The 62148-nt window shown below is 46.2% G+C and overlaps 1 protein-coding gene across 1 annotated transcript; it reads left to right on the top strand.

The window, feature by feature from the left end:
* The first annotated feature begins 1674 nt into the window (after positions 1-1674).
* PDE9A (phosphodiesterase 9A) lies at positions 1675-56191 on the top strand. Its single transcript, XM_021546766.3, has 18 exons — positions 1675-2129; positions 16666-16736; positions 19697-19774; positions 20707-20750; positions 27181-27235; positions 28065-28135; positions 32807-32891; positions 36982-37063; positions 39223-39297; positions 42905-42991; positions 46581-46685; positions 48997-49079; positions 49925-50081; positions 51209-51322; positions 51957-52061; positions 52816-52944; positions 53533-53628; positions 55208-56191. The coding sequence occupies exons 1-18, from the start codon at positions 2061-2063 to the stop codon at positions 55256-55258; spliced, it is 1557 nt and encodes a 518-aa protein (XP_021402441.1). The 5' UTR covers positions 1675-2060; the 3' UTR covers positions 55259-56191.
* The last annotated feature ends 5957 nt before the right edge of the window (positions 56192-62148 follow it).

The following is a 62148-nucleotide window of genomic DNA, read 5'->3' as shown; positions in this document are numbered from 1 at the left end:
AAGAAATTTTATGAGAACTTTAAAACTTTCAAAAGAACTATAAAAGAAAACTCAACACTTAAAAATCAGGACAACCATTAGCCTCTGGGATAGTTTACAGGATAGTCTGTGGGACAGACTGCAATCCAGCCTAGAGGATAGTGGAGTGGGTAGTGGGTATGGGGCAAGCTGTGGCACAGATGAGGGGACAGCCCACAGGATAACCCTCAGGATACCCCTGCAGTGGCCAGGGCTCTCTCCTGAGAGACTCCAGTGCCTGCTCCAAGCTGGCAGAGGGAGGATGTGAAGCAAAGGCTTGCACTTCCCAAAAGAACCAACTGCCTTGCTGCTGGCTCTGAGAGCTTTAGAAGCATCACTGGCTTCAGCCTGGAAGGACAGCCAGGCTCTGACTCCCAGGCAGCTCTGGGACCCACTCAGCCCTCAAATCCCTTTTGCAGAGCAGCAGAGCTCTGTCTGCATTTCCAGGGGCAGCAAACCACAGCCAAGGAAAAGCCACAGCCAAGGAAAAGCCACAGCCAAGCCCCTTGGCCTCTGCTGGGGCCAGTTTTGTCTCCTCTGGCTGCAGAGGGCTCGGGGTGGGCATGGTGAGCATCACTGACCACGCTGCCCCAAGCCCTGCTCTCCCAGCCCGCACAGCACAAGAGGCCAGGAAAAGCTTTTGCAGCCCTGTTGTAAATGCAGGCAAACACAATGGGAAGAAATGATGATGTCTGACTCAGTTCAGAAGGATGAATGATTTCTTTATTATAACTATGCTAAAATACATTAATATACTATATAAAGGAAGATACTAAAACTATATACTACTTTCTCTGACTCTAACTCTCACACAACTCGTGACCCTCTCTGAGAGTCCAGCCCCAGGTGGGTTGGATTGACCATCAGGCTCAAACAATCCTCACCAGAATCCAACCAAGCAATCACCCCAGGTAAACAATTCTCCAAACACATTCCGCATAGGAAAAACAAGGAGCAGAAATAGAAATTGTTTTCTCTTTCATTTCTCTCTGTGCACCTCTATGAAAAATCCTGAGAGGGAGAGAAATGTGCTGCCACACAGCCCCTCCATCAGAAGCCCCAGAAAGCCCAGAGAGCTGATGCTGGCAGGACAGGCTGTGTGCTGGCAGGATGGGCTCTGTGCACATCTCTGCTGCCCCGAGCTCGGTGCCCACTGTGCCCACGGGCCGGGCACGGCAGATGGCATTCGGGATCTGCTCCGAGAATTCCGGGGCTGCGCTCCCTCCTGCCTTCCTCATGGGAGATGCCTTCGCCAGGAGACTTCACGTTCCCCTAAAAAATTCCTTCACTCCGGGGGTGGCACGGATGGCAGTGGGTGAGAGCATGGGGTTTGTGCTTTCTTCGTGCTTACAGCGGGGGAAATCTGTTTTTTCCTTCTGTCCTTGTAACGAGAACGGGAGGGATGTGGAAATGGAGCTGCTGAGTTTGGATTGAGACGGTCCAAGCCCTGGCTGGCAGTGGGTGTGTGAAAGGACACTTCAGCACAGGGCACTTCCAGACGGGAGCCTGTCACTGCAAGCAGCTCACCAGGAGAGGCACTAACTAATAATTACGGTCCTATTTCAGCGTAAAATCAAATTATATCTCTCACCACCCCGATGAAGGGGGTTCTTCCTCCTCCGCAGCCCCCCCGGGGGATAAATGCCGCCTGATCTTGTGCATGGCAGGAGCTGGTCAGTCCCAGGGTCAGAGCCCGAATGCGGATGCCCAGTAACTCTCAGCCTTAAAGCCACGAGGGGTTGTTGCTATGGGAATGGAGAGGGGGCTTGCAGGCAGCATCTGGAGCCTGTGTCTCTCCCTGTCCGAGGCAGCTGGATTCGGAGGGAAGCAAAACTAAAAGGAGGTGGCAGAGAGAGACAGAGGCACAGCAAAATGCATGCATGTTAGAGGAGGGACCTTCCCAGAATGAGAGTACAGTGGGATACAGAAGAGCGGGGACACCAAACTGTCAGGCAGCGGTGGCTCGGCTGGGTAGGATAAACCTGATTTTCTGCTCTGATTGACACTGGAAACAAGTCCGGTGAGAGCCCAGCTGTAGCAAGATGGGATCTGCCTCCTCCACTTACCGGCCCAAATGTATTTATTTGGACATTGATGGAAGAATTCAAAAGGTACTTTTGCTGTTTTTCACCAAGTGGCGGCTGCGGGCGGTGTTTGCTGCACGGCCGATCCCAGACGCGCACCCAGCGGGCTCCGCATCCCTTTTCCAGGGGAAGGGGAGGGGGGATCCTGCGTGCCTTCTGCTTTGTACACGGATGTTTATTTAAAGGGGAAGGGGAGGCTGGCACAGGGGAGGGTTGGGCGCTGCCAACACTCATCGCTGCCAGCTCTCCCTGCCGGCGTGGGGATCCTCGGCTCCGCAGCCGCATTGGCTTCCGCCGTGTTTACAAAGTTTAGCTCGGGGCGAGGTTCCCCCCAGGCAGTGGGAGCAGGGTACAGCCTGCAGAGCCCCTTGGGGACCCCTGCCCGGGGGTTCTGCCCGCGGGCATCGCGCTCCGGCCGAGCCGGAGGTGGGGCGGGCGCCCCGGCTCTTTGCGCGGTGCCTGCGGGGCCGCCTGTGCCGGAGCTGCTGCTAAACGCCGATAATTAAAACTTTCCCCGCCGCCCGCCCTGCTTGGTTAAGCACGGTTCACAGCCAGGGAGAGCCGCGGGAAAAACGCGTCCTGGCTAAAAGCGAGAGCTCGCACGCTCTCCCTTTTAAACACAAACAATGCCGACGCCTTTCTGCAAGCTTTTTTCTTTTTTTATTCTCCCCCCTTCTCTTTGTCAGCAGTTCTTTGGCCGCAAACCAAGCGCCTTTTCTGTAACAGAGAGCTGCTGAGAGGCTCCAGAACAAGCAAACTCTGATTTGCAAAATTCAGATCACTCTGCTCTTCCAGCTCTAAATTTTCGGTTCAGCCAATCTCGCCTTTTTGGTTTTTAATCCTGTAAAGAAACAGCAAGGGAAAATGCCCTGTCCTTTGCCTCCGCTCTGCTGTGCGAGTGAATGGAGAGCTGGTACTCGCAGTCCCACCCCAGCACGCCTCCAGCCCCCTCCACCACTGCCCCGGAGACCCACGGCGAGCGCTCAAAGTCGCGTCCTCAGGAACAGGACCTTGGAGAATCCAGATCTGTGCCGGGTTCCCCCGAGAAAGCTGCTCCTCTTGATCCATCAGACGTAGCTCAGTCGTGATGATGGTCCCTCTGCTGCCGTCAGATTGTCCCTGCCGGCTCTGCTGAGCTGAGGGCTCTGATTCTCTTTTTCCCAGGGTTTAATAAATTGGTTGCCTGGTGGCCTCGCCAAAGCATGGATGGAATGGAGCCTCCTGGTACCTGTACAGTTCAGTACAAAAAAAATGTTTTGGCATTTCGAAAGGGTGGTGAGTGTTTTCATAGATGTCGGTAATGCACGGTGTTTGTCATCTATGCTGGATTTAACAAAAAAAATACAGCATTTTTCCAGCCAGCCTCTGGACAGTACTTTTAACACTAAAGGCACAGGAAAGGCACAATCACATGAGCAAGCAAATGCAAACTCGGGCAGCATTAAGGGGGTTTAATCTCGGTGAATGTTAACTGTTTCTTTTGTCAGATGTAAAACCCCTCCCGTGTAATGTTTGGAAGGATTCCTGAAGTAAAAATGCCGTGTAAATGGGGTTCACCCAGCGGTAAGCAGGGCATAGCTCAGATTCTCCTGCCTTCTCAGTAACAACATTAGAAAAAAGCAGAAGGGAGGGGTGGAGGGGAAAGCAGCAACCCTTAATCTTCCAAGGAATGCAGCAGTGGAGGCTTCTGAAGGGAACTCATTAAGTCAATGCTAAGCTTCTTGTCAAGCAATAACGAGGAACGAGCTTCATTCTGACAGCACTTGTTGAGTTTGAAAGGGCTCAGCTCCCTGCTGGGCATCGTGAGCATCCCACCGCAGCACCGCTTGTGCTTGCCACTGTTCAGAGGCAATTCTTGTGCTTCCATGGCCTCATCCTGAATTTCCCCCGGTGCTGCTGTAGGTTGTGCTGTTGACTTTGGGAGAAGTGGTTTCACCTCGGGGTAAGAGAAGGGACAAGACCGGCCCAGGGGCTGCCTCCCCCGGGACCCTGCGCCCTGCAAAGTGCTCTGCAGCAGGAGAGTGGAATGAAACTAAGTAGGTTTGTGTGTTGGCAGGTCCAGAGGGGCACAGCAGGGAGGGCAGAGGGACCTGGTGCTTACGAAAGAAGAGCTGGCTGGCTGTGAAATCCTTCCCAGGAGTTATTAAAGTAAAGGAGGCACCAGCAGCCCGCTTGAAAGCTGGGCCATGCCAGTGCCAGCACGTCGCAGAGGAAGGGCTGAAGTCTGTATCTGTCTCTAACAATATCCTTCTGGACAAAATGTCCAGCCCAAAATGTCCAGCCCACAGCTGGATAACTGCGTGGAGTGGTGGGTGAGCAACTGGCTCACAGGTTAGGCACAAAGGGTTGTAGCTGTTATAAATGAAAATTTGTCCAGCCAAATTTAAAGTGAAAAAATAAAATATTTATTTTGCAATCAAATTCTATCTAGCCAGCCACAAGGAAAGAACAGAGCCGAGCCCAGGAATTGACCCTGGGTGTGCAACAATAAATCAGCCTCAGCAGAGGTTTTCCTCTATGCCCACACACCTCCATCCTGGCACAAGAGGTTTTCATAGGGAAAATTCCACCTGAGGCCATGATTTTGGCAGTCAGTCTTTTCTTCTATTCAGAGTCTATAGGTTAATAAGATTTTCTTTTTTGGTGATGAGGAAGAACAATTCAGTGTCAAGAGTTGTTGAATCCCTTGATGAAGTTTACAGGAACACTGCATTCACATGGATCTGCCCGAGGATTTCTATGAGATCCATCTCAGGTGTTTAGTGATGATCAGTGCCTGGGGTCCTCCCCGACCCCGTATCTCTCCAGCCATGGCCCATCTCCTGGCCGAGCCACATCCTTTTACTTGTAAATCAGGTTTTAAAATACACCATGTTTCACGCTAGGGTTGGGGGGACTCCTAATACAAACGTGTATACTCTAACAAATATTCAATATCACATCTATCATACTGGAAATGGCATGAATTATATCTACTACACACAACATAGTGGAGGGCGTGACATCAGGCTGGTGTCCAGTCACTGGTGGGGTTCTGGAGGGCTCCTGTGCTTTTCAGCACCCTCATCAACAACCTGGGAACAAGATTCTAATGAATACTAAATAAGTTTGGTGATCACACTAAATTGGGAGGAGCTGTTGGCTCCCCCAAGGCCAGAGAGACCTTGACAAATTTGAGGGCTGGGCAATCACCAGCTGTATGAACTTCAACAAGGGAAAATGAAGGATTCTGCACCCTGGTTGTGTGCATAGACTGGAGAGTGAGATGCTGAAGACCAGCACCCTGGAAAGGAATCTGGGAGTCCTGGTTGATAGAAATTTGAATATGGATCAGCAGTGCCTTGGCAGCCAGGAGGGACATCCCAGTCCTGGGGCCATCAGGCCCAGCATCACCAGCCTGGCAAGGGATGGGATTGTCCTGCTCTGCTCTGGGCTGGGGTAGCCTCACCTCAAGTGCTGGGGACAGTTTTGGGCACCACAATATAAAAAGTCATTGAACTATTAGAAAGTGTCCCAAGGAGGGCTCTGAGGATGGTCAAGGCCTTGAGGAGGAGCTGTGTGAGGAGCAGCTGGGGTCACTTGGTCTATTCAGACTGGAGAGGAGAGGACTGAGGTAAACTGAATTTCCAGAGGCACAGCCAGGCATAGAATTGTCTTCACCAAAGCTGACCACAGCGCTGGGCTCTCCTCCCATGTGCAGAGTTGGCTGAACACCTCTCCAAGCTGGGCCAGCTTTAGGAGGGACCTGAGGTGGTCCAGCCCAGCAGACTCCACCCATGGGACCCCAGACTGGCAGAGGTCTGGTCATGCAGGGGCTGTGGGATGGGGAGGATCAAAGGCTGTGGGATTACAGCCACTCTCCAGATCCAGGGCTCTGCACAAACCAGCTTCAAGGAGGTCACTTGCTCCTGGAGCTGAGGGAAAAATGAAATTCCAGTGTAACCCTCTTCCTATCCAGCACCCACGTCAAGGGATGCACACCTGGGGGAAACAAGTGCTGCTCGGTTTATTTATTTCTAAAGGATCTTCTCAGCCAGCAGTCCAGCACCTGGCTGTGCTTCATGTAGGATGAGGGGATCTCGACAAACCCCCAATGGACTGGGATTTCTCCTAGTTCCTGGAGTGCCACTAGATGGGGTCAAGCACCCAAGCCCCCAACATCAGTGGAGAAGTGCCAAATTTAAGCCAAACCTGGAGTCTTATTTTCCTTCACATTATTATTAACCCTTTGGCTGCATTTTGAAGAAAAAATCCTATTGAATCTGTTTTTCATTGAAAATCCACGAGGAAAAAAAAAACCCAAAACGTTCCCCAGCTCATGCCCAGTCATTTTTTTTCCATGGAGAAAATACTGGGAACATTTTCTTTTGACCTTTGAGATTTAAATGGTAGCAGAGCAGAACCAGCCAGTGACCTTATTCCCAGCAGGATGGCTTCATGGCTCTCCTTTCCAAATGTCACAGGGTAGTGACTTTGCTTGCACAGTTTTAAGGAGTTCATCTGAGAAAAATGCTTGTTTCAAGAGGATTTCTGTTTCCAGTATTTTAATCAACATCATATTTGTAACATGTATGGAAAATCAGAGGGTTACAGAGCCTGAAGTAACTGGAAAAAAAGAAGAGGACTGTTGTCTTTGTCAAGGATTCTATGAAATCACTCAATGGTATTTTCCTCAGAAAGCAAGTAAAGGATTTTGGAGTCATTTTGCAGGTTTATTGAGTCATTCTGGATGTTTACCAGAAAATTTGCCTTTTTTTTTTTTTTTTTCCCCTCAAAGAAATGCATTGAGTTCAATCTTTCTGGGTGTCTACTGGCCTGACTTGTGTTGCAGGACACTGAGCCATCCCCAGTCATTTTTCCTCTTGCCTGAGGTCCCCAAAAACAGGACAAGGACTGAGCTTTGGTGCACGTAGGAATCGTTTCTGTCACCTGAGCTTTCCTTTTCAATTACAGCAGCAGCATCTGTGGTATAAATGCCCAGATTCTAGCAAAGCCAACAGATTTTTCCAAGGCTCACCGGGCTATTTTTTTAACCTGCAAAACTGGATTCAGATGAAAAACAAACCACAGCAGAAAAAATAATGGCCTGATGATCCCTTCGAGGCGATGAAGTATTTTTGCATCTCTGTGATTCTTTCAACACAGCAAGGCAAGCCCATGGACCCCATGCTGTGTCTGTTTGGACTGAGGATTTAGGGGAACACCCTTCCAGCTGCCAAACACCAAAGGGGTGCACAGGATGGGTGTTCATGGCATTCAGGACTTGGGCACCTTGGGGGCTGCTCTGTGCCACATCCTGCTTTAGCACAGTGAGGCATGGGAATGTTTTTGGGGGATCAAGGCCATTTTCTTAATGCTGGCAGAGCTCTGTGGGTGTGGGTGTTGAGTCTGGCCAGGTCTTGGCTAAGCTTGGCTTTCTCACTTTTGCTGGCCCTGGTGTACTCAAAGTGGCTGCTTGTTCTTGTTGTAAAGCAGCACGAAATGAGCAGCAGGTTCCTTGAACTCTGTCACATTGCAGCACATAAATATTTTAAGGAATAAAAGTGGCTTAAACCCATGCTTTTAAAAACATGAAAGATAATGTCACACATGGGCCTTTCTCTCCCTTCTCCTTCCTCCCCAGTGGGGGCTCCTCAGAACATTTAGGGGACAAACCATAATCTCAGCACAGCTCTGTAATTCCAGCACAGCTCCAAAATTCTTCCACTTCCATCACCCAGCAAGAGTTGCTTACTGCTGTTTATCTTTGTGAAGTCACACTCAGTATATTGTATTTATTACAGTTTATGTTCACGCTAGTCCAGACAAAGTGTAAGTTTAATGCTCTCAGTCTAACACTTTTCTCATTGGTAACTCTGGTGTTACCTACAGGTTCAGACCAGCCAAATATAGCTTATTGTCCTCATTTAAAACTCTTCTGGTTCCTCACAAACAAGACAAAATAATTCTGTTTCTAGGACTGATACCTTAAGTTCTAACTGAAAAATTTTCCAGGTTCTGTACTGCATTAGTGTATAACTCTGAACTTCATATATAAGTGTTAGCAAGTTCTCCTCACAGTTTAGTCAGACAAAACAATCCTTTTCCAGCCCCAGAACCAAGGACACTGCTGTAGCTTCAGGCCCAAAAAGTGCAAACAGCAGCGAATTGAGGAGAGCAAACTGGGAAGATGAGACTTCATAACTTGCAGCTGTAATTGGGCAATTAACCCCAATATGGAAATGGACTAAAATTTATTAAAGTGTGAAAAGGTGTGATCCAGGAGCCCATCCTGGGTGTAGCCTCAGCCAGGCTCTTGAACTGCCCAAGGTAGTACTCAAAGGCCTTTTGAAGGCCTTTTAATGAATCTCTATTTTATTCCTTTAACACAGTCTAGCCTCTGTTGTAGGCAACCTCTCAAGGCATCAGAGCTTTGCTCATGAACTTGCATATATAGATTCAGGTCAGCCTTTTGCTGGGCTCTCCTCAAACCTGCTTTTCCTCACTCCATTAATTAACATTTTCCTTCTAACAGACCTCTATTACCAAGCCAGTTCTAATGTCAGACTATAACAGTGTGAGCAGCTTGGCAACAACCAGCTTCACTCACAACTACTGAGAACATTTGGTGCTAAAGCATCCCTATTATCCAGTTTACAAAACATTTCAAGCCTCATGCATTCCTGCAGGGTTAATTGCACTTAGTACTCCATTAGTAGCAAATGTGTGCCCTTCTTATGTTAAGAAAAGCCAGAATATAGACATTTGTGTTGTTTGTTAAAGGTTGAAATACTTTCATGAAATATTTTTATTTCTGCTGCAGAAGATAGGAAGCTTTCAGCCTGGCCCCTCACAATCAGCCTTGCTGGATCCTGGTTGTGTTCTGCCATTAATAATTAGTACTGACAGATGCAATATTTGCAACATGTCCCTTAGCATAGTCAGTAAGTTGCACAAGTCTCTCTTGAATGTCATCTGCCTTTTTCTATGAGCCCTAATTGTTGCTATTGGACACAAAATGAGTACACGGAAGCTTGGTGAGTTCAAGAGAGAAAAAGAACCAATTTTATTTCTGACCTTGCAATATATAAAATTCCAAAAGTGACAGTGGATTGGAGGATGAAATTGCCACCTCTCCAACCACACTGGCCAAACCAACAGTCCATCAATTCTCTCCTCCCACAAAGAGGAATGCAAAACAATCATTATTTACATGAACAGTGTTGAGAACTCCAGTAGAAACATTATCAGTAGGCTAAAGAAATCTTATGAGAACTTTAAAACTTTCAAAAGAACTAGAAAAGAAAACTTAACACTTTTAAAAATCAGGGCAACATCTAATGACTCTAAAAATTACTGAGATCCTTCTTTGCTCCTAGTGGAAGAGCCAGCCTCTGTCATTCTGCCTGGGCTCACACACCTACGAGTGCATCGTAGACATTTTTCTTCCTAAATAGAGGAAAATCTCTTTTCAGGGATGTAACAGGGGTGGGAATTGTGACTTACCACATGCCTTGGGATCCTGGCACATCAGCTCTGTCTGGCAGCTGTTGTTCCTTCATGTAGGGCAATGGATAGGGAAAGGAATGGGATTCACCCCAGTTAACCACAGGAGTTCTGGCTGCTCCAGGAGAGCCATGCAGGTTCCCCTGTAGTCACTGGGGAGGGAGGTGGCATCTCCAGGAGATGATTCATCCCACCCTAAAGGGGGTTTGGAGACATGTGGGCTGGTTTGGAGATTGTCCTCCTCCTCTGCTGGCAGCAGAGGGCACCTGGCAGAGAGGCACTCGAGAGATGCTGAGCCTGTGGATGGTTCAAATTACCTCAGGCAAACCCCACACCTACATTTCGTGTTGAAATGAACATTCTAAAGCCATGTCCCCGCCCAAAACTGTGTGAATCAGCTGGATTACTGAGCTGTGGCTTTTGGGATAAAATATCTGCCACACTTCTCATCCTCTATCAGAGTCAGTGTTTGAAGAGCTCGGGGGAGTTTTCATTTTTGCTCAGACCCTCAGCTGAGGGCTCTGGTGTTTTCTCCCCCACACATGGACATGCACACATGCTCTGGTTTTCTGTTCTTCTCTTAGAGAAGCTCCCACTGTATCAAACAGATGGCAAATCTGGCAGACTATTTTTAATGCTCCTAACATTCGAAGCTCAGATAAATGAGTGGTTTTCTGAATATCAGCTGTTAATGAGAGCCAGAAATAAAAAAGGAGATGGAGAGTTTGGGTATAGTTGGGCTGATGCTATGTTTGTATCTGAGTTTAAAGAATGAGAAAGATGGAATGTTTTTAAATTTGGGATTTTAGGTGAAGCTTCTTTTGGATATTGGGGACTATGACAGAGAGGTCATTTGTGGATATTTTTTGAGGAACACCTCTTTGCTTATGGGTCAAGAAATATGAATTCCTTCCAGTGATTCCTACAGAGGAATACCTAAAATGTCTGTATTGTTCTTCATTTTGTTATGGACGACAAACACCTCTGGAAAGACAGGGAAAATCACAATGAAAAATTTCACATGAACCTTCTGCCTTAATAGTTCAGAAATCCTCCATGAAAGCTGCCCTTACAGAAGCAGCAGCAATTTTCACAGCCCATGCAAGATACATAACTGAGTTTTACTAGAATCTTTTCTGACATAGTATCCCCCATTCTCATTAGTGAAAGATTGTAATTTAGATTGTTTAAAGCCTGCAATTTCAGCCCTCACTCTGAACATTGCTCACTGAGCTGAATGAAAGGCATGAGCAAGTGCTAAAGTATTGAAGACAGCAGGTTGAAACCAGAAGAAAAGAAGTGAAAACTGAGGGCACACTGGCTTCAAAAATATTTTTACATTATTATTTAGTAATTTTACTAGAGTAAAATAAAAATAATCAATCAGAAGTTAAATCCTTGGAAGAATACCCAATTACAGACAGCAGATCAGAACAGGATAATGTTCTGGACATAGTTTGCTGTTTACAGAGAGGATTAGCTCTCCTGAGGATCAAATATAGAACAGAAATTGGATTTGTAAACTGTGTTTTTACCTATCCTATCCGAAAGCAAAATATAATGTGATTAGCTGTGAGCTGGTAGGCTGCAGGGTCTGTGCACAATGGTCCTTTAGTAAAATCTCCATCACAGTCCTTAATCTGAGCTCTTCACCAAGTGGGAAAGCCAGCCCAGAGCACCAGGGCTCTTAATCCCTGCTCTGACCAAGAGGGGTTTTTAAATCCTTGTCCTAGACCAGAGGTGGATACTGTGGATTAAGAGACAATGGCTCCTTATTTCAGAAGAAAATGTTGAAAAAAACCTGCAGAACTGTTTCCAGGAAAGAAACCAGTCCCACAGAATTGAGGGCCAGGCCAGGAGCCAGGCATGCCCATCAAACCACTGCTGTCCTACTTTGCAGTCCCTGCATGCCTCATCAAAATGTTCTTTCCACTCCAAAAAGCCTCAGTTATTATTCATTCTGCTTTTCCCCCAGTTGCATCATGTTGCTTTCCAAGGCACACAGGACGTTGCCCATTTAAATGGAATGGCTGCTCCTTTGTCTTGATGGAAACTCCTTGGCACAAACAAGTTAAACATTCAGAGAAGGCTGCTTTTCCTGTCTTTTTTTTTTTTTTTTTCTACATGTTGTAGAATCATAGAATTGGGTTGGAAGTGACCCTTAAGGGTCTAGTTCAACCCTCTGCAGTAAGCAGGGACATTTTCAAATTGATCAGGTTCCTCAGAGACCCATCCAACCTGGCCTTGAATGTTCCCAGGGATGGGATATCCACCATCTCAGAGGTTGTGATAACAACAGCAAGGACAGAAATACAAAATCATGTTAACTCTCAGGGGAAAAAAAAAAAAAAAACAACAAAAAACTGTTTGCAGATGCTGGATGACTTTTCAGGAATACATCCTTTTCCTCCTGGCACAAATCCAAGGGAAATGCAGTTAACAGGGTTTATATGTGGCTGATTTTTTTCCTTGACAATTAGTCATCAAGCTGAAGCAGAGGCCTGTGTTTCCCTTCCCCAAGTGGTTTGTCACTGCTGTGACTGCTCAGACGTGATTTCAGTTCTGCCTTTGCTTTCAGAAGCTGAGTGTCTTGTGTGTTGACTGGCCTTGCAGGAGACTTTTGTGCCACCAGGCAGTATCAGAGTCCCTGTGTCCTCTTTTTCTTCATCCCTGGAGGTTCATCCCTACATTTTTTGGGCTGACTTGCATGACTATGCACTTTTTAAATATGTGTTATGAGGAAACCTGGAATTTCACTACAGGAAACCCTATACATGTGTGACCTTGGCCCACTACCAGAGCTGGAGGAACTACTCTGGTGTCCCAACTTTGGCCTCTGTTAAGCAAAATCTCAATCTTCTCCTAAGCAAAAATATCTTCCAGCACCAGGCATTAATGCAGGGAATGGGATGCTGTGAGACACATCTCAGCAGTGGCTTGTCACCCACAGGGACCTAAGCAAGATGTGGGTCAGAGACAGCTGAGACAGGTCTGAAGGGAGACAAAATGTGTGGATCACACCCCCAGACAGTGCCAGAAATGTGTGGTCATGGAGGCTCAGGCTGAGCAGCAAGGGTTTTGGGACAGCTGCCCAAGCAGGGACATGTCCACAGGCTGTGTATGAGATGTGTCCTGCAGCCAGTGCCAGGGCTGCCTGTCCTCAAAGCTGCAGGTCAACCTCTGCATGTCACAGGACAGCCCACGTGCCCCACATGGGTGCCACCACACTGTGGCCACCAGCCAAGTGTCCCCACATTGCCTTCCTGCTGCTGATGTCCCCCAGGGATGATGCACTCCAGGCACATAGGATTCCTATTCTGTGCTGGAGCCATCAATAGTGCCCCGTGCTGTCCTCCCACCCTCTAAACCACGTTCCAGTTGTGTTCCATCAGCACCACTGGCATCGACTTTGCTGGGAGCACGAACCTGTGGGCAATGCCAGGAACAACTGCACGTTGCTACAGAACATCTGAGGCTGGCTGCTGTGCTTTACAGCAGAAGGGAGATGCTCAGAAAAGCTCAGCAGGCTGAAAAAGAAGGAAATTTTAATAGCATGTGCTTTTTGATTAAAAAAAAAACCAAAAAAACAACCAGCTGAGGACAAGCATCCTGAGATGAGTATGAAACTGCAGTGGGTGATTCACAAATCCAGTTTTAGCAAACCTAAGTAAAAATGCCAAGTATGGGGAAACTGAAAAACATGTATGGAGATTAGCTCATGAGCTAGTATCACAGCCTTTGTTTCTCTTCCCACTCTTTCACTACTGCATGGAGTAAAAGGAAACATTAAAATCCATCCTCAGTGTGTTGAAAGCTCCTACTGCTTTCTATGAGTCAGGCCAACTTTCTTACCTTTAATGTTCCCTAATAATTTTTTTTTTTGTCTTGTCCTCTCTTGTCTGTCCTGGTCAATAATAATTGATTTCCAGAAAAAGAAACCTCAATACCTGAAATAGAACTCCTGGCACATGACAAGCCTTCGGCCTCTGTTCAGCCACAATTAACATCATCTGCCCAGTTACTGCATGTACCAGTTGTACTCCAATATTCTTCCAGCCAATTTTAGCAGCTATCACTCTGTCAGGATGCTGGGTTCTGCTAGGAGCAGGATTTCAGCCCTATCTGAGCTCCATTGGCTATGTTTTATTGCTTTGATTGCTTCTGTGCTTGAACAACCAAGGGTCAATCTTGACTTTCAAAACACACCCATTTTCCCAGCAGCAGTTAATACCTGCCTCAGCAATCAAGTGCTTCCAGGTTTTGTGAAGATCCTGCCTGGAGTAATTTCATCTGGGGCAGAACACAGGGAAGGTGGGTGTGAGTGTAGCTCACACCACCTCGAGAAGTGTAGTCACACCCACCTCGAGAAGTGCCACCTTCATCCTCTGCCACAGAACCCCTGGTGCTTTGCTCAGGAGTAGGAACGCTCCTCACCACCGGTGAAAACTGAAAGCTGGAGCTTTGCTGAATGAGGGCAAACCAGGCCTTGCTGTGCTGTCCAGACTGTCCTGGTACTTCAGGCTGGCATGCCCTGGGCTCTGAGCAGGCACCAGCAGCAGAGCACAGCCTGGCATCTCCCATGGCTTCCCCATTTCCAGTGACGGAGCTCTGGTGGTGCCCTGTGACACCTCCAGGTGAGGGACATCCCCTGCAGTCTGAAAGGCACCTTGGAGGTGAAGGGGAGCCATGTCACACCAGTGCTGTAACAGTTTAGGAATTAAAGCACTTGAAAGTCGAGGCTGACCAAGTGAAGCTGCAGGCTTAATTACCTCCTGGCACTTACACCTTTCAGAGGAGTCCTTAATTAGATGATTTGTTGTTTTTCCAGCGTGGTCCTCACCTCACTGAGCACACAGGGCCTGCTCAGTCTGGGGAGGATGGCTGCAGCACCCCTGTCTCCTCCCAGCTGCCATCCCAGGTGACACATTCCTTCTCTCCTGGGTCACCAGCCTCCAGGTTGATCTGTGGCCCCTCATGCCTGTGGTGGGTGTCAACAAACTGTGCCTGAGAACATGGGGTGGTGGAAAATCACATTTCCAACACTTGCAAGGAGAGCAGAACTTTGACCTTGATGTCCCTGTCCATCTGCAAAATGCAAGTTTCTTGTTCCTCCTGAGTTTTGCCATTAGGTCAATCCCCACAAGTGCCTTTGAGCTGCTGCATCCTGAGCCCAGAGGCTCTGTGGCTCTTTCCTGTGGGATGTGAGAGGAGAGGGCTTCATTGCTGGGCAGGGAAGTTGCCCCTCTCCACACAACTGCCTGCCCCCTGCCAGCCCCTGCAGCCATCCCATCAACACCAGCAGCCTCTGGACAAACCATCCCCCCTGGATAAACCATCCCCCCTGGATAAACCATCCCCTCTGGACAAACCATCCTCACTGGATAAACCATCCCCTCTGGATAAACCATCCCCCCTGGATAAACCATCCCCCCTGGATAAACCATCCCCTCTGGACAAACCATCCCCTCTGGATAAACCATCCCCCCTGGATAAACCATCCCCCCTGGATAAACCATCCCCCCTGGATAAACCATCCCCTCTGGATAAACCATCCCCTCTGGACAAACCATCCCCACTGGATAAACCATCCCCACTGGATAAACCATCCCCTCTGGACAAACCATCCCCACTGGATAAACCATCCCCCCTGGATAAACCATCCCCCCCTGGATTAACCGCCCCCTCTGCTTGCTGCTGTTCCTGGCTTTAAGGAGAGTCTGGCTGCAATGAGGCACTTAATTTTTCTGGCAGGTTCAAAGCCTCCACCACTGTCACTCAGGAGCTCAGAGTTGCTCTGAGGAAAGGGGCACAACACTGGCAGAAGAATTCAAACCTCATCCTTCATTCTCATGTCTACACTTGCTTTTTGTTCCACCCACACTTGCTTTTTTTCACTGGCAGCAGAGATCCTTTTCAATGGTGGCCGTTTTCCCCAATAAGCCCACTAGGAACAAGATTTTGATTTAGAACACTGGAAAATTCAATAGTGCAACATGCACCCAACAGAGATGTGGGTTTGGATTGGAAGCAACCTCAGGGACCTCAGTCACAAGGACAGAGATCCTATAAATACACATTTATTGAAATGGGACACTCCTCATGCAGAGTGATGCTGTTGAATCTTGAGTGTTTTTCTTTCAGAGGCAGTGTGCTGTCTCTGAATCCAGCAAGACATCAAATTAGGACTCCTGGGTTCTGTTTCTGGCCTGCCACTCACCCATGATAAGATACAGGGCAGGTAATTTAACATAAACAAGCTTCAGATTTCAGAGTTAAAGTATTGCACAGGGATGTAATGAGACTGATGAGAAGTTCTGTAATGGTGTTATTAAAGTGTTTTCTGACTGCAGAAGAAGCTGGGACGACCATGACCTGCAAGTCCTGATGGACAAAGGAGTCTTGAGGAAAACTGTGGCATGGGATTGTGCCACTGAAGGCACAGGAACAGCAGGAATAGAAAAATGGGATTGGGGCATGTGCTGCTCAGTTTTCTCTGCACTGGGGCTGCCTGGTGTGTGTGGAAGGGTGAGGTGGTGAAGAGGTGTTTGGGGGCATGGGAAAGTAACAGTGGCAAATTTTGCAATTCCAGGTCTGGCTTCTGACCTAACAACAGGAATATCTGACAGTAGGAATTTTGGCACAAGCTCTGCTCACTTTCAACCTAGTGTAAGCTGGTGTAGTCCAAAAAGCAGTGCCCTTTTATACCATCCCATGACCTGCTCAACTCTGCACAGTTTTCTTCCTAAATCCAGGCTCTTACACTCTTTTAATTTACAGTTGTTATCATCCCACAGCAACACTGCATTTTGAGGAACCCCCTGCTCTCAGTTCACACATGTTATTGCTCCACTTCTGAACAGCACTTAGGTCTCCAGAGCTTTATCAACAAAGACACAGGTATTACACAGGAGTAGAGAAATATTCCAGCTCACAAATCAAATCAGATAATTGAAATCACAGACTGTGCCTTAAAATTAGCCCAGTGCATGCCTGAACAGGATTCATATCTCTGTGGGAACTAACCATCTTTTCTCTTGTTCTTCATTTTTCTTCCCTCTGCTGCTGTTTCCTTTGGAAGGTGATCTTCAGTAAATACTGCAATTCCAAAGATATTATGGACCTTTTCTGCATTGCAACAGGGTTGCCGAGGTAGGTCTGCCATTTGTGACATTCATTTCGTTTTTGTTTCTTTCCTTTGGGAACAATTTAAAGACAGGCCCCAAATGATTTATTTAGCTGCTATTCAGGCTTGTCTCTCGTTCCAGTCTGCTGGAAGAAGAAACTGGGGCAATCAAGAGCTGGAAAATGTGGAAGCAGGGAATTGAGCCACTTTGGTGTTGGCTGCACATGAGGAACAGGGTGGAATAGAGTAGAACAGAGGAGAAATAATCTAAAATAGAAGCAAGTGAAGAAGCCCAGCCCTGAGTATACACAGGTTGGACACACCTACCATTTATATCTCAGTACTACATTTTTGCCCATATTGAGTGAAATGCAGGCACATGTTTAGAACCTGGTTTTTAAGGTAAAATATGAGTGCAACAAGAAGTATTGCCACCAGGTAATAAGCTTTCTCTTTAGGTGTTATAAAAACTAATCTCAGGTATGACAAATTCAAACACAAAGCAACCCAGCTGAACCATTTTATAGAGCATAAATATCTCCAAATCCATTGCCCAGGCCATGTATTTCTTAATTTATGTTGTCTCACAAAGTCCCTGTAATCCCTCCTGCTGTAATTTTCCATATGGGGAAAATCCAAATAGGATTTGTTCCCTTCAACCTCAAGCAGTATCCAGATGAAACCTCAGATTTGAGAGGAGTCCAGGGTCACAGAAGGGTGTGTGGGAGAACATCCATCCATCCATCCATCCATCTATCCATCCATCCATCATCCATCCATCCATCCGTCATCCATCCATCCCTCCATCCATCCATCCATCCATCCATCCATCCATCAATCCATCATCTATCATCCATCCATCTGTCATCCATCCATCCCTCCATCCATCCATCCATCATCCATCCATCATCCATCCATCCATCCATCATCCATCCATCCATCCATCCATCCATCCATCCATCTATCCATCCATCCATCTATCCATCCATCATCCATCCATCCATCCATCCATCCATCCATCCATCTATCCATCTATCATCCATCCATCCATCCATCCATCCATCCATCCATCCATCCATCATCCATCCATCCATCCATCCATCCATCATCCATCACCCATCCATCTGTCTATCCATCCATCCATCTATCCATCCATCCATCTATCCATCTATCATCCATCCATCCATCCATCCATCCATCCATCCATCCATCCGTCATCCATCCATTATCCATCATCCATCACCCATCCATCCGTCATCCATCCATCCATCCATCCATCATCCATCCATCATCCATCCGTCATCCATCCATTATCCATCATCCATCCATCCATCATCCATCCATCTGTCATCCATCCATCCATCCATTCATCCATCCATCATCCATCCATCACCCATCATCCATCATCCATCCATCCATCATCCATCCATCCATCCATCCATCCATCCATCCATCCATCCATCCATCCATCCGTCATCCATCCATCCATCCATCATCCATCCATCATCCATCCATCCATCATCCATCATCCATCCATCTGTCATCCATCCATCTGTCATCCATCCATCCATCCATTCATCCACCCATCATCCATCCATCCATCATCCATCCATCCATCCATCCATCCATCCATCCATCCGTCATCCATCCATCCATCCATCCACCTCTGCAACACTTCCAGGCAATGGAGCAGGTCTGGATATTCTCAGTTCAGTCAGAGAGAAAAAAAGGAAGATTTCTGCCAAGCTAATTCTGGGAAAAAGTCCAGGAGGAATGTAAACAATCTATTATCTTGCTTTCCATTCATATTGTTTATAGATAAGTTCTACCACACTGACTTAAGTCCAGTGCACCAATCAGGTGAAATGTTTTTACTTTAAGACCAATGGAATTAATGTTCACAATGTTCTCTATAAAAGAGAGAGGTGTTTTTGAATAAATATTCATTTGCCTTCTGAAATCGTACAAGTCATTTTGCCCGTCCCTGGCTCAACAGCATCAGAGCAGGGGGAGGGAAGCCCCTGAATCATCTCTAGAACCTTACATCACCTCTAGAAGGGGGAATCTGCTGTCTGCATAAGGCCCTCGAGCAGCACAGGCTGGATGCAACAAGGCAAAGTCTTTATCTCTGGGCACTCAACTTTACAATACAGGAAAAGTGCAGGAGAAAAATAAGCCAGTCTTTTAATCATGGTTTTATTGCATGACTTCAGCTCTGGGGATTGAAAGATAAAATTGAATTTGCATAAGCTGCTGGACAGAATTAATGCCCTTTGCTGTTTGCTCTATTTCCTCCCATTTGACATTAGAGAGGTTAATAACTCTCATTTTCCTATGATGTCAAAGATTTCCACTCCATCACCCAGGAAACTTTGTTCAGCAGTTTTAATCATTCACAGTCAGGCTGTTCACTGCATATTTGGCATTTTGTTTTCATCAGAAGATTTTCAAAGGAAAATTGCATTTCAACCAAGTTCCTGGAGCCAAAGTAAACCTCCAAGGTTTACGTCTGAGTCTATGAGATCACCTTTAGCACAGTAATTAAAAAAGAAAAAGACCCCATATTCAGAAAGATATTTGCTTTGTTTGTTTTGGTAAATGAGTAACTAAATAATTTCAAGACATTCATAGCACCAGAAGTCATTTGTATGGTATGAGTCAATACATAGCTGCTGAGTCAATGTATCACAAAATACAGCTTTTTAACACAAATTATTATTCAATGAGTCAAGAGAATAAATGAATTAGCAGGGAGCAAGGTCTGCTCTGGGATCAAAAATTATCACATTTTACATGGGTCAAGCATCAAGCCTACCCTGCCCTGGGCTTTGACTTTTTCTGCTCTGAGGTACCAGAGGTGCCAGGCCAGGAGCAAGGAGAAAAAATGCATCTGCAGGAGGGAAGGTGGCTCTGCATCACATGCACAGCACAGAATTCCAGCTGGCATTTCTAGGTCAAATAACCCTCTTTGGAACTTGCTTTTCAGGAACACAACCATCTCCCTTTTGACAGCAGACAACTGCATGGTGTCCATTGATCCCACGATGCCTGCAAACACGGAGAGGTGAGCCCTGCTGCCCCCTGCTCCCCCAGAACAGGCTCAGCCCTGAGGGCAAGGGAGGTGGCTGCCTGCTGAAGCCTTTTATGTGCAGGGAGAAATGTGTGCTGGCCTGTAACGAGTGCTGGTTGGAAGATTTTTACTTGTTACAGCCATCCCATCAACACCAGCAGCCTCTGGACAAACCATCCCCCCTGGATAAACCATCCCCCTTGGACAAGCCATCCCCCTTGGACAAACCATCCCCCCTGGACAAACCATCCCCACTGGATAAACCATCCTCTGATTAATTGTCAGAGGAAAAAAGAAAAAAATAGTGCTTTTAGGTGTTTAATGTAGAACATCTGTTCCCGTCCCTCCCTGTTTGCTGTCAAAGCTCTGTTGTTCCCCCACTCCTGATTGCTCTGCTAGGACACAACCAGCAGATTACCTGAAAAGCAAACTCAAAGCCTGTGATGAGTTTAGGTCTCTTCATTGCTGGCTTTGGCCCATATTTCCTTATGACATTGCTCTTATTGATACTGTGTGGTGCTGCCCCAGCACCTCCTGCACAGGACAGTGCACAAACACAGAGCAAAAAGAGGTTGTGGCTGCCCCATCCCTGGAAGTGTTCAAGGCCAGGCCTGGACAGGGCTCTGAGCAGCCTGGGATGGTGGAAGGTGTTCCTGCCCATGGCAAGGGGCTGGAGCTGGAGGATTTTTAAAGTCCCATCCAACCCAAACCATTCTATAATTCCGTTTCTAAATCAGGGAATCTAATAATTCTGTTTCTAAATTCTCTATGTTCAGAAAAAGTGCCCATTGCTTACTCAAACTCACAGGTTTTAAGAGATCTTAGAATATCTTCAGATACTTCTTTGTACCTCTCAGGGAGTACAGATGTGAAATGCAAACTGCATTTTGAGTGTGGCTAACATCAACCCTCCGTGGCTCTTCCAGGTCTCCATACAAAGTGATACCAGTTATGACTGAGCAGCTCTCAGGTAAAATGACCTTTTTGAACTGAATCTTCTAAAGCTGAATTAAGTAAAGCTGAATTTGCAAACATTTGCATGTGGAAATCATGTGCCCATGATGCAAAACTCCGAAGATGTCAGTGTCATGGCTGTAGCTGCAGCAGAATAAGAAGTGTTTGATTACAGTGTTCTGCAAGAAATCTTAAAAAATGTGCCTGAATTTCCATGAATTTGAGGATCAGGTGAATGGCTGATCCCTGTGCCTGGCTCTGGTCTGACTCAGCACTCCTGATGCCCTGGGGAAAGCCTTGCATGGAGCAGTGAGGTTTCTTCAGGCAAGACAAATGAAAGCCTGTCCTGCAGAGTTTTGTTAAACCTGCCCATTCCTCTGCTGGAAAGCTGAGCACAACATTTGAGCTCCATGTTATTTCCAAATGGCTGAGGAGAGAACATAATTTCTGTTGTGGTCATGGTAGCTCTAAATGTGATAAATATTTCAATTCACCTGACAAGATGAAAGAGGGCCTGGGTGAAAGAAAACATCTGGAGCACATTCCCCAGCCACAGGCAGGGCTGGAGTGCCACTCCTCCCACTTCTCTTTGCTGTCAGGATCATGCTCTCAGACACTGGAGCAGAACATTGGCTTGGGGCAATTCCTGTGAGCATCTGGCTCATGGTTTCTCTCATCTGTGCAGCTGCAGAGTCTCCTGCCACTCATATCAGGGCAGCCCGAACACCCTGGAGCCACAGCAGGAGAGGATTCATCAGCTGGGGACACTCCTTGGAGCAGTTACATGGAAAGATAGGAGAGACAAAGGGCAAGAGGTTATGATTATCCTGGAAATACAGAGTGCACATGCAGAACAGTGTGAGACAGAAAGCCTGGGGCTGGAAAAAGTGGTGTGCAGGAGCAGGTGAGATTGTTGGGATAGGAGAGATGATGTTTTGGTGGTCCCACCTCATCTTCTGGCTTAGGGTCCTGAATGATGGATGGAAACAGTGTCTGACAGCACTGTCAGGGGAGGTACAGGGAACTGAGGCTGTTCTCTGAGGCATCTGCCTTGGCAGAAGCATCTGGAAAGGAGGATGTGGGGGAGACAGAGAGGCAACAGCAGGGAGATTGTGCATGCAGGGAGCAAAGGTGAACAGAGAGCAAAGAGAGCATAGGGAACAGGGAGGAACCCACCCACAGTGAGATTTGTAGCAAGCCATAAACAAATCCCATGTCAGTGATTGCCAGAAGGAGGTAGTCACAGCCAAGGGACACATGTGACTGCTAAGGGGAAGAAGCTGTCTGCACAACTATTTCCTTATTGTGACAAACCCTGCTGCAGCAGCATCACTCTCCTGGTCTGGGAGCACTGTTTGCATTATCACACCAGAAAAAGGTGGGGTGGAGCACGTGGCTCTGTGTCCCAGCTGCTCTGAGTAACCAGTCCCCATGACAGAGAAATGGGGCCAGCATGGATGCCACTGAGTTATCCCAGCTGGGAAGCAGACTGAGTGGCTTTCTAGAAAATATACTCCTTTCTGAATGTATTTTTTTATTCCCCTAACATGAAGCTAACAGTATATTTTTATAGGACCATGGATGACTTTTCTCACTCTCCCAAGGCCCTCATTTTTCATCCCCAGCTGACAGCACGTGGCTCTGCTTTGTGCAGAGCACAGCTCCCTGTGTCAGCAAGATCTCTCTTCACTCCCTGCATTTCATAAAACAAGGATTTCCAAAGATCTGAGCTGAAAAGGGCAAGAAAAATTCTGGCCATGGATTGTCAAAACATAAGACAGAGTCTGCAATGGAAAGAGGAAGAAAGTTGAGCTGAGCGTGATGGAACTAATGTTCCTTGGTATCTTTTTCTTTTTCACATGGCTTGTCATTAATCTTAAACAATCCTGACATTTTGCTGACAGTAGGAAGAATAAACAGAGTGGGAAATTGTTCCTTTTCATTAAAAGAAAAAAAAAAAAAACACAAAACAGCTCTGTTCTATTCTTCACTTCTCACACAACTCTGCCTGCATCATTCTGCTTCCCAAAGCAGCTCATCCAAATACGTGCAAAATGGGGTCACCCCAATTTTCCAGTGATGGGATGTAATGCCCCTCTTTCAGCAGCCTCCCAGGCAGCTGCAGGAGAATGACACAAGGAACAGAGGCTGTAAAAGGTGGGACTGGGAAATATAATCCTTAGGGAGGAAAAAACATAAGCAGTGGCTTCTATCCACCAGAGGAGATATCCACTGGAGTCCTGCTAAGAAACAGTTCTTCATTTCCTGGCCATAGTCAGGGGAGAGGGTTGGAAATAAATAAAAATCATTATTCCAGAGAGTTTGGATGCTGCAGCCATCAATGTGTCAGAGGTCAGCTGTCTGCAAGTGTTAGGATTAGGGTTAGGGTTAGGTTCAGGGTTAGGGTCAGGGTTAGGGGAGGCCTGAGCTGGCTGGCTCTGAGCCTGTGAAGCTGCTGGACCACATCCTGTCCCTCCTCCTATGGCCCTGGACCAGAAGATTCTTGGCTGTCCATGCAGAGCATCAAAACCTCTGTGGCAAACTCTTTTTTTGTCTGTGGTATATTAATTTCCAAGCCCATTGAGTGAGCATCCTCTCCCTCCCACCAGCAGAAGGGCTCTGGTCTGTGTCCCCCTGGTGAAACTGGCTCACAACTCACAAAATTGATGCCTGTGCTGTTGCTCTAATTAGAAGGGTTCAGGCACTTATAGATTTGACAGGGCTGACAATTAAATGAACAAACCCTATTACCAGCATCCTCTTGAGGGGTAAAATTGAAATCTGTTGCGTTTCTGACAGTGCAGAGAAAGGAGCTGTTGTGGAGGTCAAAAGCCAGCCTGACCCAGTGTGGTCTGGACAGGACAGGAAAACATTCACAGGGATTTTCCTACTGCTCCAAAGTTAGGGCAGAAAAGCCCAGCAGTGGCTGCACTAGAGATCTGCAGGGATAATTTTATACTGAATGTGGTGTGGTATTGGTAAAACAACAGAAGCTTGTCACTGTGTCAAAATCTTCTTATTCTGCCATCTCTCCTCCTTTCAGAGTCTTGTTCATGCTCTCAGCTCAGGCAAGACTGAGGAGGCAGAGACTGGGAGAGAAAAATCCTCCCTCCTTACGGTGCATCCCACATGAATGCATGCCCTGGGATGTGGCCAGCTCCTTTGGGATTGCTCACCTGAGGGGGAATGTGCATGCAACAGCCCAAATTAACCTGAGCTGTGAATTACATGAATCTCCATATGACGGATTCATGCATGTGGGCTTGGGCTTGAAACTCACCCCTTCCTGAGGCTTTTGTGGGTTTTTAAAATTACTCTGACTGCCGTGATCCAAGCAAACCACACAAAGTGAAATGCAGACAGAAGCTTGAGCCGGAGGCAGAAGCATTTGTGAGAAACAGGGCAGGGATTCACCAGCCTGGTGCTGGCAAGGAAAGGGAGATGCCCATGCCCTCCCAGCCTTGCTTGGCCAAAGCAGAAAAGCCAGGGGGAAGCCAAGGCACCTCCCCAACCCCACGGACTCCCTGCCCGCAACCTGTGGAGCCTGGCAGGGTGGCAAAGGCTGGCAGGGTGGCAGAGGGAGCCACGGGAGTGGGAGGATGGAGGTGGCTCCCTGGCCGTGATCCCAGAGGGTGAGAGGGTACAGGAAGAGGCAGAGGGTGCCTGCCAGTGGGTAAGAAACCATCTGTGCCAGGGCAGCTCACCTGAGCTGCTCAGCGTGACCAGGTGCCCGTCTGGCAGGGAAGGTTGCTCTCCCTGCCAGCCTCCCACCCGGCCGCGGCGGGAGCCACAGGAAAAGATGCTGCTGCCATATTCTCCCTGCACCTGCTTTCCTCCCAGAACGTGCTGGAGACGAGGCAGAACAGCTCCTTTCTCCACGCTGTGCTGGCCAAGCTCCCTGCTGAGCTTGGCAGAGGCCACAGGGCAAAGAGCAGGAGTGGCTGTGCTGGGAATGAGCCCTGGGGAGCCTGGGGAAGCCTGAGCTGCTGTCCCTGCCCGGCATTAACCATTGCAGCATCTTCTGGGGGGTTCTGCTTGTCACTTGTCAGCTGCAAAACACCCAGAGTGTTGTGCAAAGCCCTGGCTTGCTGAACACCTGAACTTGTAGATGTTGCACGTCCGCGGCGCTGGTGGGAGGTGAGGGGAGAAGAAAGGGTTTTTTTTGGGGGGATGCTGCAACAGGACCCTCAGCAAAGCACCCAGAGCTGCTGCCAGTGCTGCTTGCAGCACTATTTCCTTTTCAGAAAGGGAATCACAGCAAAACAAAGGAAGCAAACTGAGAGAAAAGGTGTCTGTGTGCACCTGGAGCTTCAGCCCTGCCCAGAGGTATAAAATAAAAAAGAAGGCAGAGGGTAATGAAGGGAGCAAAAGCACACTTAACCCTCCTGTTTTACAAAGGAAGGGATAAACAAGACTAAATTATGTCAGAGCAATGTCTCATTTTCTTCAGAAACCAGGGTTACCAGAGGTCTTCCCTCGGAAAGGAACAGGGCAGGGAAATGGATCTTTGTCTCTTTAAGATGAGGCGAACTGCCACTCTTAGTCATATATCTTTACTGCACCCTAGGGTTATAAAAACATACATCTTCATTTTCAAAGTCTTTTATTACATCCATAAACATCAGATTGCAGCTGACTGTTCCCTGGATGGGAATTTCTTAGTACTCCGAGTGAGTTTTGACAGGGGGAGGGAGTGAAAGTAAGATTGTTGGGTTGGTATTTTTTTTTTTTTGCTGGAGCAGTGTTTATAGGGAACTTGTCAGTCTCTGGCACGCTCCAGCCACTGTCAGAAGGCTGAGCAGCATCGAAGGGAGAGGACACGGGTTTCTCTGCTTATTTTCCCTGTTGGACTCTGTGCCATCCCAGGTGCTGCCCACGGTAAGTTTTCCTCCTCTCTTAAAACAGGACGCGGCGTTTGCTTTGTTTCAGCGCTTGGGTTTTGTGAGAAAACTGGAAAATGGGTCTCTGTGAGAGGAAGTAATCTGTGTTTTCTCTGCTAGCCACTCCGCTGGGAGCTGGAGAAAAAAAAAAAATTTAAAAGGGAAAAAAAAAAAGAGAGAATTAGATCTGAGACTTTCAGAGTGCTTGCCCCAGTTTTGAGACACAGGAGGTAACAGGCAAATTGTTTTGACCAGTGATGTGAATGCTCTTGACAAGTATTGCTGAGGTCTCTAATACCCGATGAATTGCAAATCCTTTCAACAGGTACAAGAGCTATTATTTAGAAATAAATGGTAAATGCTGGGCTGTATTTCTGTCTGGTGTCTTTTGCCTGGGTGTTTGCACTTGTGAGGCGCCGTGTTCCCTCGGGGAAGGACGAGAAGTGTCTGCAGAAATGCCATCGGGTGTTCCTGTGTGGGGTGTAAATAGGTGTTCTGTAATCTGCAGTGTGTTTATGGGTGCACTCAGAGCTTCCTTTCCTTGAGCATATCCCCAGTGCAGGAATCACCACAGCACTTTGGATGGCTGGGGGAAAGAGGGAACAATCCCAAAACAGCATCTCAGGGCTCAGCAGAGGTGATTTGTGCTAAAAGCTAAATGATGGGAGAACACTGCTATCCTACTTATTCCTTCCTAAAGTCTGCTGTCCTCTGAAATCCAGGGTCCTGCTTCGAGGGATTGTTTTCTTTTCCTTGTGTGGGGAATTGCAGTCCTGTGATCGTCTTGGGAAGAGGCTGGGGCTTCATCAGGCTGAGTTTCCTGAGCCAGCAGAAGATCCTGAGAGCCCACGAGGGCTCCCAGCGTGGCCACTGCCGCAGGAACTCGGGGAACAATGGGGTCCCCACAGGATCCCTGTGGCAGCTCCGTCCAAGCCGAGTTCTCAAGGGAAAAGGGCTGGGAAACTTGTACCCTGCTGTGTCCATCCCCCAGACCAGGAAGGGCAGGCCTCGTCCTGCAGGGACAGCACTTTGTCATCTCGTGTTTGTTTGCCTGGAGTTTGTGCAGGGCAGAACAATCCTCGGGCATTTGCACCAGGGAAAAATAATTGGTCTCCAGGATAAAACTGAAAGGCAAGCTGGGTTTTATTTTGTGTCCGTGAGCTCTGTGTCACAGTGTGCTGGTGGTGTAGAGATGCTGACTGTGAGCAGGAACTTTCAAAAGCCAGTTTGGGATTGTTGGGATTCTGGGTGTGCCACCCAAGGGCTTTGGAAAATCTCTCCAGAAAGTGCTGCCTTAAAACAGGCCAGCTCTCAGAGACCCAGCCTCCCAAAAATAAAACTTCTGAGAAACCTTGGCTGTAATCTGCAGGAAGAGGAAGGCAGGTGACACAAGGAATCATTCCTAAACCCTGTCACCCTTCAAAGGACCTGAACAATTTTTTGGCCTCACCATCACAACTGGAAGCCTGTGGACACCACTTTGCAGAAGGGCTGATGATATCTTCTTTCCTTTCTTTTTTTTTTTTTTTTTTTCTGTCATGTCTTCCTTCTATTTTTTTTTTTCAGAGAAAGAAGAATTGTTCCAGAATTTATTGGGACAGATTGCTGAGCAGTTCTCGAGGTAAGAAACTGAACATCATTATTAATTTAAAATGCTATTTCTTTTATCAGCCTGAAGTGAAATTTTCACAGGAGGCAGAGGGGCATTTAAGACATCTTTCAAATCCCACTCTGCCTGCCAAATTTAGGTCTGGGACACATTATTTCCTGCTGACAGCAATACAGTAGCTCAAACCAAAAAGCAATTTCAGTGATTAACTTTGATCTAAAAAGGAGATCAAGTAGTAAATGCTCCTTCCCTCTTAGGAAGAAAAAGAAGTGCTTCTTTGTTGAGCAGTCAAATCATCAGATTTGTTTCATTTTCCCCTTTATCACCCAAAAATGTCTCCCCTCAGAGAGGATTTCTCAGCATCTGTGTAGCTGCTTATTTAATCCCAGCTGGTTTCAATAAGACAGATCAGTCCCACCACAGCCCAGCAAATCACCAGTGTAACTCCACAGGAGGGGAGGAGGTCTCAGAGTGTGCAGACACCAAGACGCTGCTCTTGGACAATTATGAATTATCAATTTAACAATTATCAATTCAACTTTGCTGCCCTGGGGGGGGTACAGTAGCAAATCACTGCTAAGAGAGCGGGAGATGAAGTGTTGTACAGCCACAGGACATTCCCAGGGCCATAAAAAAAAATATCCTGTTATTTTTTCTGAAAATTAAACCTGGGTGTATTTTCTGCCCCAATGGTAGCATTTCCATGGAAAATTTTCTTTTCCTCATGACAAACATGGCTGGGCAGATCAATCATGGAGACACAAATGTGGACATTTCTTAGCACCTAGGGTAGGGAGAGCATTAAATGTATAACATTAATACATGAGGGTTTTCTTTCCAGGGTTTTTAAAATCAATGAACTGAAAACGGAAGTAGCTAATCACTTGGCAATGCTGGAGAAAAAGGTTGAATGTGAGTGTCCCTTTATTCCTATCACAGTGGGAACTGGTGCCTTGTGACCTCTGACCTGTCCTGCTCCTCCATTCTCTCTAATCTCTTGTAATTTGGCCAATTTTGAGCCCCAAAGGCCACAGGCCAGCCCTTGGTGAGGCGTGGGGATGGTGGGAGCCTGTGGTGGCCCTGGTGTGGTGACCAGGGTGGTGCTGCCAGCATCCAGAGCTCCTCCTGTCCTCCCTTTGAGGGGCTGCTGAGCCCTGCACTGAGCTTTGGGGCTGGGGCCACGTCCTGCTGTTCCCATGGCCCTGTGGCAAAGGGTCTCCACCACCCACCTCTCTTTCTGCACCTCCCAGCCCCTGGCCAGCCCTCCCGTGTCCCCATGGCCCAGGTGCTGTCACCTCCCTGTGACCCCCCATCCCTCTGACACTGGGAACCTGAGCCCACCCTCACTGGAGGGTTTGGTCTGTAATTCCAGGGGGGAACACCCTCCCCCTGCTGTCAGTGCCATCCCCCACAGCATCCCAGAATCTCTGGGTTGGGAGAGACCTTCAGGATCATCGAGTCCAACCCAGCCCCAGCACCTCAACCCAGCCCTGGCACCCAGTGCCACATCCAGGCTTTGTTAAACACACCCAGGGGTGGTGACTCCACCACCTCCCTGGGCAGCCACTCCAGAACTTTATCACCCTTTCTGTACAAACTTTTCCCTGATATCCAACCTGGATTTCCCTGGGTGCAGCTCGAGGCTGTGACCTCTGGCTCTGTCAGCTCCTGGAGAAAGAGCCCAGCCCCAGCTGGGCACAGGCACCTTCCAGGAGCTTTGGGCAGTGACAAGGTCACCCCTGAGCCTCCTTTTCTCCAGGCTGGGCACCCCCAGCTCCCTCTCTTGTTCTTTGCACCATAACACAACCACATTGTTACAGTGCAAGAGCCAAATTCAATTCACCTGCTCAATGAGCTCCTTTTCTGTTTTTTTGGGTGGTTTTTTTTTTCCTCCTTGTGCAGTTTCTGAGTTGTTTCAGTACGTTAGGCAGAACACAGGTCCCAGAGAGGCAGGGAAGGGGCATGAATGAGGTGCTGCCATCCAGTTGTGACTCCAAAGGCCACATCCTTGAGGATGCTCAATGTTGAAGTCAGGAGCAAGGAGAGCCTTTCCCAGCACTACAGCTGCACAAAGAACTTTCCCACTAGGGCTGGCTGGGAAAAAAAATAGTTTCTTGTTCCTGAAACATCCCCTGACCAGAAGCTACCTTGACCCTGCAGCTGCTCAGGGAGACTGATCCCTTTGTCAGCTCTCTGCTGATAAAGAGAAAGAGGGGCTGGGAAATTCCCATTTCTCCATTTTCCCACTTCTCACAATCCCATTTTCCCATTTCTCCTGTTTTTCCCATTTTTCCAATCCCATTCTCCAATTTTTCCCATTTTTACAATCCCATTCTCCAATTTTTCCAATCCCATTTTCCCATTTTTCCCATTTCCCCCCCCGCCCCCCCAGGAATCCTGGTGGTCTCAGTGTTCCTGGTGGAACCCACATTCCTAGGAGAAGCCACCATGCTGGTGTGCCTGGTGGAGAACATCTTCCAGCCCAGTTTCCCATTCCCATTTATCACTTTTTCCCATTTTTCCCAATCCCTTTTTCCCATTTTTCCCCATTTTTCTCAATCCCATTACCAATCCCATTCCCATGTGGAAGAATTAAGAGGAAGAAATGTCCTTACTTGAAGAGCAGCTGCAGGGAAGCCTCTCCCTGTGGCCACCCCAGCTCCTGGTGCTGAGGGATGTCCATGGAAGGGGCAACCTGCAGCTTGCCTACCCCCAAGAAAGGAGCCCAGCTATGAATTCCTCCCTGTCTGTTTGGCTGCTCTGCTCCTCCCAAAGCTCTGCTGGTTTATTCTTTGACCCCAAAAAAAAAAAAAAAAAAGAGAAAAGACAAATTAGCTCAGTCACTCTGCATTTTCAGTGAAACTTCTGCCTAGTTCCACTCCTCAGGGCTAAGTGCCATGGATTAGAGCAAATGAGGTAAGCTGTGGGTCTTTGTATCCCCTTGGCAGCCCAAGAAAGCAACTATCCCAGCCAGCCAGGGGCTGCTTTTGGCCTCTGGTGAGCCCCTGGGACCCCTGGCACACCCTCTGCCTCTCAGCACTGGCAGCTCACGGCACAGGAGGGAGATAACCAAGGCATTCATGCCATTCCTGGCAGGAAAAAACTGAGCACCTGCCCACTCCAGCATTTGATTGCTGGTTTAGGGAAGGCAGCATGCCCAGAGCTGCTGGGCCACGCAGGAGGACTGAATTCCCTGCTCCCCAAAGGAGGGTTCTCTCCCTCCGTGGGTCCCACTGCTGGTGGAAGCAGCAGCTGATGGAGAAATCTGTGGGAAGCAGCTCCCAGGGCTGCTCAAAGTCAGGCTTCCAGAGTTTGCAACAGAGCCCAGTCTGCAGCATTCTGAAATAATTCCCTGGGCTGTCATGTTCAAGAAGCAAAACCGTGGGAGAGAGGGAGTGTCCAACCTCCCTGCTCGAGCTGGGCTCTCAGAGGTTGCTCTGAGAGCCGTGTTTCACTGCTGGATTCAGCCCAAGGATTTCTTTAGACAGCACAGGGTCTTTTCAGAAGGTATTTCTCGCTGCAGAATAATGTAATGGGCCCCTTAATCAGTGCACATGACATGGCCATTTATCATTTGCAAGCCAAATGTGGAAAGAATTGTTCTTTTATTTTGCCTTTTCTCCTGCCTCCTTCAGAGATCCCTTTTCCACCACTTTCACATGTGCTCTCCAGGATTTCTTCCTCAGAGGGGACGTGTGTGTGTGGGGATAAGTGCTCATGACAGCACTACATCTGCACCTCACACGAAATGTTCTCACCTTCCTTCCCATTCCTGCCCAGAGATGTGTTTTCAGGGAGCCAAATCTTTTAGCTGACTTTTAAATCCCAGCTAAAGCTTGTCACTTCCCCTTGGAAAACAAGCCCATGAAGAGCTGGCACCAGCAATGCTTCGTCCCATGGCTTGACTTTGCACAGCAGCTCTCACAAGAATGAGGAAGCTGGCAAAAAAACCCTTTGCAATTTGTAAGCACTTCACATCTACCTTAAGAAAATAATTATGTAAATTCCCTGCTCCCCCAGAGAGATTTGGGATGAAAACCAAAGAGATGCAACACGAAAAAATGTTCAGGGCTACCATATTGCACCAGAACTCCTCCCTGCAGTTTCCTGCCCCACTTCCCTGTCACTGATAACTCTGCTTCAAATAGGCACTGGCCAGCAATTAGGCATCTTGGTAAATAGAATTTTTCCCAGGTGAATACACCAGCGTGGTACAGAGCAGCACAGGGCCTGCAGATCAGCTACAGCTGACCATCAGCCATTGAGCAAAGCACCCAAAAAAGTGTAGGGAGGTATCCAAAACTAAGATATCCAAAGAGCAGGAGAGCAGCTTGCCTGCATCACCACACTGTGATCACCCAAAGAAACTGCCTGTAACAACGACAGACGAAAAAATATAAATGCCTAAATGGGATTTTTAATATGGCTAAATGGGATGTCAGGCATTTTTATAAATGCCTAAATGGGATGTCAGGAGGACATCCCTGTAAACAAACATCAACTTTTCCCTTTCCTCTCCTAACCTGTGGCATTCTGGGCTTAGTCCATACACATCTCTTTCCCTTTTCCCAGTTCCAGCTGCAATCTTTGTTGTTACTCTCATAAAGGTAAACAAAACTGAGGTCTCTGCTTATCTCCAAAGCTGTGCCCTTCAAGGCAGGGTTTTATCATTTGCTCTCCAGATAAGTGTGATTCAGACCATGATTTTCTAAGAAAGTTGCTGAATACTGATTTTCCCCATGGCACGTTCCCTGAGCCATGGCTCATCCATGCAAACAAGGAGTTCAGTAAACAAATGAGCTGTGAAATGATTGCATGTGAACGACATGGAGGTAATAAATGGTGCTGTGTCCTTGATCACACTGACAGTTCAGCCAGGGGGAAAGAAAAGGGAGAATTATTCTCACACTCTCAGCTATGGGGAATAAAGTGCCCTGCTGCATAAAAAGGCAATCAAACTTTTTGCCTCGTGGCTCTCACAATTACATGCAGAAGGGAAATATAGGATTTTCTGTGCTGCATGTAGAAATAGCCTTTGATTACAGAATTGATCGGCAAAAAGAAGTGACAGGATTTCAATAGTTAAAAATCTATCATTAAAGCCGAATTTTCAACATTTTTCTCTCCCTCCTGCATTCTCACTTTGGCTTTTTCTGTATCCAGCAATGCCTCTCAGAGCTCCTTAATGCTCTGCATGAATTAAAACCTTTTATCTTAATGGGAATTCTAATCCTACCGGGACGCGCTCGCGTAGCCGCGCTTATCATCCCATCACGGGAGTGGGGCTTTTTCCTGCTCAGGATTTCCTCTGATTCCTGCCCTGCAGCCCAGAAGTGAAGGCAGCAGAAGAGCTGCCTGCTGCTGTGGAAAAGCCACGGAGTGAATGAAAGCGCTGTGGCTGTTACCTGCACTGGCAGCAGAGAATTCCCGTGGGTTTCCAAGGTCGCGCCTGGCTTTGGCAGCGCCGGCTCCTCGCTGGGTGACCCCACTGGCAGAGCTGGCTGACATTTTGCACCACTGTGAAATGAGACCCTGCGACTTTTTCGCCATGGTAACAGCCCTCTTGTTTCCCTTTGTTGACAGTGGAAGGCCTGAAAGTGGTGGAGATTGAGAAATGCAAGCGTGACATTAAAAAGATGAGGGAGGAAATGGCAGCAAGGAGCAGCAGGTAAGTTCTGCTTGGCACCTAACCACAGGATTGTCTGGTTTCAAACCCTAATGCAACATTTCCACAGAATTTTCTCCTGGGCTTAAAAGTAAAAGAGCAAGGAAACCAATAACCGTCAAGGACAGTGGCTTTAATTTACCATTTGAAGATTTATAGCCATTCACCAGTTAAATTAGTTTGGGCCATGGGAATACAGAAAAAGGTCTTGGGAGTTATTTGTCACCAAACAGAATGGGAATTCTCCATCCAGATTTACTGGGAGAGAGAGAGAATGGGGAAAGAGCAGTGCAGCCTTTGGTTGGGAACCAGTTAGCACTCGAATCAGCTCCAATATATTCTGGGAAATTACCAAATAAATATGTAGCAGCTCCTCTAATTATCATCTCATGCTATTATAAATCATCCGTTTCAAATTCAATGAGAAATTGGGAATTTGCATTCTAATGCAAGGGCTCATTGTGATGGTGAAGCTTGGCTTTGCTGTAATTAAAACAGCAGGAGAAAAAATTGCATTTCGTACAGTGCGTGGTCTCAGCTGGAAAACACCCCCTGTGTCACTGAAGTGCCCCACCAGGATGAGGAAATCATCACTGTGAGATTGGGAATACTCCTGGGAATGTTGCTGGAGAGGAATATACCATGCTGCTCGAAATGTGGGTGAATGGGATTTTTCTCAGTGAATGTAACTGTGCTGTCTTAACAGTCTCGGGGTCAAATTGTCTGACCCTTAATCAAAACTGTTTCCTACTGAGGGCAATGGGAAATGTGCTAAAAGATTCAGGCTTTCTAATCTCTCATTTTAATAAATGCTGTCATCCAGATATGTCAGGAGGCACAATGATAATTCATTCCCATGAAGTCCAAGGCCAAATTCAGCTGTCACATTAGCATAAACGCAGAGTAACGTTATTAACCTCAGATGTGTGCCTCAGATTTATCCCAGCGGGGTGGAATGCAGTCTGCCCTGTCGCTTGCATCATTTCTTTTTGGGGTGTGTGGAGAAATCTCATTAGAAAAATCCAAGCTCAGGTTGGCAGCAAATGCAAGAGCATGTGTGCTGATTTGTGCTGGGTGTGATGTGAGAAACGTGTGTGCCCACGTGTCTTTCCTCGGCTGTGGTAGGGAGCTGGCAGAGCTGAACAGCGATGCACAGCGATGGTGATGAACAGTGATGCACAGGTGGACAGGGAATTAGGTCCAAAAACAGAAGTTATGGCAAGCTGGTGTTCGCTCAGTTGCCACCACACCACATCAGGAAGTACCAGACTGTCCCAGCAGCCGTGACTAACTCCCATCCCAGTTCCTGTCACCTTCCAATCTATATTTTGTGGCCTAAACAGCAACCTGTTAACAAGAAAAGCTGGAATTGGGGGGGTGTTCCATCTGCTCAGTGCAGGCAGCTCCAGCTGGGGTGTCACCTTCACCGAGGGCCCGTGGTGAGATGTGACAGGCTCCAGCAGAGAGCAGCACGGGGTGTGAGGCTGGAAAGCTGTGGTGAAGATGGAGTGAGCTCAGCTGGGCACAGACACCCACCCTGGCCTGCTCTGAGCTCACACTCACAGCTGCTCCCTCTCTGCTCAGCATCCTCACTTTGGTGCTGTGTCCACGTGGCTCTGTCACAGCTCCTCTTGGCTACCCCGAGCTGCTTCTCCCTCCTCCCAGCTGCCCAAAGGCTCCTCCAGCTTGCACAGAATTCTGCCCAGGATTATCTGCACCCTGTGGGTGTGGGAGCCAGAGCAGCAGCTAGATGTGGATGCAAGGCTGGGGAGGTGATGCTCCTTGGTGGCTCCCATCAGGAGCTGCAGAGGAATGAGCTGATGTTCCTTATTCCCAAGCCACCACAGCCCCACAGCAGCCAGGTCACCAGCCTGTGGTGACCCCAGCCTAGGAATGCTTCACCCCAGGGTGGCCGAGCAAACCCTCTCCTGCTGGCATGAGATCTGTGTGGGAACAGAGGCATCCCAGGGAAGTGGAAATGTATTTGCTCTCATTTAGACCTGTCATCCCTTGTGCAGGGTCATTTGCTAGATAATGCACTGTGGTTTCAATTAGGGATCCCATCTAAATGTAATTCATGCACATAAACATTTGTGAGTGCCTGTATTCCTTCAATAAGATCACAGTGTACACAGCTGTATGGATGTTTACCTATTCTTATATTTGCTGTTACATTACTAAATGAGAGAATAAGGCTGGGTAGCCAGGTTTATAAAAGCACAGTGAATTGTGCATCTCTCTGTTCAGAAGAGCAAAGCAGCTCCATTTGCATCCTCCTCAAATTGCCTTTTTTGGTTTTTTTTTTTGCTTGTCTGTTTTTTGCACTCACCACTGGCAGATGCTAATAGCATCATAGTGTCATTTAAAATCATGATCATTTGCAGATCCAGTTTTACATTTGTGAAGGTCTGATGCATCCTGGCTCTGGTGTGTTCCCCAGTGTGCTGGGATGAAGGCTTCAATATCCTACTACAGCTGGGAATTAGAGATAGCTGGCTGACCCTCAGCTAACCCTGGCAGTCAGCTCCAATTAGGGCAAGGAATGCCCCAATCTCACTATTTTTATCCTACTAATACCCCACACAGTGGAGTTTTGAGGAAACAGCTTTAGAAACTATTAAGACAGCTTTTCATCAAGTGAGAATCTCCTTAAGCAGGGCAGGAAAAGGCAGCTGGTTGAAGTCAGCTGATCACCATGAGCTGTAAAATGACATAACTTTCACAGGATTCAGACACTGACACCAGAAAAGACAGCAGACATCAATGTTAAGAGGAGAAAAGAGACCTGGTCTAATTTCCAACAGAGAAGAGAATCACTCAAAAGAGATACATTGCAAAATATAATAATCAAAAATGCAAAAAAACCCGAATTAATGGAATGCTTTGCTTGGCTTCTTTTGGGAGGTTTATTTTTGCTTCCTTTGGCAGAGGGCTTGAAAACTGAGAGGATAATCCAAATGTTAGGACTCCAGGGATAAATCCCTGGAAGTGCTGAAGGCCAGACTGGACGGGGCCCTGAGCAGCCTGACCCAGTGAGCAGCATCTCTGCCCACGGCAGGGTGGGTGGAGCTGGGTGACTTTTAAGGTCCCTTCCAACCCAAACCATTCCATTACTCTATAAATATAAATGCAAAAAGCAAGAAGAGCAGCCTCACACAAGAATTAATAATGTCCATGTGAGCAACCACCTCGGAAAAGCCCTGCAAGGCTTTTTGTGCTTGATGCCCACCTTGTCCCCAGCCCAGAGCACTGAGTGTCACCTCCAGGTCTTCCTTGGACACCTCCAGGGATGGAGATTCCAAACCTTTTTGACCACCTTTTCAAAGAAGGAATTCTCCCTGATGTCCAAGCTGTCCCTCCCCTGGCATAGTTTGAGGTAATCTGGGAGAAGAGCCCAACTCTCACCTGGCTGCATCCTCATCAGGGAATTGTAGAGAGTGATGAGCTCCCTCCTGGGCCTCTGCTCAGATGGAAAAGCATCAGCTTGGCTTTTCCATATGCAGAAGAAAGAAGAGTGTAAATAACTAGCAGTGTTAATAACCAGGCAAGTGTTAATTACCTGTAATTGCTGGCAGTGGCTCCCTTTCTCCAGGATCAGGGAGCCAAGCACAGGTGTCTGCCAAGTCTGTGCCTCTCCAAGGAGGTCCCACCATCAGAGTGGAAGTTCTCATGGGCTGCAGCAGGGCTCAGTGGGTGCCCTCAGCAGTGAATCAGCACAGGAGTGCCGTGCCCATGGCCAGCGTGGTCCTGGCAGCCCTGGAGAAGGATGCCTGCCATGGACAGCAAGCTGAACTTACTTGGTTTCAGGAGAAGTGGTTGGGTATCCATGGATACATGCCTGAACTCAGATGCTTCTCTCTTGAAATGCAAATAGACCAAGAAAGGGCAACAGGGGTGTTGCACAAGGGGAGAAAATCCTAAAGAGGATCACACTTTCAAAGGATTTGGAGCAACACTACATTAGAGAGGGAGAGGCTGTAGTGTGGGGTGGCTCTCTGTGGGGTGGCTACTGGGGCACCAGAGCACTTGTGGCACTTTTTGAGGCACTGTGCTTCTGTTCCCTCAATATTAAGAGATGAATATTTCATTTCAGGACTAACTGTCCCTGCAAGTACAGCTTTTTGGATGAAAGCAAGAGGCCGGCTCCCCGGCGGGATGTGCCATCCTACCCAAAGGTACCACACAATCCTGGCTCTTCCCATATTCCTGCTGCATGGCTGCCACCCTGACAAGTGCTGCTTTACAATGTGTGACTCCTTAGCCACTCATTCCCTGTTATTCTAAATCCAAGGTCTGATCCAAAGCTCCTTTGAGCCAATGGAAAAAGCCATCAGTTGCCTGTGGTGACTTAAAGTTTAATTCTCGGTAGTCTTTAATACTTGAAAGCTCATTAGTGTTTGAAATGTTAATGAACACTGTGCATTCATCAACATTTAATGCTCTTTTGTCTAGTTATATTTGTTTATTCTCTGTGCTCATAGCAACAATCAAAAACACCCTGTAATGCTGTGTTCTGATTGAAAGTAGTGCTGCTGCCAATTTTCTCCTAATAGATTATTTTTTAATTTAAAAAGTAATTTATGGCGATGCTTCACCTAGGGAAACAGAAAATGCGACTTTGGATTCTCTCCAAAATGATTCATTGTCCCTGTGAAAATGAGTTAGTGTATTTGCTAGAGAAAACAGTAATGCTGGAAGAAAAATGTCTCCTGGGCAAGTACAAGTACAAATCCACAGTGATGAATGAGGCTGAAACCATGAAGAGCACAGGGTCTTGAATCCCAGAACCAGAATTTGCCCACCAGATTTGTTAACAGCTGCCTGGTTATGCCTGCCCAGTGCCCAGCTCCCACATTTGCAGATCATGGTTTAGCTATGAGCATCTCCTCACACACACCAAAGCTGCCCAGCCACCCTGAATCCTCACAGTCCTGTGTGATGCAGGTCTGTGATGTGGACATTTGTCTCCAGAGCCCAGCAGAGCAGTAAATTCTGCTCTTTGTTCTGCTCTGCCTCGCTAAAGTGACCTCCACTGAAGCAGAGACTCTGGGACTTCTATTTCTTTTAGTTAACTTTTGCCCAGGAGGCTTGTGCTCCTGACAGTAACACATGATTTCACAGAACACATCAGTTCTAAGCCATTTTTTTTACCCTTGATAAGTATATATGTCAGATTAAACTTCGATGGACTGCTGCATTAGGATCTTGAATTAAAAATAAAGGCTATGAAGAGTTGCACTGACCCACTGCAGAGTAAACTTTTATATTTCTGCATTATTCCTAGACCAAAACTCATGGGAGTTTTGCAAATTTTGGAAATCTGCAAAATTTGTTATCAGTTGTCAGGTGCTGGATTTGTCCAATGTCAGTGAGGCTGAAGGAAGATGTCATTGCAACACCAAATCTGTGCTGCTAATTTGCATTTTTCTTGCAGAAAGTCACACTAAATGTTCATTGTATGTGCAAATGCAAAACTCCTTGCCTTTTGAAGAAGAAAAATTAATCTTCTGTGTTGTTCCTCCTTGGATTAAGTATCAATTTGATGGCTCAGAGATTGTCATTCACTTGCTCAGGAGAGTAAACCCAAACTAGAGACAGCCATGGTAAATGGGCCAATTGAAGCCACAAGGGTTTTGAGTCCCAAAACTCATATTCATCTATTCTGATGAACAGAATCCTGAAAAGATGAATCTGTAGAGTCCTGATATCCCCATGTCTTTTAACCGTGAACATTCCTTTTCTTTTCATTTTCTGTACAACCATAACTGGTGAATGAGCTTGATTTTGTTTTAGGCTTCTGAGCGTAATGATAAAAAATCACTTGGATCTTGCAGGCTGACAACCAATTTGAAACTGTGGGCACTCTTGAAAAAACACTTGAAATGAGAGCATAAATCATCTGAAAATAAACATATCATCCCCACCAGCTAATTTAGCACTGTAAGCAGAGACACTTCACACCACCCCTCCCTAACTGGCAGCTTCGAGTGCAGCTGATGCTCTGCAGGCAGCAGAACCATGGCAGCCAGGGATGGGTCTGTGTCCTGTGCCTTTGATTTTCTCTGCTGGATTTAGCCATGACCTTCTCCTTAACACATCCACTCTCCCTTTTCTCTCAAGTTCTGCTCCACAAGGATCTGCCCCGACGAGCAGCTCCCAGCTGGTGGGAAGGGTGAGGAGAGTTGGGTGGTCAGAGGGAGAGATCATTTGCTGTCTCCTTGGGAAATGTGGCTAAATCCCTTGTGTATGGAACCCTGGGAGCCCCAAGGACATGCCAACAGCATTCCCATGCCAGGGACACCTTTGTTTACACCTCCTGCCTTTCTGTCTGCAGTACATGCTGTCCCAGGAGACCATTGAGGCTCTGCGGAAACCAACTTTTGACGTCTGGCTGTGGGAGCCCAACGAGGTGAGGATGCCACGTTGGCTGGGTTGGCACTTTCTGAGAGTCAGTGGGGCCAGAAGAGCCCTTTGAGACAGTTTGCAGGGTTTTCCCCCTTTTCTGCACCTTACTCTGTATTTTTTTTTTTTTATTTCCATACCACACCAGAAATGCAGTGCTTCTTCCTAGCAGACGCCAGGTAGATTATGCTGCTTGTCATATCCTGGCTCCTCTTTATTTGCTTTTTAATCTCTTCCCAGTAAAGTCCCTCAACTGGTGCACTGTCATTACTGCCACATGAGTTCTCCCATACCATTTTATCTGAACAAATCAATCCCCAGTGACGTGTGTGCTTAAGCACATCATCAATAACTCCACTCAAATCAATAAAGCAGCAGGCAGAGGTGCAGGCATTGATTCACACTCCTTCAGCTGAGGGTTTTTTCTGCAGTTTGTTCTGAAGAGGTTGCAAGGCTGCATTCAAAGCCAATTAGTATCTCCTTATTGCTTACTTTTCTTCCTTTTTTTACTGCTATTAGTGTTATTCATGGTTCATCTGTAGAAGGTTCTGGAAGGTCTATGTGTAAACCTCTAGAAGCATGAAGGAGAAAGATCTTAAGAGTGGATAGCTTATAATATAATGTAAAACCAGATTTAGCATGTACTAGCAAATCTCACTCAAGAAAAACATAATGGAGGACAGGACTAAGCCAGGGGTTTAGTGCTGGTTTTTCTCCCAGGGGAAGGCTTGGGTAGTTCTGGCAGCACCCCCAGCAGCAATCACCCAAATTACCTTCTCAGAGTGATTCTGGCTCAGCACGGCAAGGAAAAACACCCCATACCCCATCCCCAGGAACAGCACATTCCCTTCAGTGTGAGTTTGCAGACCCCAAGTTGGGCAACTCCCTGGGGGCTCCCCTGGCAGGGGAATCCCTCCTGGAGCAGTTCTGTGTCAGGAATGAGAGACACATTGGATTATTTCAGTCTTCAGCTTCTGTTTATTGTTATCTTATCAAAACTTCAGCACGCTGTTTGCACCAGACTCTGCATGCAGGAAAAACAGCACAAAAATGGCCAACAATCTCTTGTTACAAGGCCTTTTAAGTCTAATCAAAAACTAAGCTACCCCATTAAGAAGTGACACCTAGATTATTTCCCTTTCTAACCCAATAACTGACCCCTAAAGATCCTCAATGAGGATTTTTCCACCCAATTACAAGATACCACCTAAACCCAAGAAGAGGAAGAAGAAGAAAGAAGAAAGGAACTCAAGGCAACACCCTATATCCTCCATCTTGAACCCATCTATAACATACTAAAAATCTTGAAACCTAAATTTCTCATCCATGTGACATACTACAGTACTCTCTACAATCTCTACAATCTATTTCACACTTTGGTGGTTTCTAGTTTACCTCGAGGCTTTGGAAGTTTTCTCCATGAATGAGGGTCAAAGTCAGAGCTCCCCTTGGGGTCAGGACACCCCAGAGCAGACAGAGAAATATTCCCAGTGCCCTGGGTTTCCACACTTCAGGATATTTCCCGTGTCTGGAGGAACAACAGAAGGGCTCTCTGGTGGATTTAGGTCCATCTCCCATTTGCTGAGAGCTTCCCTTGTGTGGACAGAGGGGCTCTGCAGCCACTGCTGCCTCCCTGTACCGTGGCCATAAATGCCTGTCAGGTCTTTGCAGCAAGAGGGAATTACAGTCTGGCAGGTGCACCATAACACTGCTGGATTATTGCTGTCTGACTATTAAGGAATGATGAGAGACAAAACCCATTATCCACAGTTTCCTGGGACAGAGCTTTAGCACAGTAACTCATTCAGAGGGCTAGGAAACATTATCAGGTGGCAAGAAGAAGGCAAGAAGAAGGAGGGTGTGGATATTCAACTTGCCCTGCAAGGAGGAGTCTGCTCAGAAATTAGATTCCCCACAAGCTGTGCTGAGCTGAGCACCATATGGGCTTATCTCACCCTCTTAGCTCTGCTTTATGTTGACAGAGAATATTTCAATTCTATCAGAGCTTGTTTAGCAGTGAGTGTTTGCCCACGTGCTCACAGTGGGGCAGGCAGGTCATAAACCTGGGTCAGCTGCAAGCAAATGAATAATGTGCTCTGCTGCATCTCAGTAAACACAGCTTTGCAGCAAGCCTGGGTCCTCCTTCTCCAATGCCCTCTCACTTTTCAAGCCTTACAAGAGTCCCATATTCAAGCTTTTGCTGCTGACCAAGAAGGATAAACATGAAAACTAAGATTTTCCTGTGAACAGGGGCAGGAGTCGCCTCCTCACTCCCCCAAAGCTCTCTTGGCAACAGCTGCATTGCTAAGGGCAATTCAGCACTTCTGGATAAAGTTTCTTGTCTTGGAAAGTCTTTTATGAAACTGTTGGAAAACATATATTCTACCAGGACAAGGGGATTTTCAGCAAAATGCTGCCCATGTGATCTGAGCAGAATTCAGCTCATGGCATGGTCCCTCAGGTCTTGCAGGAAAGTCCCTTCCTGTTTGGATTACTCAAAGTCAACCTTGTTGTTACTCCATGACTTATATTTATATTTCCCCGGATAAATATAAAGTTTCATTTGATTGAATCATTTTTTTTTCTGGTGAGTTTCTAAGAGCCTAAATAACAGAAAATTAATTAGAAATGCCTCCAGGGCTGTATTTGTGACATTATACCCATCATGTTGAAACCCCTGGCTCACTTTACAGCCTGAAAACTGCATTTTCTAACACAATGGCCACATTCCATCCCCTGCAGATTTGGCCTTGAGAAGGGGGAATGAATATGCACATAAACTCTTGAACTCCAGGAAAACTGTTCATTTCTGACTGGTGGAAGCTGTTAAGCACCCAAACACTTGAGATTATCAATATCTTTTGTTTTCAGTTCTTTGAGATGATTGATGCCTTTTGTTTTCAATTCTTTCAAGCCCAGATGATTAAATATGAGGGGTGATGCTAAATTACCTGAATCCTCCTTGCTACTGCAGGGCAGATGTTGTCTCAAAAAAGCTGCCTGTGCTTGCATTTCAACTATTGGGATTCATAGTTACAGTCTCCATGAGGGGATAATCACAAAACTGCTGCAATTTTGTAGGGTTATAATGGGAAATCTTTTAAACAAGGAATGTGAGGTAAGACAGTGGAGTTAGGAGCTCATAAAGGAAGAAGGTATTGGCAAATGTCTGAAATAAATGTTTCTTCGGGGATCTCTTATTTTCTGCTGTCATTTTCTATTCAGCTAGAGCCTGATCCATTTCTGTGCAGCCTGGGAAAAGCTCCCACTGGTTTCACTGAGCAATAGGACACATCCCAGCTGAACTAGCCACTTTTTTTTGTGAGCAGGAATTGCTGTGATACACACAAATCACAATTGCTGGAGAGTGCTGGTGTGACATTCAAAGCCCTGCACAAAACCTGTGAAGTCAACAGCAGCGTGTCTGCTTCAAAAAGCTTTCAGACCTTCCTGTCTCCCCTCTTGCACTGTCTTTAATCATGCAACCTTTGAACATCTTTTCTTTCATCTAAAGAGGGCTCTGCAATTATTTGATGCTTGCAAGGGGGAAATTCACTTCACAGGGTGTCCTCAAGGGATATTTACAGCAATAACCTGCCTGTCCCTGGCTGCAGATGCTGAGCTGTTTGGAGCACATGTACCACGACCTTGGGCTGGTAAAAGACTTCAACATCAATCCTATCACGTTGAAGAGGTGGCTGGTGAGTGTTTCAAGTTACTGATGTTTGCAATTTTTCACATTCAAAAATCAATAAACAAAGCCTTTAGTCTTGGAATTAACATGAGTAATCCCAATCAAAGCAGTCAATCTATACAAATTCTTAAAATTCAAGTGCTTCAGAAAATTTTTGCATTCTTGTGGTCACAGATGACTCTTTTTAACTGTTTTGCATTCATTTGCTGAGGTTTCTGTTACTGAAAGCAGTTCATTTCTGCTGAATGCTCTTGATACCTACTGTAAATGGAGGCAAGACAAGTGCCTTCAGATATAGTTAAAAAGTGCCAATAAGTGCAATAATCATTCAATGCACTAAATCACAGGGAGCAGAGGAAAGAGCAAGTCAGGCAGGAAAAGGAATTGCTGAGAAAGTAACTTTCTTTGCTTCAGTCTTTGATGTGAGAGGGTTGCAGAGATGCAAAATGTGAGAAAGATGAGATCATACCAAAAGTGAGATGGCTGAGGGAGAAACACTGGAATATTTAAAAAGCAATGAGTTTTCAGGTCCAAGGGAGAGCAAAAGAAAGTGTTTGCTAAAAAGCTGAAGAATATATTTGCTTTCTTAGAAAAAAAACCCATCACGTTCCTAGAGAACTGTAGAACAGTAAATATTGTAACCATTGTTTAAAAAGCATCCAGGGATAGCCTGAGGAATTACAACTAGTAAAAACTTACCTCTGTGTCTCACAAATTGATTGAGACAATAATTAAAAACATCATGGTGTGAATTCATCATACAGATGTTTCACAGGATTCCTGTAATAAATACTTATACCTCATTAATCTCTTCTGCTTCCCTGAGGAGCTTGCAGAGAGCAGAGGGCACTGTCTCAGATGGATGTAGACTCCTAAAAAAATTCACAAAATCAGGAGGTAGCTGGGAAAGACAAAGAGAAGACTGGGTCCATCACATGTTCCAGCACATGGGGCTGTCACGTTGTGTCCTGCTGCAGGAGGCACAAGGCTGAGCAGAGCCTGGAATAAGGGATAAAATGTCACCACAGAAGGCAGGAGGCTCACCTGAAATTTATTCCCAGCACTGGTGAAGCTTCTTTAGAAAAATAATATGACTGCACTAAAGGGGACACCAAAAGTGTTCAAAATCGGGTAAATCTCTCTCTCTGAAGAAGGCAAATGAAAAGCTGGGTGGTGTTGACCCTATAGAGCAGCTGAAGACAAGGGGTGGGATGAAACCCAACACAAACAAGGGTAACACAGAGTAGATAAACCAGAAGATCTCCTCCTCCTGTTTCACAGCCCAAAAACATGGGAAGCAAGGTGATATGTCAACACACACCAACAGCCCACCCACACACACTGCTGCAGGCAGCTTCCCCTAGCTCATGTCTCCAAGCAATTTGTCACCACTAACATTTAAGACAGCTTCACTCTGAGCAACAAAAGAGGAGTTTGTTGAGTATTTTCTACAAAAGGAAGGCAGGGTGAGGTCTATCGTCTTGATGAAATAAATTATTTTTAAAAGCCTCAAGGGCTGTGCTCCAAAGTGGGATACTTCCCCAGGCACAGTATGAGCATCACTTAGAACTCAAGTGGGAGAGATAAAGCCACCTCATGCTTATCCCACATCCACTGGCTACAGAAATCTTCCAGAAAGAGGAGGAAAAGTGATTAATGCAACCCAGTCACTGCATCCCTCCTGAGTCAGGAGTCCCCTGGGATGCTCTGGGCTCCAGTGCTGGATGTGTGCATTACATCCATGCAGTTTTGTGCAGTGCCACGGGTGTCCATGCGTAGGCTGTGAGATACCACCTGTGAGCCTGGCTGACAACCATATCATGCCATTCCTAAGTCATTTTAAAATAATGAAATGTGTTTCTAAAATCCTTGCTGCAGAATACTCTGTGAGGCTTTTGCAATGAAACCCACAAATACTGAATAAGCATTGAAATACCACACTTCTCTTCACCTCATCAGAGCTATGAGGCTTCCTAGAAGTCAGGTGATGAGATAAAGTGTTTGATCCCAATGGGTGTGAGGATTCCTGAAGTAAATTCCTGATTTAGCTGGAATTCTGTCCATGTCATTAATTCTGTCCATGTAATTAATTCAGTAGCTGAAGCACGAGGGCTCTCTGGGGTCCAGGCTTTGGAGGAGGATTCAGCAGAGGGGTCCAGCAGTGCTGCTGACTCTTGGCTGCTTTGTGAGGGACAGGAAACCAGAGGAGCATTTGAATAATGACCGTGGCATGTGTCAACCCAGCTGTGCCAGCCTCCCTCTGCCAGCCTGGCTGGCACTAGGCAGGACACAGGGACAGACAGGCTTTATCCTGCCTCTGGAATGAGGGCCACCAAGCCAGGATCTGCAGGAAATGAATCCACACAGAGCAATGGCTCCTGTCTCCAGCACAGCTCAATCTCTCCCAGGCTGACTGGAGTAGAAAACCCACCCAGGTGTGCTCCAGCCTGGTGTGCTTTCACATCTTCTCTTTGCCAAGCAACACATCCCAAAGTGCCACCTCTGAGCCCTGGCAAATGAAATGACAGCCACATTTCAGCCCTCCAGGTATCAGAGCTGCAGTTTGAATTCAGCAGGAGAGGGGGCCAGGAGTGGGCTCTGAGCCTGTTACAGCCCTCATTTAGCCACTGCAAGGTTTGAAATACAAATTCAGGATGAGAGCAGAGTGTCCTCTCTTAAGGACTGAGATGCAGCTGTGCTGGGATGTTTGCCCATTGCTGGCTGGTGTGAGGGGGGATTTTCTGTGAGCTTTACCTGCTGGTGAATTCTTGAGACACACAAGTGTTAAATTTTTGCTCTCCTGTGAAAATTTAAAAGCTTAATAAAGAAAAATAGGAGACAAGGACCATAGAGCAAAGGTTGTTACAGGTGCCTCATGGCACTCACACTGTTATCTTCAGGGACAGCCCTTAAATACCTTTTCCTTTACATCAGCCTGTTGCATATTCATAGCTCCTTATGCACAGTAAACTTTCCCCAAACCAGTTTACATGTTCCAAAAACTGTTTAGCATATTGCTCCTTGGATCTGCCTTTTTAGAGCATGCAGATTCCTTGGCTGTGGTTTTTTCATTTTTATCATAACCTTTGTTTTAGGCCTTGCTCCACACTGTCTTCAGACAGTGAGTGCTGACAGTTGGCAGATCTGTAGCAGTGTCCTCATCCTTTGTTCATTGGATGTTATTGCATCCAAGCAGGAATTTGAACACAAACATACTTATATCAGCTATTTCACTGCTATGTCTAAGCTTAATTAACAACCACTACTAACTCTACTAACTATAAAACTAACTATATACTAACTATATAAACTAACTATATACTAACTATACTAACAATAAAAACTATATATTTGTATCTAAGTTACTTTAACACCACACAGGTAAAATCCATTTTAATATTTGCAAAAAGCCAATATTATAGTACGTATCTATAACGCAAATCTCACCCAGGAAGGCAGAAAGTGTCAGAGACCCTGCGCTGTCACTCTGTCCTAGCAGAGAATGATTCTGAACCCCCCTAGGACTCTTTTTAGGATTTACAGTGCTTGGTGAACAGCTGTGCCACCTCTGACAGCTCCATTCCCTCTCTCTGCAGCTGTGCATCCACGACAATTACAGGAACAACCCCTTCCACAATTTCCGGCACTGCTTCTGCGTCACGCAGATGATGTACAGCATGATCTCGCTCTGCAGCCTCCAGGTACGAGCCCCCCTCCGTGGCACCACTCCAGTTCCACCCTGAAACCTCAGCCACTCCTCTTGCAAAAGGGGCCACCAGCCTGCTGGCAAGTGGTGGCCTCTGGGGAGGCTGCACTCGCTCAGTCCTCAGCCGTGGGGAATGGATTTGTAGGGAATTCTCAAAGCCTGGCAGAAGGCTCACACAGCGTGCGCATCCCTGTGCAGACCTTGAGATAAGAAATGCTGACTCAAAAATGCCATGGAATAGTGTTGGAACTCAAAATGTCCCCCAGACATTTTTGGAGGTTCCAGGCCCAGGTCAGAAGCATTTGAGACCCTGGCAGGCAGCTGGAAACAGCTGTGATTTTGAGTTCGAGCCATGGAATGATTTACCAACTTTGCAGGAAGAACAAGAAGTCACAAAAGTTTAGATATTATAGTAGAAGTAGTTATAAAGTAGAGGGAAGAATTTTTGAGTGCTGTATAGGGGGGTTTTGGTTTTGTACATGGGAGTCAGAGGTTTTAAGATGGAGGGATTTTTGGCTGGTCCTGCCCTCCCTCTTTCTCCTTCCTCACCTCCATGTTCTTGGTGATGTTGGCACTCACAGATTGGTTTAGAGTAGAAAAGCACCATTTAATATAGGTAATAGGCATTGGGAAAAACTGTAAACATGTAACACGTAATGTACCATATCAAAGATAGAAAAGCACCATTTAATATAGGTGATAGGCATTGGGGAAAAACTATAAACATTTAACACATAATGTACCATATAAAAGAGAGCAGCAGCCCTGGGCAGGGGGAGAAGAAGCAGTCGGAGTCAGAGAGGATGTCAGGGTGTGTGTGTGCCTCTGCCTGAGCTGTGAGCAAACCACAGCAGGTCCAGAAGAAAATCTTTGAGATAACTTGCAATAAACTGCCTTGAGACCGAACAACAGAGACTGCTGAGCCTTTCTTTGGAAGCTCGGGTTGGAGGAGAGATTTTTCACCACATGGAACCCCAAACCAAGCCTGGGTTCCATCAGAATAGGACAGATATTGGTGAGAGAGAAATGAAGCTAGAAACAAGTTTCAAAGGATGGCCTCTGGATACTTCAGAGAAATAAAACTATGAAAGGTGAATTGTATTAAGACCCACAATGAGTAATTTTAGATTATTAACTTTAAGGCATTACAGTATTATTTAAGGTATAGCATAGCAAAGACTAATAGGCCAAGAAATACTAATAGTGTATTATAACTAAGAAATAGCTGACTTCTGATTGTGATGGTGTGAATTACAACATCTCACATCTCACTGTCTCACCCTTCGTATGAAACTGAAAATGGAATATAAGTTTTTTAAACGCTTCTCAGTTACCCCATGTCTAGATCAGAAGGAAACTTAATCTGACACCTGGGCACGCAAGGAGAGGTGTTGCATTTCCACCCCCAGCACCTGCACAGCTTTCTGAGGCTGCTGGGGAGGGAACTTCACCTCCTGGATGTTCACAGTTTGTACTGGAGTGAAACATTTAGGAATGACAGCCAAACCCCTACTGAATTATGGTCTGTGGGTGTGTTCTTTGTTTGGGACACAAAATGTTCCCACAAGAGGTTTTCTCCAAATGTGTGCTTTTACCTGTGCTTGTCCTGTAGCCTGGCATGTATTGTATGCAGGACACACATTTGACCTTTATTTTCTCCAAAACTATAGGCATCAATTAATTTCACTGTCTGGATAACCTGTACTCATATATTCATTTCATTTCTTTACAAAACAGTTTTTTTTCACTTAAAAAAAAAAAAAACACCTTTTTATCCATAGTTACACGTATCAGTTACTGGCCTAATTCTGTTTTCTTGCCAGTAGCAGTATGAAAAAAAAATTGCTTTAATGTAAGTCCATGTTATTCAAAAGCTGTGGAAACACAACATTTAATTTTTCTTGTTCTTTTCCTAACTTTAGTTAATGCAGAATGCAGTAGCAGCAGAGCCATCTTCCAGCCCTCCCTTTACCTAATCAGGGTGCTCAAATGGCTTGTAAGAGACTGTACTAATGTCTCAGTGCTCTTATATCATCTCTGCAGTAATAGCAAGTTTCAAGGAAATTGCCTCCTCTGAGCTGCTGTTATTTAATGCAACAAAGGCAAATCTGAGTCATTTTTACTGGAAGGGAAGGCAGATTTCTCTTTCTTGACTGAAGTAAATTCATCTAAGGAAAAATGCTTCATTTTGCTCAGATTTGCATTTCTCTAAAAAATAAATATATCTGGTTTCTTTATTTCTTTTAATTTACAAGGATAAGGGAAGTAGAAATCATACTACTACATTCATGTTTTGTATTTTACAGGAGAAATTTTCCCAGATTGACATTTTGATTCTCATGACTGCAGCAGTGTGCCATGACTTGGACCATCCAGGCTATAACAACACGTGAGTCTGTTCTCTTGCTTTCTCTTCCCTTAAAATCTCTTGGGAAGGTAACATTGGTTGGCATTTTTTGGTAGATCAAGTTTTCCTTTTCTGACCTTTTCCCAAGGCCCTGCTGGTCACTCACGTGGGCCAAAGCAGAGCTCAGGTCTGGGTTGTGGTTTGCCAACCAGTCCTTGGTTCTGTAAGGAAATTTTTTTTTTCATATTTCTATTCAAACCCTTTTCCCCCTAACTCCTGAAAAAACAAGGTAAAATACTTTACAGCTGGTAAGAGCTATAAATTATTATAATGGAATAATTGCACTAAAATTCAAAGGGGGATTTAGCTGACAGTTTATTCCATAATTATAAATCATGAAGTGTACTTTACTCTGTTTATTTTCATGTGAGGAAATTATTGCTGTTGATCCACAGACACTTTTGTGTGCATGTGAAAGAGAGAGAATCTGATTTATTTGTAACCACTCATTAAATAAAGGCAGAACTCAGTTCTGACTGGGATCAGCGAGAATCTCTGTTTTTGATATTAGCAGGGGTTGAATTAAACCCAGACAGTTCCTTCTGGTTTTGTTCGACATCATTTTAAACTAGAAATGTGGTAAAATTTAGAGAAGAAAAAAAAAAAACCCTTTTGGGTGAATGTTCATCCACTGAGGGGAATCAACGCCTGCGATTATATTAAATATCTATTTTCTGTGAAAATTTGATTTAATACCAACAACGAAAAAAAAAAAAACCCAAAGCTGCAGCTAATTGAATAAGCATTGAAAAGAATGCAAGCAGGAGGTTTGGAGCAGCTGGTGGGTGTCTGAGGAGTTTTTTCCTCACGGTTTTCCCTGCCCTCAGCTACCAGATCAACGCGCGGACGGAGCTGGCCGTGCGCTACAATGACATCTCCCCGCTGGAGAACCACCACTGCGCCGTGGCCTTCCAGATCATCTCCCAGCCAGAATTCAACATCTTCTCCAACGTGGACCAGGACCAGTTCAAGCAGATAAGACAGGTAGGAGGAGCGCTGCTCCCGCGCGCGGTTCCTGAGGCTGTAGACGCGCATGGACTTCCCTGCTCCACCATGAGAGTGATTCATCCTCCCTGGAGGGCAGGGCTGAAAAAGCCCCTAGAACTGGGAGGGTCCAAGAGGGATTCTTGGAAAATTTCCACAGCAGCACTCCCTGGAATGGGTTGCTGAGGAATAATGAGTACATCCTGGCTATTAAAGCCGATGACATTTTGGGGGTAGATGTTTGTATTGTTGGAGGAGCCAATTAGTGCTGACTGGGGAAGGATTAAGCTCTCAGGGCAGAAGTTTGTGCTTTACAGGAACACTGAATTAATTTTTAAGAGGGGCTTCAAAAGGGGAAAAGAAGTTGCAACAGCAGAGCACTTGTACTGTTGGAAGAGGCCCTGGTGCACTGGTCACAGTTATCTATGAGGCACTGAACAATGTTGAAATTCCCATCAGGGCTCTAAGGACCAAAATTCAGTCTTAATTTCCACATTACACCTTCCTTACACGCCGAGTGAAGATGCAGTTTAAGGGCTGGTGGGAGTTCCTGATTCTGCCAGTGTGTGGGAAACTGGCACGGGCCCAAAAGGGACTGTTCTGTATGAAAACCCACAACTTTAAATTAACCACATGTTTTCCCATCGTAAACTCTGCACAGAAGGAGGATACAGAGCTCCTTGTCCTCATCCAAGTGTTTCAAAGCCCTTAATCCAAAGAGAATGGGCACAGCTGGCATCCACATCGTGATTTTTGTCTCAGGGCCACTAAGAGTCAGCAGCAAAACCCACAGTGCCTTCCAAGGAGAGGAAAGTGGATCTTGGCAGCCAGAGCATGGCTTTTAACATCCTGTTGTACAGTTTGCTTTCCTACAATTAGTCAATGAGAAAGGAAAAACCTCAGTGTCTCGGGAATATCACATAAAACCATGATCCTCATGTACCATGAACTCTTTATAACCCTCTTCCCATTTCTTTGGCAGTTCCAAGTCAGAAATTTCCCCTTCCAGCATGAGCAATTCAGTGCATCTGTGGCATTTCGTGTGCAAGACAGACCCTACTTGGCTTTGCAATAGCAGGCCTTGTAAGGAATGTCAAGTTAATATGTGAACATGTTTTCTTTGCTAGGGGATAATTACATTAATCCTGGCTACAGACATGGCGAGACATGCAGAAATACTGGACTCTTTCAAGGAAAAAATGGAAAACTTTGATTACACAAATGAAGAACACATGACCTGTGTAAGGAGGTTCTGTGGATTGTTATTCTTCTGTGCATTGAGTGAAAGCTTCTTTGTTGAAAAATCAAGATTCAATATATGTTATCAAAAAATAATCCCTCCTACATTTTCTGCCCCAGCAAAAAATAATTACAATTTGGAAGTGCTTTATATTAAATAGATTTTTCCAGCTTTAGAAATCCAATCAGGAGTCCCATCAGGAGAATAAAAGATTTTATTCTATTAGGCCACAAATTCTTATTGTCCTTTACTGTGGGGCAAGAAAAATCTATAAGAATAAAACTACTTGTCTCCTCTCTTCCCCAGTGAAGTTGTGTTTGATTTCCAGGGAAATCTTTTCCCAGCTGCCTCTGAGTGCTCCACAAAAAATGTAATGGTCACTTGTGACTGAATATCTTCATGTAGTAGATAAGTGCACATCCCAGTGCTGCAGAGGGGAGAAGCAAGGCAGAGAGGGGAAAAGTGATTTACACAGCACAGCTGTGAGGGAGGGAAAGGGGATCCACATCATTTAAGACCTCTGGTTAAATCCTGAAGTTGTCCTTTCTGGTTGAAAGCATTGCAGGGACAGGGGCTGTGGAAAGGGGGGAAAGGGCTGGTATTAGGACTGCAATTGAAGTGTTATCCTCTTTCAGCTGAAGATGGTGCTGATAAAATGCTGTGATATCTCCAACGAAGTCCGCCCGATGGAGGTGGCAGAGCCCTGGGTCGATTGCTTACTGGAGGAGTATTTTATGCAGGTAAGAGTGAGGGAGGGATGCAATTGTACAATTTCACTCTTTTCTGCTATTTCCAAATCCCACAGATGCTTCACTGTCTGACAGCCCAGTCTGGTTCTAGCTCTGAACTACCTGGTTTAGTGGAAGTTACCCTGCCCATGGCAGGGGGTTGGAACTGGATGATCTTTAAGATCCTTTCCAACCCAAACCATTCTATGATTCCACAGAAAGCTTCTTTTACAAAAAGTGAGAGAAGGATGCCAGCAAAAGAACCTGCTCAGTAAGGAAGTGAATGCAACTGATTTTCTCTTTTAATCATTAGTAAAGAATGAGATATAATTTCTGTCTGAATACCTGAAAATAATCACTCTCTGGAGAACAATGAGGAAATCACAGAACTATTCCTTCTCTTTCAGAGCAGCAGGGCCATTACCAGCTTTCTAGATACTCTGAAATATTTCACCTCACAAGTCCAGTGGGTTTGCAAAGGGAGTCAGCCACCCTGCAAGGCTGGAGGTGAACGCTTTGATGCTGATGCTGAGCAGAAATAAGTGAACAGAATTCTCTTTATTCAGGTGTTGCTCTCCACAAAGCAGAGAGATTGGCCTGAGGGAAGCACATCACTATTCTGTGCTATCTACAGCCACCTCTGTGATCTGCATCTGAGGGCTGCTCATCTGCTTGGTGCATCACTCTCCTCACAGCCTCCTAGACAGGATTAATATTTGTTATCTCTGGCTTTGTTATCTCTGGGTTGTTTCTCTGGTTGTTCCAGAGCGACCGAGAAAAATCTGAGGGGCTCCCGGTGGCGCCGTTCATGGACCGCGACAAAGTGACCAAACCCACGGCACAGATCGGGTTCCTCAAGTTCGTGCTCATCCCCATGTTCGAAACAGTGACAAAGGTAAAGTCACCCTCACCCAGGGGCAGAAACCAGCGAGGGGGAGAGCAGAGCTTCCCTCTGGTGCTGGCCCCACCAGGTGCTTGGTTACGCAGGGAAATGGGGATGTACCTTCCTGTGGTATTCACATTGAACAGAGAGACTCCTGAGAGATTTCTCCTGAGAGAAGCAGAGAAAAGAGAATCACAACAATTCTTATCTCATTCCCTGCTCCCTGTCTGCGCCCATGTGGAATGTGTTCTGGAGATTGTTTACCCAAGGTGATGGCTCGATTGGATTCTGGTGATGGTTGTTTGGATTCATTGACCTGTTGGATCCACAGCTATGTCGGGACTCTCAGGAGAGAGTCACAGGTTTTCTGGTTAGTTAGTTAGGGATGGTTCTTGTTTGTGTAATGTAGTTATAGTATAATATAGTTTAATAAAGTAATTACTTAGCCTTTTGAAATCATTGGAGGTCAGAGTTCATTCTTCCCGCATCAGGGATCCCAGCACCTTCCACGCCTCGTTTTCAGCATGTACAGTCAAATAATGCAGCAAATTGAGGAATGCAAAAGGAAATGCTGATAGTCTTTGTCTTGTTTCCACCTAGCTGTTCCCAGAAGTGGAGGAGGTGATGCTCCAGCCTCTGTGGGAATCCAGGGACCACTACGAGGGGTTAAAACAGATAGATGATGCTATGAAAGAGGTAAACTCCAATTAACTCCTTGATACAGCAAACATTATAATTTATTAAGCCAAACATTATAATTAAGCAGCAGCTTAATTCCGAAACAGTGGGAATGCTTGTGGCGCAATCATTATCCTGAGAAACTCATTCATTACACCTGCCTGGAGAGAGGTATGTGGCATAAGCAGTAAAAACACGTCCTTGCAGAGTCCACCAGGAACCACACAAGTATGGGCACAGGACAGGAGCTGCTTGCAAGGCACAGACCCCAGGAGTAACCCCCTGAAGGGAGCACACACCTCTCCCTGCAGGGATCTGCCCTCCCTTGGGAAGGAGTTTGCCTGGGTTACACCGCAGCAAAACGTTCTGGGGTTGGGCAGTTCAAGGCTCTGCAGCACCAGTGCATGAGTTTATTTTCTGGGAAGGAATTTCCAGTCCCCTGTGTGTCATCAAGATGTGCTTGGCATTTTATGAGGAATCACTGTTCCATGCAAAGCACCCAGGAGGATGAAATGCACAGCCAGTGAAGCCCTTTAATTGTCCATTGGGGACTTTGATGTACAGAGCATCTCTCATTTTGTAAGGCTCAGGGCAGGTGGGGATTCCAGGTAACCACATTTGCTGTCTCTCAGCAGGTCTGCATTGCCTCAGGAGCCTGGCAGGGCAGGGACCAGCGCCCAGGGCAGCAGTCAGAGTGCTGGTCCAGCTCCCTGCAGCCTGTGACAATGGCCCTGCATTCCTTTCTTGCACACCTCTTCCAGGGCCTCCTTTCCCTGCCAAGATCCACGACAAAACCTGCCCTAATGGCATCACAGAGTAGGGAGTTTCTGATATGAAGAAATTCATCATGTAGGCAGGGTGCTATCAGCCACTCCATCATTAAAATAACTTGGGAAGTGCCCTGGAGCACCAGTTGTGCTGATACTGTTTGATATGTGGGTAATGAAGGTTCCTCCACGTGATCATCCATGAGTGGAACAGTAGCTTTGCTGTAGCTCCCATCTCCTCCCAAGTGCTTTGCAGAAAAAGCCCTTCAGCAGCTGAAGTACTGAGGCTTGTTGATCAAAGAGCACAGGCTCCGGGGGCACTAAATTTTAAAGGAGAACAAAGACTTTTAGGCATTTTTCCATTTAGGCAGGAGCATTTGTCAAACGAGGGCAAAATAACTCAAATACGACTGCCAGACTTTCTGAGTTTTATTCATCTTTTAAGCTGAGTTGAGATTTTACTTCTGGTTTATAGAAGCTGTCAAAACAGCATTTCTATACAAATTGATGGGGTTTTAATTAGAGTGTATTGGCACAAGAGGTCTTAAAAAATAGGAGATGCTTGGATTCAGAAATATTCTGAAACAAGAGGACTTAATTAATAATCTGAGATCCTAGTACAATAGCTGATGAGAAAGACTGAGTTCTGTTTAGCCAGGACGTTCATCCAGAGCTGTTTGGATGAAACAATGCCTGTGATATTCCAAGCTGCTGCCTATTATTTCCCAGGAAATGTTGCACATGCCTTGTGGAGAGCTGAGCGTGGGACTCACAGCAGCACTGTGAGTGTGAGTCAGGGGGGATTAATCCTGCTCTGCTCTTCATTCCAGCTGCAGAAACAGAAAAGTGACGTTTTGACAACCGGCAGTACCGAAAAGTGAGAGGAAACAGCCTTTGAACAAATCAACCACGAGCCTTGAGGCTACTCTGGTTTGAGAAATGCTGTGTTAGCCAAGGAGAGGTGGTGGCTACGTCAAAATCCAAGTGGGACCATGCAGGGAGAGATGAATCCACAGCCTGCAGCCTCCTCCCAGAGGTGCTGCTGCCATCGGACACCGCGGGCTCCCCAGACTCTGGCATTCCCTCCACAACCTCCTGGCAGGATCCCCCAGGTTCCTGAATTCCCACCACAGCCTCCTGGCAGGATCCCCCAGGCTCCTGAATTCCCACCACAGCCTCCCAGCAGGATTCTCCCTGCGGACACTGCTCAGGCTGCAGCACAGCTCCAACCTCCATCAGATCTGCCTTTTGGGTGACCCAGCTGCCTGCAGGCTGTAGAGACAAATCAGAGTTTAGTTAAGGAGCCTTTTTCTGGGAAATGATGCCCTGGCACCAGGGGTTGTTTTAGTTGAGGTACTCTCTATATGTGTACAGCAGTATGCTAACTACAGCAGAGCTCACCAGATGCTTATACACTGACAAGGGTCCAGGCATACATTTTTGTTTGCCTGGTAGGCCCTAATGACACATTTCTCCTCATTATTCTCTGAATTTTATAGTGTTCACAGTACATTCAGAAGCCCAGCATAGTGGATGCAATTTCCTTTTTTTTTTTTCTACACTAGAAGAAATCAGAAGAAACCTTAGTGAGTTTGCAGGGTTGCTTTGTGGCCTGGTACAGTTGGACACCACGGGATCCTTCGGCATGAGCAAAGAAGGGAGCACAAAGCTGAAAAAACCATGCTGCAAACACATTTTTATCCTTGTTGATGCAAAAAAAAAAAAAAACCAACAAGAGACACCTTCAAAGATGTACAGATTTTTTTTTTTAACTTTTAAACCAATCTGCTAAATAATATATTCTTCTACAGAAATGGGTGTTATTGTTTCATTTTGTGTATGTGTTCACATGAGAACAGTGCATGTTCCTGAAGAACAATGCTCCCATAATGAATACAAGGGAAGGGGCTCTACAGGAGAGCAGGGGGATGGTTTTCCTTGGAGGAGAAACCTGGGAATTACTCCTGTGGTCCATCATGGAAAGCTGCGGTTCCATGGATGGTTTAGTGATGGTTGGGAGCCCAGCTCTGCCCGGGTGTTGCAGCTGTGTGAAGAGACAGTGCTGGGGTTGATTCCTGTGCACCACCTGCCCAAAGGGAAGGCTGCAGTAAATGCCCCACGAGAATCCAGCCACAGCCATGATGCTTGTGGGAACCCCAGCCTTGCTCTGGGGTCCCATGTGGTGGTGAAATTCCTCCTCCAACCCAAGATTCCAAAGAAAAACTGCTCAGGCTCTTGCTGTTTGGTCTCAAGGCAGTTTATTGTGAGTTATCTAAATTATTTTCTTCTCGGGCTGTGGCTGTTTGGTCAGCAGCCTGGGCAGAGGCACAAAAACACCCTGACATCCTCTCTGTCTGTGTCTTCTTCTTCTCTCCCCCTGCCCAGGGCTGCTGCTATCTTTTATATGATATATTATGTATTACATGTTTATAGTTTTTCCCCAATACCTACTACCTATATTACAAAGTGCTTTTCTACTCTAAACCAATCTGTGAGTGCCAACATCACCAAGAACATGGAGGCAAGGAAGAAGAAGGAGGAAGAACAGGATCAGCCCACTTTCCTCCATCTTAGAACTTCTGACCCCCATGTACAAAGTAAAAACCCTCCTGTACAAGTATTAAAACCTCCCTGTACAATACTAAAAAAAATTCCCCTCTACTTTGTAACTACTTTTACTATGCTATCTAACCCTTTGTGACTGCTTGTTCCACCTCCAAAGTTGGTAGCTCATTTCATTGCTCAAACTCAAAATCACAGCTGTTTGCAGCTGCCTGCCAGGGTCTAAAATGCTTCTGACCAGGGCCTGGAACCTCTAAAAATGTCTGAGAGACATTTTGAGTTCCAACAGCTGCTCACCTGCTTTCTCCCAGCTGGGAAAGGTCCTTGCTGAGAGTTTCAGGCCCTGCCATGGTGTGGCTGCTGGGAGTAGGGATGCCATCCACCCTGGCATCTCCCACATTGGCAATCACAGGTGTGGACATTGCTGGGGCTCCCCTTGGCTCCCCAGCTCTGCAAAGCCCAGAGCTGCAGCTGGTTTGCAGAGGGATGAGCAGGAGGGGGACAGCCTTTCCCTTTCCCTTTCCCTTTCCCTTTCCCTTTCCCTTTCCCTTTCCCTTTCCCTTTCCCTTTCCCATGGGCCAGGAAACGCTTCAGCCTCTCTGGCAGGTCTCTGGTACCAGCCCTGAACAGCAAATCTTGCCTCCTGCTCTGGAAATTCAGATGGTTCTCCTGTTGTTTCTGCACATTAATCCTGAGTTTAACTCTCCCTTCTCCCCCAGTGCCATTTCCTGTGTTTGGCCTCTTTCATCAGCACACAAACTGTGTTATTTCAGTTTCTCTCCAATCTCTCAGGGAGACCCAAATTACCCCAAAACTTCCAAAACATCCATCCCTCTACTCTGTTCCTACCTGGAAGTTTCCAGAGACCCAGGACAGACTCACAGCTAGTTCTGTCTGCTGGTGCCTCCTCCTTTAAACAGCTTTTTGTGTGTGGTTTTGGGCTTTCTGCTGCAAACTGGAAAGGGCTCTGATCCCGGGATTTGAACAGATCCTAAGGGAAATGGAAAGATCCAAGCACGGCGTCAGCTCCAACTCACACAGACATCCTCATGAATGAACTACACCCTAGTTTTGATTAACCTCAAACTTCTGATGCTGGAAGGTCGAACCTGAATTATGTGGTTTGTGCTCTTTTCCCTTCCTAAATCTTATAATCCAAAGTACATTGCCAGGTTGTTCTTCTGTGGAATTCTTCACTACTTTTGCACAAGTAAATCGAATTTGCCATCTCCGTTCAAGCGGATTTCCGTCACAAATCAGCTCCCAGAGCAGATGAGCTGTGCAGGAGCCATGAACAATTGCTGAGGCCTTGCCAGCTCCTGCACTGAGCCTCACAGCAGATGAGAAAACCTCCTGTGCAAGCTTGACTGCCCCCTCCTCCCACTAAAACTTCCTAAGAGTTACATCCTTATGGGAGGTTTATTTCAGCTGGAAGGATTTTCTCTAACCACAAAGCCTGATCCAGCAAGAATTTATCCATGTGCTTGGCTCCCACCAAGCCATGGACCCTGGCACAAAGGAGCTTCTTGCACAGTGCAGGCTCCTTGGCTTTCTCTGACTGAAGGATTTTTGGGAATTGACGGTTTGTTTTGGCCTCCACTGGTTTTTAGGAGCAACCAAAAACACTGTTTACTGGAGAGAGATGGGCAAAAGGCATTGATGAAATCCTGCTGAATGTTTTGGAGCTGCATCAGAAACGTGGAAAAAGGGAATGCAACCCATTCTCAGGGCTGCAGTAGTGACTGTGGTGATGCTGTAATGTGCTGTGAGGGTTATTGAAAGAACAGGCAACACCCAGGCTACTTTCATAGACAGCTGTAAAACTAAAAAAAAAAAACAAAACAAAACCAAAAACAAACCATGTAATCACAACCAGCTGATAGTATAAATGGGAATACCACAGTATTTTTTTAATCTCATTTGTCTTTGTAATATTAGATTCTATGAGACAGTTCTCCCAAGATATGTTTAACCAAGGGAAATGCAATTCTAATTCTAATTTCTAATTCTAATTTCTTATGCTTTTCCCACAATATTTAACATTGTGATTCATATGCTAATTAAAGGATTTGAGAATCTCAGGCAATCAGCCCATTAAAATGTCACACATTTTCAAGGTGACATTTTAAAACCAGACTTAGCATGAGAATGAAGTTTTTTGAGGCAGGGAGACAGATGTCTCCAGTGTGATTTAATCTTCTCTCCCCCATTCCAATGACTAAGAGTGGGTATTGTGTCTCAGTGTTGTTTCTGTTTGCAGTAGGTGTCTTACAGAGAATTTTCTGTGTTGCAGCTTTCAGCATCATGACAGTGCCAGGTGCACCCCAGCCTTGCATTGCTGTCCTAGACTTGTGATCAAAGCTGAACATGAAATGGGTGATAACACTTCCACACCATTTAGCCTGGGAAACTAATGATGAGCTCTGGGATTTTACTTTTTTTTTTAATTTTTCTTTTAAGCTGTGAGATCCCACAGCCCATTACTCTGTGTTTTAGCATGGTTTGATAATCAGATCAAACTGAGGCTGCATGTCTTGGGAGGGAAAACAGCTTTTTAAAAATGTGAGTGCCCCCATGGCAGCCAATTTACAAGGGAAGTTTAGTGTCTGTTAATGCAGGAGTCATGTAATGCCACAGGAGTATCTGTACATGGAAATTGTTCATCTCAGAGCTGCCTCTGAGCAGAATAACAACAGCATCTGCCCCATGTGGGAGTTTGAGCATGTCAGGAGAAGCACTGTCATGCACTGTTCAGTTTTCCCATTTTAAACAGCAGGGTTTTTCTGCAAAATACCCCATTTTCCTTAAAAACATCTGAAGAGCAATTTTACCTTCATGCCTGGTCTGTGGGGTTAAGAGCACATACACTGCTTTTATTCTCCTGTCATACTGTAAAAATTTCTCTGAGAGATCAAACAGAGTGGGCAAATCATCTGCCCCACTAACACAAAATCTCACCTATTTGCCTGTTTCCCATCTCCTTGATTTACCTGTAGCTATAAAACACAGGAACAAGCCTGCCAGGCATGAGGAGCACTCAACCCCAGCCCACAGGAAGAGTTTTTAGGAAAGGAGCCTCAAGTAGGAACATCCAGCTGCTGCTCTGACTCCCAGCTCAAAGAAATTATTGTCCAAGAGGTGGTTCTGGAGCCTCCTGAGCCACCCTTCTGTATGCACCACCCTCTTCCACACAGCACCCTTGTCAACAGGATTGTTTAGCACCAGAAAAACATAGCAAATACTTTCTGAAGTGTGTTTAAAATCAAAGAGCTTGGATGCTCCTTTTCTAGGCAAGAAGGCAGAGCTGCAGGTGGTTTCTCCTTTCTCTCAGCTCTCCAGGGCAGTGCCTAGGCAGAAATGTTGTTTGGACTCTGAAAAAATGGGACACTGGACGTCTGTGTGTGAATGCTGTGTTGGCACAAAAAAACCCCAGTAAGTCATAATAATAAACTTAATAATCTGTCACTGGCTTCAAATCCCTTCTAGGGCGAGTCAGTAAGCCAGGGCTTCCATCTCCTTTCAAACAGGGAGACCCACATTTGTAAAGCACTTGGTGGTTTTTTGGATGCAAAAACCAACAGTTCCTATTATCAGAAAGTAAAAAACCTCTGGCCAAAACCCACTTTTTGGATGTCCTCATCAAGGAAGGAGCTGTAACCACCAGGTCAGACGTGGTGGTGTAGCAAATCTGGCTCTTGGCTAGTGAGAAGTCAAACTCACACGCACAAAAAAAGCTTTCTGGCTATTTTGGCAGGTAGTCAGGAATCACAGGTGTACTCAGGCACCAGCACACACATAAAGCAGCTATCTGCAGACATTTTTGTAACACCACTCTTGGCTCTGTTGCAAGACAAACTTAGAACCAGGAGGGTTTGGAAAGTGCAAACCGGTGTTGTCGCAGCCAACGTTTGCTATAAAGCCTCTGAGGAAAAATCTGTTTTCCAAACTGCATGGAAGCACAATTACAGCCTGGCTGGCAGACCCAGCAGATCCTCTGCCCTAAAGCTCTAAATGACAGGGACTTGGAGCAACTCTGTTATTTTATTAAAAAAAAAACAAACAAACAAAAAAAAAACCCAAAAAAAAAACCCCCAAAAAACCCCCCAAATTTTTCTCAACCCACTGATGCTGTTCTGGGCTCAGGACAGCTGGGACACACTCCAGGCTGGAAAATGGCATGAGAAAAATCAACACAAAAACATATCAATCCTCCTCAAATGTGTGTGCCCAAGCCATGCCTTCTGGAATGCCCAGCTAGCAGCTGCCCTGGATAAGCCCTGGAAGACAATTTGTCTCTCAGCACTGATTCTACCACTTCAGGGCTGACCAAAATTACAGCTTGTTATTCAGGGTATCGACATAACCCCACCTTAAGCACCAACAAGCTTGGGGACCTAGCCACCTCACTAGGAAGGTGGAAAGATTTCCCTTTTGATGAGCAAATTCCCCACAAAAAGCCACCAAAAGCCCAGAAACCAGTACAAACTTGAAAGCTCGAAATTTCATTTTCTTAACTGAGCAAGCCCCAGCTAAATGAAATGAGCATTCACAGCAGTGCTTATGTGCTTATTATTTCCCTTCCAAAATAACCAAATTCATTTCAGGCAGAGTTATATTAAAAAACAAACCCCTAACACGCTTGTTGGAAGTGTTTTCCACCACTTTTCCTTGCCAGGCTTTGAAACAGCCATGGAAACTCATGGTTGTGGCTGGGATCCCTGCTGCCCTTGGGTCCTGTGGAGGGTGGTGGGCAGCACAGACATGGAAAAGGCACAGGGAGCTGGAAAAGCTGCCACCAAACCCTGCTGACAGTGGGAATTTGGTGTTTCTCCAGTGGCAGCTGCCCTCCCACCACTCCCCAGTGCTGCCCAGGGCAACTGGAATCACTGCTGCCTCCAGGACTGGCTGCAGGAATGATTTCTTATCATGGGAAAGAGCTGAAGAAATATGTTCCTATAGGTTATGGGGTCACAAGTTTAAAAACAATATGTTCCTTAATGTTCTGGGCTCACAGGTGTAAAGCACCGTGTCCTCCTGACAGTTCACCGGGGCGGTGCGTGTGTCATAAAGGATGATTTCATTCCTTCATTTCTTTTCTTCTTCCTTTTTCTCCCCCTCACCCAAGACTTGGATCCTCCTCCTCTTGCCTGCTGTGTGCTGCCAAGGGCAGATCTCCAGGGGCAGTGACTCCTTTGCCTGCAGAGGACAC

The sequence above is a fragment of the Lonchura striata genome, chromosome 1 (genome assembly GCF_050655825.1).
Source record: "Lonchura striata isolate lonStrDom1 chromosome 1, ASM5065582v1, whole genome shotgun sequence".
In the NCBI taxonomy this organism is placed as follows: Eukaryota; Metazoa; Chordata; class Aves; order Passeriformes; family Estrildidae; genus Lonchura; species Lonchura striata.
This window is presented reverse-complemented; position numbering and strand designations above follow the sequence as displayed.

Excerpts from the sequence above, each read along its gene's own strand:
- PDE9A (XM_021546766.3), top strand. The coding sequence starts at position 2,061 with ATGGGATCTGCCTCCTCCACTTACCGGCCCAAATGTATTTATTTGGAC. Across the intron at positions 20,751-27,180 it reads TATGACTGAGCAGCTCTCAG|AGAAAGAAGAATTGTTCCAG; the intron begins GTAAAATGACCT and ends TTTTTTTTTCAG. Across the intron at positions 52,062-52,815 it reads TGGAGGAGTATTTTATGCAG|AGCGACCGAGAAAAATCTGA; the intron begins GTAAGAGTGAGG and ends TGGTTGTTCCAG.